General features: G+C 41.8%; 3 protein-coding genes across 9 annotated transcripts; all 3 read right to left on the reverse strand.

The window, feature by feature from the left end:
• Nucleotides 1–2,116: 2,116 nt before the first annotated feature.
• On the reverse strand, nt 2,117–5,310 carry LOC116407506 (serine/threonine-protein kinase N1-like). Of its 3 annotated transcripts, XM_031892822.1 has the most exons (9): nt 5,035–5,310; nt 4,869–4,960; nt 4,481–4,660; nt 4,254–4,316; nt 3,722–4,110; nt 3,493–3,600; nt 3,328–3,408; nt 2,415–3,176; nt 2,117–2,287 (listed from the first exon to the last, which is right to left on the reverse strand). In XM_031892822.1, the coding sequence occupies exons 1-5, from the start codon at nt 5,095–5,097 to the stop codon at nt 3,924–3,926; spliced, it is 585 nt and encodes a 194-aa protein (XP_031748682.1). In that variant the 5' UTR covers nt 5,098–5,310; the 3' UTR covers nt 2,117–2,287; nt 2,415–3,176; nt 3,328–3,408; nt 3,493–3,600; nt 3,722–3,923. The 3 variants fall into 3 exon arrangements, with proteins under 3 accessions (XP_031748682.1, XP_031748681.1, XP_031748683.1); XM_031892821.1 differs by lacking the exons at nt 2,117–2,287; nt 2,415–3,176; nt 3,328–3,408 and having other exon boundaries at nt 3,415–3,600; nt 5,035–5,101; nt 5,211–5,302; XM_031892823.1 differs by lacking the exons at nt 2,117–2,287; nt 2,415–3,176; nt 3,328–3,408 and having other exon boundaries at nt 3,415–4,110.
• Nucleotides 5,311–13,660: 8,350 nt separating this feature from the next.
• On the reverse strand, nt 13,661–16,854 carry LOC101734382 (serine/threonine-protein kinase N1-like). Of its 3 annotated transcripts, XM_018097238.2 has the most exons (9): nt 16,579–16,854; nt 16,413–16,504; nt 16,025–16,204; nt 15,798–15,860; nt 15,266–15,654; nt 15,037–15,144; nt 14,872–14,952; nt 13,959–14,720; nt 13,661–13,831 (listed from the first exon to the last, which is right to left on the reverse strand). In XM_018097238.2, exons 1-5 carry the CDS (start codon nt 16,639–16,641, stop codon nt 15,468–15,470), a joined length of 585 nt encoding a protein of 194 aa, XP_017952727.2. In that variant the 5' UTR covers nt 16,642–16,854; the 3' UTR covers nt 13,661–13,831; nt 13,959–14,720; nt 14,872–14,952; nt 15,037–15,144; nt 15,266–15,467. The 3 variants fall into 3 exon arrangements, with proteins under 3 accessions (XP_017952727.2, XP_017952726.1, XP_031748684.1); XM_018097237.2 differs by lacking the exons at nt 13,661–13,831; nt 13,959–14,720; nt 14,872–14,952 and having other exon boundaries at nt 14,959–15,144; nt 16,579–16,645; nt 16,755–16,846; XM_031892824.1 differs by lacking the exons at nt 13,661–13,831; nt 13,959–14,720; nt 14,872–14,952 and having other exon boundaries at nt 14,959–15,654.
• A 7,092-nt stretch (nt 16,855–23,946) lies between these two features.
• On the reverse strand, nt 23,947–28,488 carry LOC105948372 (serine/threonine-protein kinase N1-like). 3 transcript variants are annotated; one of them, XM_031892820.1, is made up of 11 exons: nt 28,100–28,488; nt 27,191–27,336; nt 27,037–27,104; nt 26,861–26,927; nt 26,695–26,786; nt 26,305–26,484; nt 26,089–26,151; nt 25,869–25,945; nt 25,310–25,701; nt 24,232–25,225; nt 23,947–24,104 (listed from the first exon to the last, which is right to left on the reverse strand). In XM_031892820.1, exons 1-9 carry the CDS (start codon nt 28,125–28,127, stop codon nt 25,517–25,519), a joined length of 906 nt encoding a protein of 301 aa, XP_031748680.1. In that variant the 5' UTR covers nt 28,128–28,488; the 3' UTR covers nt 23,947–24,104; nt 24,232–25,225; nt 25,310–25,516. The 3 variants fall into 3 exon arrangements, with proteins under 3 accessions (XP_031748680.1, XP_031748679.1, XP_031748678.1); XM_031892819.1 differs by having other exon boundaries at nt 23,948–24,993; nt 25,145–25,225; XM_031892818.1 differs by having other exon boundaries at nt 23,948–25,225.
• Between the last annotated feature and the right edge of the window lie 28,780 nt (nt 28,489–57,268).

Raw genomic sequence — 57,268 nt, forward strand, 5'->3', positions numbered from 1 at the left:
GTTGGGTTTATATACCCACCCCTGAGTGCCAAATAGAATAGCAGGGAATGCCCAAACCATAGGACAGCTGTCAAGCAGTGATTTAGTTTCATTGCTTTTGTTGGCACTGTACCTGGGAATTATCCTGCTCAACTGTCCCCAATCAGACAAAGTCAAACCTGCCTAATTGATGTCTGTCGGGTAGGCCCGTTGGGGGTGCCCATACATAGCAGCTTAATTGCTGAATTGGTCTGAAGGACCACATTCGGCATCTGAAATCTGCTCGTGTATGGCCACCTTTAGAGTCAGACTGAGCTAGCTTTCTTGCAGCCATGTGAATGAGGGCATCATGGAGCTTACTAACATAGGAGCTAAGTGTCATAGAATCAGCAATTGGCTTTGATTAGATGAGAATTTGCTATGAATAACTGCCCTGGGCGAGAATGTTATATGTGCTAGCGAATGAGCTCCCATAAAGCCCTTAGGGAAGTGCTCTGCCCATAAGCACTAAATTGTAAAAGGCGAAGCCCATAACCTTGTAACATTTACCAGCATACAGTATATTAAGGTTATCCACAACTGAAAAAAGGCATTGAAATGTGTTTGTTTTGTAGGCCAAGAGTTCCCAGCTCCTGTACTCCAGACATGCTAGGAGTTGTGGTTCTGTAGAGCAGGACTAAGACTAATGCCCCACGGAGAGATTAGGTAAATTCATGCAACTTTGGAAAACTGAAGGGACGTGTAGGCCTTTGTTCCAGGGATTCCCTTTATTGCCAGTGGGAAGGACCCTAGCAACCATATAGCTGCTTGACAAAAATTAACAATTCAAAAACTATTAAAAATTTAAAAAAAAGACCAACTGCAATTTGTCTCAGAATATTGCTTTGACATACAAAAAGTTAATGTAAAGGTGAACTACCCCTTTAACTACATGGCTATGGCACACAGGGTGTATTGTTTAGGACACTAATTGCATATGTACTCCCTGCTACCTCTAATGGGAAATCCACTGGCAATCTAATCGGCCAATGTGCCACCTGCATAGTTGAGGCACTTCCTGGGATTCATCTATTGCGCCACATTCATTTATCTGTAGAGTGCCAACATTTTGTGTATCATGGATTTATATTGGACTGACACAATAATGCATCACGTTATAGAGACTGTCCATTATTCACATCAGTCCCTGCTTATAGTCTAGGGCCCCTATCACATTTGTACACACTAGGGTCATTTTCATTACAAGTCAATTAACCTGGCAGATATGTTTCCAAATGTGTCCTGTTGCCTCCAACCTGGAACATTGGGTCTCTTCCCTTTGTATCAGTGTAAATGTATTGGTATCTCTTTGTATTAATTGGAACCTACCCTGTAAGGAAACACAAAAATCATAGTCTTCAAAAATAGCATGTTTTATTTTCATATATTTACATTGTTCTTCTAGTGTCATACATAAAGTTAGGCTTAATAACTAGGCAAAAGTGGCATTTAGCCAGGTCCATCAGGATAGGGGCGGCCACCATAAACCATAACTTTTGAATGCAGAATTGCCCAGAAATGGCAGACCGTCGTTTTTATCCGGTGGCATGGCTCTTCAGCTCATCCTGTCATTTCTCCCCATTTCTGGATGGGGTTGCAGATGAGACGCCTGGTGGAGCTCGGCAGCAATGGCTTTTTCTTGGCCGAGGTTCCTCAGAGAGCTCAGTAGGGGGTTAAATGAGATTTCCTTTCCCTGCAGCCGTTCCATCTCATACCTGGAAAATAAACAGAAATAATTAGATATAAATGGTCACTAAGGGGAACTACTGTGAAAATATAATATCAGCTTCAACTCCTTGTAATTAGAAACTGTATAAGTATAATCAATAAAATCACTCACAGTTTCTGACAAATCAAATTCCTCTTCTCTATCCCCCTCTCAGCAATCTGTCTCTTTCCATGCAGGAGTCAGAGTCAGAGTTTGATGGGCATTTAGCTCTAATACCTCATGGTACATGCTCCCTTTGCCTAGACAATGTATCAGAGCTGTCTATCAAAATAACCGACACAAAGTTTTCCTATAGAGAGACAGATTGCAGAGAAAAAGAGAGTGAAGAGTAACTTGGTAATTTCCATGAGATAAAGCTTATATTAAATTTCCATTTTCACAGTAGTTCCCCTTTAATTATAACCCAGGTTGATCTAATAGAAATGTATTTTGAAAAACTTGAAATATATGAGAGCAGCTCCTTCCTGTCCTGGGTTCCTAGGAGAGCGCAGGGGAGAACTCGATGAGATTTCCTTTGACCGCAGTCGCTCCATCTCACTCCTGAGAAACAGAAACACAGCAGCAATTTCATCTAAACGCCCATTAAACCAGAGATACAAGTTGGTCCAATATGAAAATACATTTTGATTTGAAATATTGGGTGTGAAATGAAAGAGTTGGTTCTTACCTTGGTACTAGACCTTTTTTGGCTGACGCAGATGGAGACATTTGTGTAGTAATCTGCAAGTTTCTGCTGTGGAAACATTTGAAACTTTTAAAATGGTGCAATTATTTGTTTTTATTTAACATGTACATAACATTTACTAATGGCTTTTAGTAACTGAACTTATAAAGGGTTTATCTGTAGGAACGTGGGCTCACCTGCAGGTACTGTTGTTCCACCATTAGGCTGTTCCTCCACAACTTGATGTCGGGGAATCTGATATCCATTTTGTGCCAATGAGGCTTCTCATGTGTATCTGGGGCAGGCCCAGAGTGGCAATCTGTAGATTCTGGCAAATGCCACAAGGGGCTGTTTGGATCTCTGTACTTAAAATGCCAGGGTCTCTTTTGAATCTCAGTCCAGAACTCTGCCCCTTAAGGCTGACGTACAGATACTTTGGCACCGCCATTAGACTGTTCCTTCAGAAACGGATGACTTGGGGCATCTGATATTAACTTTAAGTCATTGAGGCTTCTGATTTGTATATGGACTGGCCCACCACCCGCCCTTTCCAGCCATATATCTGCCCCTTGCAATTGCCTCTCACTCAGCTGAATAGTCAAATCCTTCAAATAGCTCTTGTGCCTCTGGTGATATCGCTTCAGCTGGTGGCATTAATCCCCAGGCTTGGCATTCAGATTGCCTGGTACTCTCTGTAAGGCCACTGACATCTGGTTTAAATGGAGGCATCAGTTCTCTTTCAAGAAATTCTTCCCAATCAATATCCTGTAAAATAGATGATATTAAATAACTACACACATGAAACATACAGATTACATACAAACACTGACAGATACAGGAGGTATAAAGGGCTGTGCTCATTAGAGGTCCTACTGTATTCCTGGCTTGATACACAATAATTACAATATAAACTTACTTCAAAGAATTCATGGGCTTTAACCTCTTCAGCACCGGCCTCGCTGGATCCTAGGCGATCACATGGATTCTTCTCCAGTAACTACAATAAATGTAAAAACATTGTTAAATTGACAGAACCATCAGGCCCCATCCCAGTCCCACAGCCAAATCATCATCCACTTACTCTTAGTATTAGGCACTGAGCTTCCTCTGACAATTCCTCTGTCAGGGCAGGTTTGTCATTCCTGATGCTCTCAAATAATTCCATGTCATCTTCTGCATCAAATGGGAACTGAAACATGAATTATTAATCCTTTATTAAACCAGTGTTCTAATTTAATATTATAAGTATTTTAAAAGCCTATTTATCATTATAATGATAGTGATAGCTGATTTCTAGGCATTATGCTTACCTGGAACATGATCATGACATATAACACAACCCCAAGGGCCCACCAGTCAACGGCCCTGCTGTATGCCATCTCATCAATGATCTCTGGGGCCATGTAGCAGTTTGTTCCGCACCGGGTCTTACTGCAATCTCCATATCTGAAACCTTAAAGACAAGAAAACACAGTAAGATGATCTGTATCCCCTATCTGTGAGAGACTTCCCTCAGCTGCTTGCATACATACTGCACATACACAGATATATATATATATATATATCATCCAAATCAACCCCAACTATTCCCTTATATGCTTTGCAATTATAACAAACGTTACCATCTTTGCTCAGGCCAAAATCCACGATTTTCAGATAGCCATGTACATCCACCATTAGATTTTCCAGTTTCAGATCTCTGAATTTGAAAAAATATGAAAATTGTTAAATAGTAGACACCATAGTGTGGGAAGACAGATATATTAGATAAATCACACCATTTTTTTTATTTTATATTAAATTATATAATTTGTACAGTGCTATAAGAGCTTTAACACTTACCTATGAACAATATTGTTCCGGTGCAATTCCTCCAGGCCGAGCACTATACAGGCAGTGTAAAACCTACATAAAAGAGGAAAATAATTCAATGAGTGATTTGATTCAGGACATATATGTGAGTGCTACTCTATGTGAATGTGATTGTCAGTGTGCCAGGACTCTCTGCCAGTCAAACACCCCAATATTTCACATGGATCAACCCTGAATCCTAATCCCATCCCACTTACATGGCTTTTGATTCCTCAAATGCTCCTTGATGCTCGAGCAGATGGCACAGATCACCTCCAGGAAGATATTCCATTACAAAAAAGAGGTGATTCTCACTCTGGAATGTGGCGTATAAGGAAACCAGGAATGGGTGCTCTGCGCTGGTAACCTTCTGAAGGATTCGCTTCTCCTTGAATACACTGGGGGAGAGAGTATAAAGCTGTCACTAAATGAACCCTGAACATTTACCACTTTTTGCACTTTGTTGAAAGTTGCAATAAACATTAATACTGACAATTCTTTGACATTTTTTTGTGCAAAAAAGACACCAAAAAGTAAATTTTATATGACTAAATTAAAAATATCAGTAGAAAACAGAGAGCAGGTAATGACCGCTCTGTAACTGACCTCTTGATATCATTCTTGGCAATAATCCTCTCTTTCTTGAGGGTCTTTATGGCACACAGTTGTTTTGTGTCCTTGTACTCTGCCAGGAACACCTGGAATGAGACAGTAAGGTCAGTGCCTATGCTTTAGCAGGGTAATAACCCTTATTAGAGACACAGCAACTCACCTTTCCAAAGGTGCCTTCACCCAATACTTTTCCCAGATTGAAGTTTTCCAGAGATCTGGGCATGGCGCTGAAATGAAAAGTTACAGGCAGAGAGTTATAGTTATTTTATAATAATAATGGTAAACAGAATAACAGCAGAATACAAATAATAGTGAGAATATAGTCCAAACTAATACCTATCAGAGGGTCCTTCTGCGCCTAGTAGCTTGGTGACTGACTCCGAGCCATTGGAAGCTTCTTCACACTGTTAGAGAACAAAGGGAATTATATATCATAAAAAGACTAGAAATTATTCACATATATATCAAAGAATACATGGAATGTACTTACAGCTGAGGGGACACTAAAGGAGGTGGCAGTGAAGTTTGCCACCGTGTCCTCTTCTGACTCAAATCCACCCTCCTCCTGTTCTAGGATCATTTGTCCAACAGTGTGAGACATTCCAACATCAGGAGGCTCAATCACTTCAGGAGAATCTATAACAAACAACATGGCATCATTAGCACTGTACACTGTGATTGTTATTTTAATCAGGACACCCCCAAAAAATATGTATAATCAGGAAATAATAGACTATAATATTCCCATAAATGGATAAGAGTATTGAGCTATGAAAGATATTACTCAATAGATAAGAAAGATTAGAGAATGCTAAACCTGGTTATTATACAGTATATAATGTCACCCCATTTCTTATTGTTTTACCAAAAATATCAATAGTGAATGAACCAGGAACTCATAGTATAAACATTACAGGTGCATATTAGTCTCTTTATGATCACACTTACCCATTAATGGCACCGGGTGGTCGGGCATCTCTACAGTGGCAATGAATTCCACCGGAGGCTCCAGCACATCAGTTATTTCATGAATCTTCACAAATATAGGTTCAAAATTGGAATAGTTCTGTAAAGGTGAAGACACGCAGAATATTAAATGACAGGCAGAATATTAAACAAACACACAAGAGCTCATTTATATATGTGGGCAATGTGCTGAGTACAAAAAAATCTGTTTGACCATCAAGTGACCATGTTAATTTTTGCCCAGTAAAATATTGTGTTTGCAACTATACACAAGCTATGCTATAACCTAAGTGAAAGTTTTATGCCCATATGTGAATAGTGCACACTTTGCCCTGTGCCATTATGGGCATTAAGACGGTGGGCATGGGCATTCTCTTACATGCAAATATTGAAAAAGAGAAGAGAATCCCTTTACCTTGGATTTCGAAAAAATAGTGTGACAGCAACCCATCACCTTTTCTCCTGTAAAAGAAAAGAACATGGAATTGAAAACATCTCATGGAAACTGCTTAATGATGCAGGAAAATGTACTTACAGAGAGAGAGCAGGCAACAGGCAGGGATCTGTAGCTGTGCAGCTAACTGCATCATGGGATATCATTGGAAATCAAGCATCTGATTGGCTGCCATGTGATGCTAGACCTGGTACAAACTTTGTGACTATTATTATATTGCCCTAAAAGTGATGCCAAAATGCATTCCCTTTCTTCCAATCATTACCCAGCTGCCCATGTCTGGACTAGTATTCAGAGGTTCAAACAACTCCCCTCAGACCCAATATAAAACAGCTTACAGCAGCCCCTTTGGCATTGAGCAGAGTTTCCAGACCTGCCATCCATTATCAGTAATGGCTAAAGAATAAGGAACCTATAACTCTGATATAAGCAGCACTAATGTTACACTAAATATATTATATAGGGATAATGTGCAAAAAAAATATGTATATGATTAATAAAAATGTATAGAGAAGTGTCAGTATCACTGCAACCAACGTTCCCTCTAATTTTTTATAGGCTGTGTGCACAAAAAATATCATCCGTGCGCATTTTAAAGCAAGATTAAATTTTTGTGCGCTACAGAATGTTTGTTGGAGTTCAGTTATGGGCATTTTTGCGCAGGTCTTTCAGTTTGTCTAAATCAAGTTACAAAAACACGATGTTATTTCAGTTATCAATAACACTGTTTATTCAAACAAGTTTCATTGTTAAATGCTATACCTATTAATAACGTGTAATTATATTTTATAGGTAGCATTTCGAAACTAAGAGTAATTTAGTTTTCTCAGTTTTTCTCTGCGATCTTTCATATTTATCCAGTCTGAAAAAATTCTGTCAAGATCTATCGTGCCTCCATTTTGAAGGTTACTCTTAATACGCATCAGCATTTCCAAATGTTCTAACTGTAAACGGTTCCTTTGCTTAGTTTTCAGATTGTTCATTAAACTAAAACCACGCTCACAATCTGCACTCGAAGCTAAGAATGTGGCACCAATGTCCATCAATTTTGCTAATTCTGCAAATTGATCATTCTGAAATGAAAATTCGCTGGGGCGAAAACTGCCTATAAGGATTTACACATTTAGAAATCAGGACAGGACTTTGTCTTTCCCCCAACCTTACCCTCACCTAGCATTCCTTCAGTGAAGGACCTTCACTATACATTGTGTGCCTATGCCACATCTCCAACTACGGTTGCCCCCTGGCTGGTAAAAATGAAGCCTGATGCCAAAGTTATTAATCCCCCATTGATTTGTTTGCTGCTGAGCCAGCACTACCAAAGCAGAATCTCCATGTTAGCTGGGATGGCAGTGTAACTGTGCTGTACATACTTGTATACACCTACCTGGTCCTCATGACGTGCCATCCAGCACTTCCCACAGCGCAATGCCTTTGGAAATAACTCAGACGTCTCCTCGGTCTCCCGCCCTCGTTACCCCGGCAACAGGTACTTCTGGCTCCTGTCCGGTGCAATGTGTAGAGTGTCCGTGCGTACCTGCGCGCGTATTTGCCCACACACGGACGTCTGGGGGGGGGTGCGCGCAAGGAGCACGTTCAGCACCGGACAGGAGCCAGAAGTACCTGTTGCCGGGGTAACGAGGGCGGGAGACCGAGGAGACGTCTGAGTTATTTCCAAAGGCAAAAATCATTTTAGGCAAAAATTTTATTTTTGTGCGCGCTATTTTAATTTGTGTGCGCGGGTTCGGAAAGTCGTGTGCGCGCGCACACGCGCACAGCTTAGAGGGAACAGTGACTGCAACTACAATAGGGAGTCACGTGCCAGTGAAAGCATCAAAACACGGGCAAAACAGTCTCAGTACACTGGCCCAAGGGCTGGCAATGCCTCCCTCTTAATGAATTAGCCCCTGGCCCTGGCATTTCAATTACACCAAGGTCCAAACAACTCCCCTCAGACTATATAAAGCATCAGTCTATGGCAGCTTACAGCAGCTCCTGTCATCAACCGCCAACCTGCCATCCATTATCAGCAATGGCTAAAGAATAGGGAGCCCATAACTTTGATATAATCAGCACTAATATTACACTAAATATAATATAAAGTAAAAATATGAGGAGGAAATATTAATGGGATGAATAAAAATGTATAGAGAAGTGCCAGTATTGCTGTAATTACAATAGAAAGCCACATGCCAGTGAGCCCACTGGATATGGGCAAAATCATACTTCTTGTGCTTTTAGTTTTTATTCAGTGCAGCCCAAGGACTGGCAATGTCTCACTATTAATGAATTAGCAATGTAATAACAGGATTCTTTCCATATTTAGCAGGAAAATGTACTTACAGTGAGAGCAGGCAACAGGCAGCGATCTCTAGCTTTGCAGCCAACTGTCAAAAAAAACAGTTGGGCAGTAAGGGCATCATGTGACATTGGCTGAAAGCATCGGTTGCTCTGTGACACTAGACCTGGAATAAACTGTGACAGTTATTACATTGCCCCAATAGCATTGCCATACTGTGTTACCTTTCTTCCAGCCATTGACCATTGAAAGCAGCAGAAAGTGAAATTGCTCTACTCTTGCAAATAATAAACACATCTTTAACCCTTTTACTGCCAGCCGTTTTGGTCAAAGCGGAACTTGTATTGCCCGACAGCTTTTTAACATTTTGCTGTTTCAATTTAGGAGCCTTTCCTTGGGGGTACTTTTAGTTTAACCAGGAAAGCAATATATCGTTTTTTTCAGGACAACCTAGGCTTTCAAAATATGGTAGAATTTTTGTGTAATTCCAATTCTGTAACAAGATATAGGCTTCTAAATGTCTAAAAAATGAAAATAATTAATATTTTTCATAATATCAACACATATACCATAAACAAAAATTATTTTATACACAAAAATACAACTGATTTGGAAAGTCCCATGTCTTCTGAACATGCCAATACCAAATATATTTAGTTCTATAGAGATTTCTCACTTGTATAGGTTAAAAACTCCCAGCAGTACACTACCAAATTTCCAAAGCACTGCTCCAGAAAGCTGCATACTTTAGATTTCAAGGCCAAAAATCCCACTAACAGAAGGTTTATCCCAGAAAATTAATAGGTAGAACTGTCTGTCTACTCCAAACCACTAAGTTGCAATGCTTTCCTAAAGTTATTGGTTTTTATCAAAATAAACCAATATGTTTAGGTTTACCTAAGTATGTGGCATGTAGGGGCCCCAATGGGAACATACCCCCATATGATCTATCATTTCTGTCATTTCAGCTCCTGCAAAATCAACACATTTACATCATTTTATGTGGGATAAAGCTACAAAAGAGTACACGCACCCCAAAACCATATATTATTGGAAAGTACACATTCTTACAAATCCAACATGGGTTAAGAGTCCTTTCTACACCAAAGTACCAATCTGGAAAGTTAGTGGTTTCTATGACTTTTCTGAAAAATGCCTAAAAATGTTGCAATTTGCCACATATATCTTACAACATTTCTTACAGACAATGACACATCACCCTCAATAATGAATGCCTAATGAATGTCAATATGCAAAGATATGTGGTGTACTGAGGCACCCAAATGAAAATAGTGCATATGAATTTTCTCAGCTGCCAACTCAGTTCTGCAAAAAAAAAAAAAAAAAAGCCGAATGACCATGTATTATGTGCCGTAAGACCCCCTAACTATACAGAAAGTACACATTCTGACAAATCCAATGTGGGTAAAGAGTCCTTTCTACACCAAAGTACCAATCGGCAAAGCTTTCCTAAAATTAGTGGTTTTTATGACATTTCAGAAAATTGTAAAAATGTTGCAATTTGCCACTTTTATCTCACACAATTTCTTGCGTACAAAGGCAAATCACCCCAAATAGGAACACCAGAGGCCTACTGAACAGTTTGATGCCCAATATGCATAGATATACCAAAGTCTGCGGTATGTTCTGACCCCAAAATGAAAATAGCGCATATGGATTTCTTGCCTGGATTTTGCACACAGAGCCCCCTGTCAGTGTATTATGTGCCCTAACCCCCCTAACTATACAGAGACCCCCAGACAACTATATAGTTTTTGAAAGTACACATTCTGATGAATTCAAAATAAGTAAAGTTATTTTCTATATTTTTCTTTCACTTTATATGGATGGATGCTGCCAGTATGCTTTTCTTACTTCAGGAATTCTCTATAGATACGAGCCTATCACTATTCCATTTATAGAATAAGAATAAGAGGGTACCCAACGTGTTTCAGCCCCACCTACGGGGTCTTTGTCAGTCACAGTGACGATGAAGCACTGTTTTAACATACCCCATTTCTAAAAGATACTTGAAATTACATCCTCTATACAGCCTTTGATTTTCAGCTTGGAGCAGTCTCATCAAAAACAATTGACAACTGGATGCTTATTGCCAGCCCATGCCGATAAACCCCAGCTTCCTTTCTTGCTCTCTATATTATTAGATGGTTGGGTTTTTTTTCTAATTATTTTAACTTAAGTTGACAACAAAGCAAGTTCTTTATTGATTTATCTTAATACCAAGATGTCCACCGCTGAATCCTTGGAGGGAAGATACCCTGCATTTTTCAGTTGATAATTGGATTTTTTTCAGTTTAATATTAAACTGGTGCAGACAGTGCCACGCCATATATACATGTTGTTCCTTTGCAGGGTGTGATTGTTTGCGAGGGAAAATCTTGTAGTCATGCACTATATGGAAAAAGCACGTGGACTCCCCTCTAATTATTGTAATTGGGTATTTAAGCCATACCCAACAATGCCAGCACAGATGCCACTATATCATACAAGGACATCCTTCCATGATTCCTGCGGTGCTGTAACAGTTTGGGGAATTTTGCAGCACGATAATGCCCCCATGCACAAAGTAGGGTCTATGCAAAATGAGTTTCCTGAGATGAAAATAGAAAAACCTGATTGGCCAGCACAGGGCCCTGACCTCAACCCAACTGTGAGATGAATTGGAACACATGGGTTCATATAGTCTGTGCTCAAACTTTCATGTATGAGGTGAAGCAAACCCCAACAACAATGTTTCATCATCTAGCAGGGCAGAATTGGATGTGCTGTTTTTCTAGAGAATGCCTAGAGTTAGCTATTGTGATTGGTTAAATGCGAACATGCTGAGTAGGAATGTTCTGGGCACTTTAAGAAGCAATATGTCACTGTTGAGACTGTCCAGGCAAGGGAGAAACACATGAATGATAGTAGCATTTTCACATCCAGTATGTGTTGGGTTTATATACCCACCCCTGAGTGCCAAATAGAATAGCAGGGAATGCCCAAACCATAGGACAGCTGTCAAGCAGTGATTTAGTTTCATTGCTTTTGTTGGCACTGTACCTGGGAATTATCCTGCTCAACTGTCCCCAATCAGACAAAGTCAAACCTGCCTAATTGATGTCTGTCGGGTAGGCCCGTTGGGGGTGCCCATACATAGCAGCTTAATTGCTGAATTGGTCTGAAGGACCACATTCGGCATCTGAAATCTGCTCGTGTATGGCCACCTTTAGAGTCAGACTGAGCTAGCTTTCTTGCAGCCATGTGAATGAGGGCATCATGGAGCTTACTAACATAGGAGCTAAGTGTCATAGAATCAGCAATTGGCTTTGATTAGATGAGAATTTGCTATGAATAACTGCCCTGGGCGAGAATGTTATATGTGCTAGCGAATGAGCTCCCATAAAGCCCTTAGGGAAGTGCTCTGCCCATAAGCACTAAATTGTAAAAGGCGAAGCCCATAACCTTGTAACATTTACCAGCATACAGTATATTAAGGTTATCCACAACTGAAAAAAGGCATTGAAATGTGTTTGTTTTGTAGGCCAAGAGTTCCCAGCTCCTGTACTCCAGACATGCTAGGAGTTGTGGTTCTGTAGAGCAGGACTAAGACTAATGCCCCACGGAGAGATTAGGTAAATTCATGCAACTTTGGAAAACTGAAGGGACGTGTAGGCCTTTGTTCCAGGGATTCCCTTTATTGCCAGTGGGAAGGACCCTAGCAACCATATAGCTGCTTGACAAAAATTAACAATTCAAAAACTATTAAAAATTTAAAAAAAAGACCAACTGCAATTTGTCTCAGAATATTGCTTTGACATACAAAAAGTTAATGTAAAGGTGAACTACCCCTTTAACTACATGGCTATGGCACACAGGGTGTATTGTTTAGGACACTAATTGCATATGTACTCCCTGCTACCTCTAATGGGAAATCCACTGGCAATCTAATCGGCCAATGTGCCACCTGCATAGTTGAGGCACTTCCTGGGATTCATCTATTGCGCCACATTCATTTATCTGTAGAGTGCCAACATTTTGTGTATCATGGATTTATATTGGACTGACACAATAATGCATCACGTTATAGAGACTGTCCATTATTCACATCAGTCCCTGCTTATAGTCTAGGGCCCCTATCACATTTGTACACACTAGGGTCATTTTCATTACAAGTCAATTAACCTGGCAGATATGTTTCCAAATGTGTCCTGTTGCCTCCAACCTGGAACATTGGGTCTCTTCCCTTTGTATCAGTGTAAATGTATTGGTATCTCTTTGTATTAATTGGAACCTACCCTGTAAGGAAACACAAAAATCATAGTCTTCAAAAATAGCATGTTTTATTTTCATATATTTACATTGTTCTTCTAGTGTCATACATAAAGTTAGGCTTAATAACTAGGCAAAAGTGGCATTTAGCCAGGTCCATCAGGATAGGGGCGGCCACCATAAACCATAACTTTTGAATGCAGAATTGCCCAGAAATGGCAGACCGTCGTTTTTATCCGGTGGCATGGCTCTTCAGCTCATCCTGTCATTTCTCCCCATTTCTGGATGGGGTTGCAGATGAGACGCCTGGTGGAGCTCGGCAGCAATGGCTTTTTCTTGGCCGAGGTTCCTCAGAGAGCTCAGTAGGGGGTTAAATGAGATTTCCTTTCCCTGCAGCCGTTCCATCTCATACCTGGAAAATAAACAGAAATAATTAGATATAAATGGTCACTAAGGGGAACTACTGTGAAAATATAATATCAGCTTCAACTCCTTGTAATTAGAAACTGTATAAGTATAATCAATAAAATCACTCACAGTTTCTGACAAATCAAATTCCTCTTCTCTATCCCCCTCTCAGCAATCTGTCTCTTTCCATGCAGGAGTCAGAGTCAGAGTTTGATGGGCATTTAGCTCTAATACCTCATGGTACATGCTCCCTTTGCCTAGACAATGTATCAGAGCTGTCTATCAAAATAACCGACACAAAGTTTTCCTATAGAGAGACAGATTGCAGAGAAAAAGAGAGTGAAGAGTAACTTGGTAATTTCCATGAGATAAAGCTTATATTAAATTTCCATTTTCACAGTAGTTCCCCTTTAATTATAACCCAGGTTGATCTAATAGAAATGTATTTTGAAAAACTTGAAATATATGAGAGCAGCTCCTTCCTGTCCTGGGTTCCTAGGAGAGCGCAGGGGAGAACTCGATGAGATTTCCTTTGACCGCAGTCGCTCCATCTCACTCCTGAGAAACAGAAACACAGCAGCAATTTCATCTAAACGCCCATTAAACCAGAGATACAAGTTGGTCCAATATGAAAATACATTTTGATTTGAAATATTGGGTGTGAAATGAAAGAGTTGGTTCTTACCTTGGTACTAGACCTTTTTTGGCTGACGCAGATGGAGACATTTGTGTAGTAATCTGCAAGTTTCTGCTGTGGAAACATTTGAAACTTTTAAAATGGTGCAATTATTTGTTTTTATTTAACATGTACATAACATTTACTAATGGCTTTTAGTAACTGAACTTATAAAGGGTTTATCTGTAGGAACGTGGGCTCACCTGCAGGTACTGTTGTTCCACCATTAGGCTGTTCCTCCACAACTTGATGTCGGGGAATCTGATATCCATTTTGTGCCAATGAGGCTTCTCATGTGTATCTGGGGCAGGCCCAGAGTGGCAATCTGTAGATTCTGGCAAATGCCACAAGGGGCTGTTTGGATCTCTGTACTTAAAATGCCAGGGTCTCTTTTGAATCTCAGTCCAGAACTCTGCCCCTTAAGGCTGACGTACAGATACTTTGGCACCGCCATTAGACTGTTCCTTCAGAAACGGATGACTTGGGGCATCTGATATTAACTTTAAGTCATTGAGGCTTCTGATTTGTATATGGACTGGCCCACCACCCGCCCTTTCCAGCCATATATCTGCCCCTTGCAATTGCCTCTCACTCAGCTGAATAGTCAAATCCTTCAAATAGCTCTTGTGCCTCTGGTGATATCGCTTCAGCTGGTGGCATTAATCCCCAGGCTTGGCATTCAGATTGCCTGGTACTCTCTGTAAGGCCACTGACATCTGGTTTAAATGGAGGCATCAGTTCTCTTTCAAGAAATTCTTCCCAATCAATATCCTGTAAAATAGATGATATTAAATAACTACACACATGAAACATACAGATTACATACAAACACTGACAGATACAGGAGGTATAAAGGGCTGTGCTCATTAGAGGTCCTACTGTATTCCTGGCTTGATACACAATAATTACAATATAAACTTACTTCAAAGAATTCATGGGCTTTAACCTCTTCAGCACCGGCCTCGCTGGATCCTAGGCGATCACATGGATTCTTCTCCAGTAACTACAATAAATGTAAAAACATTGTTAAATTGACAGAACCATCAGGCCCCATCCCAGTCCCACAGCCAAATCATCATCCACTTACTCTTAGTATTAGGCACTGAGCTTCCTCTGACAATTCCTCTGTCAGGGCAGGTTTGTCATTCCTGATGCTCTCAAATAATTCCATGTCATCTTCTGCATCAAATGGGAACTGAAACATGAATTATTAATCCTTTATTAAACCAGTGTTCTAATTTAATATTATAAGTATTTTAAAAGCCTATTTATCATTATAATGATAGTGATAGCTGATTTCTAGGCATTATGCTTACCTGGAACATGATCATGACATATAACACAACCCCAAGGGCCCACCAGTCAACGGCCCTGCTGTATGCCATCTCATCAATGATCTCTGGGGCCATGTAGCAGTTTGTTCCGCACCGGGTCTTACTGCAATCTCCATATCTGAAACCTTAAAGACAAGAAAACACAGTAAGATGATCTGTATCCCCTATCTGTGAGAGACTTCCCTCAGCTGCTTGCATACATACTGCACATACACAGATATATATATATATATATATCATCCAAATCAACCCCAACTATTCCCTTATATGCTTTGCAATTATAACAAACGTTACCATCTTTGCTCAGGCCAAAATCCACGATTTTCAGATAGCCATGTACATCCACCATTAGATTTTCCAGTTTCAGATCTCTGAATTTGAAAAAATATGAAAATTGTTAAATAGTAGACACCATAGTGTGGGAAGACAGATATATTAGATAAATCACACCATTTTTTTTATTTTATATTAAATTATATAATTTGTACAGTGCTATAAGAGCTTTAACACTTACCTATGAACAATATTGTTCCGGTGCAATTCCTCCAGGCCGAGCACTATACAGGCAGTGTAAAACCTACATAAAAGAGGAAAATAATTCAATGAGTGATTTGATTCAGGACATATATGTGAGTGCTACTCTATGTGAATGTGATTGTCAGTGTGCCAGGACTCTCTGCCAGTCAAACACCCCAATATTTCACATGGATCAACCCTGAATCCTAATCCCATCCCACTTACATGGCTTTTGATTCCTCAAATGCTCCTTGATGCTCGAGCAGATGGCACAGATCACCTCCAGGAAGATATTCCATTACAAAAAAGAGGTGATTCTCACTCTGGAATGTGGCGTATAAGGAAACCAGGAATGGGTGCTCTGCGCTGGTAACCTTCTGAAGGATTCGCTTCTCCTTGAATACACTGGGGGAGAGAGTATAAAGCTGTCACTAAATGAACCCTGAACATTTACCACTTTTTGCACTTTGTTGAAAGTTGCAATAAACATTAATACTGACAATTCTTTGACATTTTTTTGTGCAAAAAAGACACCAAAAAGTAAATTTTATATGACTAAATTAAAAATATCAGTAGAAAACAGAGAGCAGGTAATGACCGCTCTGTAACTGACCTCTTGATATCATTCTTGGCAATAATCCTCTCTTTCTTGAGGGTCTTTATGGCACACAGTTGTTTTGTGTCCTTGTACTCTGCCAGGAACACCTGGAATGAGACAGTAAGGTCAGTGCCTATGCTTTAGCAGGGTAATAACCCTTATTAGAGACACAGCAACTCACCTTTCCAAAGGTGCCTTCACCCAATACTTTTCCCAGATTGAAGTTTTCCAGAGATCTGGGCATGGCGCTGAAATGAAAAGTTACAGGCAGAGAGTTATAGTTATTTTATAATAATAATGGTAAACAGAATAACAGCAGAATACAAATAATAGTGAGAATATAGTCCAAACTAATACCTATCAGAGGGTCCTTCTGCGCCTAGTAGCTTGGTGACTGACTCCGAGCCATTGGAAGCTTCTTCACACTGTTAGAGAACAAAGGGAATTATATATCATAAAAAGACTAGAAATTATTCACATATATATCAAAGAATACATGGAATGTACTTACAGCTGAGGGGACACTAAAGGAGGTGGCAGTGAAGTTTGCCACCGTGTCCTCTTCTGACTCAAATCCACCCTCCTCCTGTTCTAGGATCATTTGTCCAACAGTGTGAGACATTCCAACATCAGGAGGCTCAATCACTTCAGGAGAATCTATAACAAACAACATGGCATCATTAGCACTGTACACTGTGATTGTTATTTTAATCAGGACACCCCCAAAAAATATGTATAATCAGGAAATAATAGACTATAATATTCCCATAAATGGATAAGAGTATTGAGCTATGAAAGATATTACTCAATAGATAAGAAAGATTAGAGAATGCTAAACCTGGTTATTATACAGTATATAATGTCACCCCATTTCTTATTGTTTTACCAAAAATATCAATAGTGAATGAACCAGGAACTCATAGTATAAACATTACAGGTGCATATTAGTCTCTTTATGATCACACTTACCCATTAATGGCACCGGGTGGTCGGGCATCTCTACAGTGGCAATGAATTCCACCGGAGGCTCCAGCACATCAGTTATTTCATGAATCTTCACAAATATAGGTTCAAAATTGGAATAGTTCTGTAAAGGTGAAGACACGCAGAATATTAAATGACAGGCAGAATATTAAACAAACACACAAGAGCTCATTTATATATGTGGGCAATGTGCTGAGTACAAAAAAATCTGTTTGACCATCAAGTGACCATGTTAATTTTTGCCCAGTAAAATATTGTGTTTGCAACTATACACAAGCTATGCTATAACCTAAGTGAAAGTTTTATGCCCATATGTGAATAGTGCACACTTTGCCCTGTGCCATTATGGGCATTAAGACGGTGGGCATGGGCATTCTCTTACATGCAAATATTGAAAAAGAGAAGAGAATCCCTTTACCTTGGATTTCGAAAAAATAGTGTGACAGCAACCCATCACCTTTTCTCCTGTAAAAGAAAAGAACATGGAATTGAAAACATCTCATGGAAACTGCTTAATGATGCAGGAAAATGTACTTACAGAGAGAGAGCAGGCAACAGGCAGGGATCTGTAGCTGTGCAGCTAACTGCATCATGGGATATCATTGGAAATCAAGCATCTGATTGGCTGCCATGTGATGCTAGACCTGGTACAAACTTTGTGACTATTATTATATTGCCCTAAAAGTGATGCCAAAATGCATTCCCTTTCTTCCAATCATTACCCAGCTGCCCATGTCTGGACTAGTATTCAGAGGTTCAAACAACTCCCCTCAGACCCAATATAAAACAGCTTACAGCAGCCCCTTTGGCATTGAGCAGAGTTTCCAGACCTGCCATCCATTATCAGTAATGGCTAAAGAATAAGGAACCTATAACTCTGATATAAGCAGCACTAATGTTACACTAAATATATTATATAGGGATAATGTGCAAAAAAAATATGTATATGATTAATAAAAATGTATAGAGAAGTGTCAGTATCACTGCAACTACAATAGGGAGTCACGTGCCAGTGAAAGCATCAAAACACGGGCAAAACAGTCTCAGTACACTGGCCCAAGGGCTGGCAATGCCTCCCTCTTAATGAATTAGCCCCTGGCCCTGGCATTTCAATTACACCAAGGTCCAAACAACTCCCCTCAGACTATATAAAGCATCAGTCTATGGCAGCTTACAGCAGCTCCTGTCATCAACCGCCAACCTGCCATCCATTATCAGCAATGGCTAAAGAATAGGGAGCCCATAACTTTGATATAATCAGCACTAATATTACACTAAATATAATATAAAGTAAAAATATGAGGAGGAAATATTAATGGGATGAATAAAAATGTATAGAGAAGTGCCAGTATTGCTGTAATTACAATAGAAAGCCACATGCCAGTGAGCCCACTGGATATGGGCAAAATCATACTTCTTGTGCTTTTAGTTTTTATTCAGTGCAGCCCAAGGACTGGCAATGTCTCACTATTAATGAATTAGCAATGTAATAACAGGATTCTTTCCATATTTAGCAGGAAAATGTACTTACAGTGAGAGCAGGCAACAGGCAGCGATCTCTAGCTTTGCAGCCAACTGTCAAAAAAAACAGTTGGGCAGTAAGGGCATCATGTGACATTGGCTGAAAGCATCGGTTGCTCTGTGACACTAGACCTGGAATAAACTGTGACAGTTATTACATTGCCCCAATAGCATTGCCATACTGTGTTACCTTTCTTCCAGCCATTGACCATTGAAAGCAGCAGAAAGTGAAATTGCTCTACTCTTGCAAATAATAAACACATCTTTAACCCTTTTACTGCCAGCCGTTTTGGTCAAAGCGGAACTTGTATTGCCCGACAGCTTTTTAACATTTTGCTGTTTCAATTTAGGAGCCTTTCCTTGGGGGTACTTTTAGTTTAACCAGGAAAGCAATATATCGTTTTTTTCAGGACAACCTAGGCTTTCAAAATATGGTAGAATTTTTGTGTAATTCCAATTCTGTAACAAGATATAGGCTTCTAAATGTCTAAAAAATGAAAATAATTAATATTTTTCATAATATCAACACATATACCATAAACAAAAATTATTTTATACACAAAAATACAACTGATTTGGAAAGTCCCATGTCTTCTGAACATGCCAATACCAAATATATTTAGTTCTATAGAGATTTCTCACTTGTATAGGTTAAAAACTCCCAGCAGTACACTACCAAATTTCCAAAGCACTGCTCCAGAAAGCTGCATACTTTAGATTTCAAGGCCAAAAATCCCACTAACAGAAGGTTTATCCCAGAAAATTAATAGGTAGAACTGTCTGTCTACTCCAAACCACTAAGTTGCAATGCTTTCCTAAAGTTATTGGTTTTTATCAAAATAAACCAATATGTTTAGGTTTACCTAAGTATGTGGCATGTAGGGGCCCCAATGGGAACATACCCCCATATGATCTATCATTTCTGTCATTTCAGCTCCTGCAAAATCAACACATTTACATCATTTTATGTGGGATAAAGCTACAAAAGAGTACACGCACCCCAAAACCATATATTATTGGAAAGTACACATTCTTACAAATCCAACATGGGTTAAGAGTCCTTTCTACACCAAAGTACCAATCTGGAAAGTTAGTGGTTTCTATGACTTTTCTGAAAAATGCCTAAAAATGTTGCAATTTGCCACATATATCTTACAACATTTCTTACAGACAATGACACATCACCCTCAATAATGAATGCCTAATGAATGTCAATATGCAAAGATATGTGGTGTACTGAGGCACCCAAATGAAAATAGTGCATATGAATTTTCTCAGCTGCCAACTCAGTTCTGCAAAAAAAAAAAAAAAAAAGCCGAATGACCATGTATTATGTGCCGTAAGACCCCCTAACTATACAGAAAGTACACATTCTGACAAATCCAATGTGGGTAAAGAGTCCTTTCTACACCAAAGTACCAATCGGCAAAGCTTTCCTAAAATTAGTGGTTTTTATGACATTTCAGAAAATTGTAAAAATGTTGCAATTTGCCACTTTTATCTCACACAATTTCTTGCGTACAAAGGCAAATCACCCCAAATAGGAACACCAGAGGCCTACTGAACAGTTTGATGCCCAATAGGCATAGATATACCAAAGTCTGCGGTATGTTCTGACCCCAAAATGAAAATAGCGCATATGGATTTCTCGCCTGGATTTTGCACACAGAGCCCCCTGTCAGCGTATTATGTGCCCTAACCCCCCTAACTATACAGAGACCCCCAGAAAACCATATAGTTTTGGAAAGTACACATTCTAATGAATTCAATTTAAGTAAAGTTATTTTCTATATTTTTCTTTCACTTTATATGGATGGATGCTGCCAGTATGCTTTTCTTACTTCAGGAATTCTCTATAGATACGAGCCTATCACTATTCCATTTATAGAATAAGAATAAGAGGGTACCCAACGTGTTTCAGCCCCACCTACGGGGTCTTTGTCAGTCACAGTGATGATGAAGCACTGTTTTAACATACCCCATTTCTAAAAGATACTTGAAATTACATCCTCTATACAGCCTTTGATTTTCAGCTTGGAGCAGTCTCATCAAAAATAATTGACAACTGGATGCTTATTGCCAGCTTATTGCCAGCCCATGCCGATAAACCCCAGCTTCCTTTCTTGCTCTCTATATTATTAGTTGGTTGGTTTTTTTTTCTAATTATTTTAACTTAAGATGACAACAAAGCAAGTTCTTTATTGATTTATCTTTATACCAAGATGTCCACCGCTGAATCCTTGGAGGGAAGATACCCTGCATTTTTCAATTGATAATTGGATTTTTTTCAGTTTAATATTAAACTGGTGGAGACAGTGCCACGCCATATATACATGTTGTTCCTTTGCAGGGTGTGATTGTTTGCGAGGGAAAATCTTGTAGTCATGCACTATATGGAAAAAAGCATGTGGACTCCCATCTAATTATTGTAATTGGGTATTTAAGCCATACCCAACAATGCCAGCACAGATGCCACTATATCATACAAAGACATCCTTCCATGATTCCTGCGGTGCTGTAACAGTTTGGGGAATTTTGCAGCACGATAATGCCCCCATGCACAAAGTAGGGTCCATACAAAATGAGTTTCCTGAGATGAGAATGGAAGAACCTGATTGGCCTGCACAGGGCCTTGACCTCAACCCAACTGTGAGATGAATTGGAACACATGGGTTTATATAGTCAGTGCTCAAACTTTCATGTATGAGGTGAAGCAAACCCCAACAACAATGTTTCATCATCTAGCAGGGCAGAATTGGATGTGCTGTTTTTCTAGAGAATGCCTAGAGTTAGTTATTGTGATTGGTTAAATGCAAACATGCTGAGTAGGAATGTTCTGGGCACTTTAAGAAGCAATATGTCACTGTTGAGACTGTCCAGACAAGGGAGAAACACATGAATGATAGCAGCATTTTCACATCCAGTATGTGTTGGGTTTATATACCCACCCCTGAGTGCCAAATAGAATAGCTGGGAATGCCCAAACCATAGGACAGCTGTCAAGCAGTTTCATTGCTTTTGTTGGCACTGTACCTGGGAATTATCCTGCTCAACTGTCCCCAATCAGACAGAAAGTCAAACCTGCCTAATTGATGTCTGTCGGGTAGGCCCGTTGGGGGTGCCCATACATAGCTGCTTAATTGCTGAATTGGTATGAAGGACCTCAGTCGGCATCTGAAATCTGCCCGTGTATGGCCACCTTTAGAGTCAGACTGAGCTAGCTTTCTTGTAGCCATGTGAATGAGGGCATCATGGAGCTTACTAACATAGGAGCTAAGTGTCATAGAATCAGCAATTGGCTTTGATCAGATGAGAAATTGCTATGAATAACTGCCCTGGGCGAGAATGTTATATGTGCTAGCGAATGAGCTCCCATAAAGCCCTTATGGAAGTGCTCTGCCCATAAGCACTAAATTGTAAAAGGCAAAGCCCATAACCTTGTAACATTTACCAGCATACAGTATATTAAGGTTATCCACAACGGAAAAAAGGCATTGAAATGTGTTTGTTTTGTAGGCCAAGAGTTCCCAGCTCCTGTACTCCAGACATGCTAGGAGTTGTGGTTCTGTAGAGCAGGACTAAGACTAATGCCCCACGGAGAGATTAGGTAAATTCATGCAACTTTGGAAAACTGAAGGGACGTGTAGGCCTTTGTTCCAGGGATTCCCTTTATTGCCAGTGGGAAGGACCCTAGCAACCATATAGCTGCTTGACAAAAATTAACAATTCAAAAACTATTAAAAATGTAAAAAAAGACCAACTGCAATTTGTCTCAGAATATTGCTTTGACGTACAAAAAGTTAATGTAAAGGTGAACTACCCCTTTAACTACATGGCTATGGCACACAGGGTAAATTGTTTAGGACACTAATTGCATATGTACTCCCTGCTACCTCTAATGGGAAAACCACTGGCAATCTAATCGGCCAATGTGCCACCTGCATGGTTGAGGCACTTCCTGGGATTCATCTATTGCGCCACATTCATTTATCTGTAGAGTGCCAACATTTTGTGTATCATGGATTTATATTGGACTGACACAATAATGCATCACGTTATAGAGACTGTCCATTATTCACATCAGTCCCTGCTTATAGTCTAGGGCCCCTATCACATTTGTACACACTAGGGTCATTTTCATTACAAGTCAGTTAACCTGGCAGATATGTTTCCATATGTGTCCTGTTGCCTCCAACCTGGAACATTGGGTCTCTTCCCTTTGTATCAGTGTAAATGTATTGGTATCTCTTTGTATTAACTGGAACCTACCCTGTAAGGAAACACAGAAATCATAGTCTTCAAAAATAGCATGTTTTATTTTCATATATTTACATTGTTCTTCTAGTGTCATACATAAAGTTAGGCTTAATAACTAGGCAAAAGTGGCATTTAGCCAGGTCCATCAGGATAGGGACGGCCACCATAAACCATAACTTTTGAATGCAGAATTGCCCAGAAATGGCAGACCCTCATTTTTATCCGGTGGCATGGCTCTTCAGCTCATCCTGTCATTTCTCCCCATTTCTGGATGGGGTTGCAGATGAGACGCCTGGTGGAGCTCGGCAGCAATGGCTTCTTCCTGGCCGAGGTTCCTCAGAGAGCTCAGTAGGGAGTTACATGAGATTTCCTTTTCCTGCAGCCGTTCCATCTCATACCTGGAAAATAAACAGAAATAATTAATAAATGGTCACTAAGGGGAACTACTGTGAAAATGTAATATCAGCTTTAACTCCTTGTAATAAGAAACTGTATAAGTATAATCAATAAAATCACTCACAGTTTCTGACAAATCAAATTCCTCTTCTCTATCCCCCTCTCAGCAATCTGTCTCTTTCCATGCAGGAGTCAGAGTCAGAGTTTGATGGACATTTAGCTCTAATACCTCATGGTACATGCGCCCTTTGCCTAGACAATGTATCAGAGCTGTCTATCAAAATAACCGGCACAAAGTTTTCCTATAGAGAGGCAGAGAAAGAGAGAGTGAAGAGTAACTTGGTAATTTCACATGAGATAAAGCTTATATTAAATTTCCATTTTCACAGTAGTTACCCTTTAATTATAACCCGGGTTGATCTAATAGAAAATGTATTTTGAAAAACTTGAAATATATGAGAGCAGCTCCTTCCTGTCCTGGGTTCCTAGGAGAGCGCAGGGGAGAACTCGATGAGATTTCCTTTGACCGCAGTCGCCTCCATCTCACTCCTGAGAAACAGAAACACAGCAGCAATTTCATCTAAACGCCCATTAAACCTGAGATACAAGTTGGTCCAATATGAAAATACATTTTGACTTGAAATATTGGGTGTGAAATGAAAGAGTTGGTTCTTACCTTGGTACTAGACCTTTTTTGGCTGACGCAGATGGAGACATTTGTGTAGTAATCTGCAAGTTTCTGCTGTGGAAACATTTGAAACTTTTAAAATGGTGCAATTATTTGTTTTTATTTAACATGTACATAACATATACTAATGGCTTTTAGTAACTGAACTTATAAAGGGTTTATCTGTAAGAACGTGGGCTCACCTGCAGGTACTGTTGTTCCACCATTAGGCTGTTCCTCCACAACTTGATGTTGGGGAATCTGATATCCATTTTGTACCAATGAGGCTTCTCATGTGTATCTGGGGCAGGCCCAGAGTGGCAATCTGTAGATTCTGGCAAATGCCACAAGGGGCTGTTCGGATCTCTGTACTTGAAATGCCAGGGTCTCTTTTGAATCTCAGTCCAGAACTCTGCCCCTTAAGGCTGATGTACAGATACTTTGGCGCCACCATTAGACTGTTCCTTCAGAAACTGATGACTTGGGGCATCTGATATTAACTTTAAGTCATTGAGGCTTCTGATTGGTATATGGACTGGCCCACCACCCGCCCTTTCCAGCCATATATCTGCCCCTTGCAATTGCCTCTCACTCAGCTGAATAGTCAAATCCTTCAAACAGCTCTTGTGCCTCTGGTGATATCGCTTCAGCTGGTGGCATTAATCCCCAGGCTTGGCATTCAGATTGCCTGGTACTCTCTGTAAGGCCACTGACATCTGGTTTAAATGGAGGCATCAGTTCTCTTTCAAGAAATTCTTCCCAATCAATATCCTGTAAAATAGATGATATTAAATAGCTAAACACATGAAACATACAGATTACATACAAACACTGACAGATACAGGAGGTATAAAGGGCTGTGCTCATTAGAGATCCTACTGTATTCCTGGCTTGATGCACAATAATTACAATATAAACTTACTTCAAAGAATTCATGGGCTTTAACCTCTTCAGCACCGGCCTCGCTGTATCCGAGGCGATGACATGGATTCTTCTCCAGTAACTACAAGAAATGTAAAAACATTGTTAAATTGACAGAACCATCAGGCCCCATCCCAGTCCCACAGCCAAATCATCATCTACTTACTCTTAGTATTAGGCACTGAGCTTCCTCTGACAATTCCTCTGTCAGGGCAGGTTTGTCGTTCCTGATGCTCTCAAATAATTCCATGTCATCTTCTGCATCAAATGGGAACTGAAACATGAAATATTATTTCCTTATTAAACCAGTGTTCAAATTTAATATCATTATTATAAGTGTAAAAGTGTAAAAAGGGTAAAATCCTATTTATCATTATAATGATAGTGATAGCTGATTTCTAGGCATTATGCTTACCTGGAACATGATCATGACATAAAACACAACCCCAAGGGCCCACCAGTCAACGGCCCTGCTGTATGCCATCTCATCAATGATCTCTGGGGCCATGTAGCAGTTTGTTCCGCACCGGGTCTTACTGCGATCTCCATATCTGAAACCTTAAAGACAAGAAAACACAGTAAGATGATCTGTATCCCCTATCTGTGAGAGACTTCCCTCAGCTGCTTGCATACATACTGCACATACACAGATATATATATAAAAAAATCATCCAAATCAACCCCAACTATTCCCTTATATGCTTTGCAATTATAACAACCGTTACCATCTTTGCTCAGGCCAAAATCCACGATTTTCAGATAGCCATGTACATCCACCATTAGATTTTCCAGTTTCAGATCTCTGAATTTGAAAAAATATAAAAATTGTTAAATAGTAGACACCATAGTGAGGGAAGACAGATATATTAGATGAATCACACCAATTTTTGTATTTTATATTAAATTATATAATTTGTACAGTGCTATAAGAGCTGTAACACTTACCTATGAACAATATTGTTCCGGTGCAATTCCTCCAGGCCGAGCACTATACAGGCAGTGTAAAACCTACATAAAAGAGGAAAATAATTCAATGAGTGATTCGATTCAGGACATATATGTGAGTGCTACTCTATGTGAATGTGATTGTCAGTTTGCCAGGACTCTCTGCCAGTCAGACACCTCAGTATTTCACATGGATCCTAATCCCATCCCACTTACATGGCTTTTGATTCCTCAAATGCTCCTTGATGCTCGAGCAGATGGCACAGATCACCTCCAGGAAGATATTCCATTACAAAAAAGAGGTGATTCTCACTCTGGAATGTGGCGTATAAGGAAACCAGGAATGGGTGCTCTGCGCTGGTAACCTTCTGAAGGATTCGCTTCTCCTTGAATACACTGGGGGAGAGAGTATAAAGCTGTCACTAAATGAACCCTGAACATTTACCACTTTTTGCACTTTGGTGAAAGTTGCAATAAACATTAATAATACTGACAATTCTTTGACATTTTGTTGTGCAAAAAAGACACCAAAAGCAAATTTTATATGACTAAATTAAAAATATCAGTAGAAAACAGAGAGCAGGTAATGACCGCTCTTTAACTGACCTCTTGATATCATTCTTGGCAATAATCCTCTCTTTCTTGAGGGTCTTTATGGCACACAGTTGTTTTGTGTCCTTGTACTCTGCCAGGAACACCTGGAATGAGACAGTAAGGTCAGTGCCTATGCTTTAGCAGGGTAATTACCCTTATTAGAGACACAGCAACTCACCTTTCCAAAGGTGCCTTCACCCAATACTTTTCCCAGATTGAAGTTTTCCAGAGATCTGGGCATGGCGCTGAAATGAAAAGTTACAGGCAGAGAGTTATAGTTATTTTATAATAATAATGGTAAACAGAATAACAGCAGAATACAAATAATAGTGAGAATATAGTCCAAACTAATACCTATCAGAGGGTCCTTCTGCGCCTAGTAGCTCAGTGACTGACTCTGAGCCATTGGAAGCTTCTTCACACTGTTAGAGAACAAAGGGAATTATATATCATAAAATGACTGATATATATGTGAATAATTTCTAAAGAATACATGGAATGTACTTACAGCTGAGGGGACACTAAAGGAGGTGACAGTGAAGTTTGCCACCGTGTCCTCTTCTGACTCAAATCCACCCTCCTCCTGTTCTAGGATCATTTGTCCAACAGTGTGAGACATTCCAACATCAGGAGGCTCAATCACTTCAGGAGAATCTATAACAAACAACATGGCATCATTAGCACTGTATCCTGTGATTGTTATTGTAACCAGGACACCCCCCAAAAAATATGTATAATCAGGAAATAATAGACTATAATATTCCCATAAATGGATAAGAGTATTGAGCTATGAAAGATATTACTCAATAGATAAGAAAGATTAGTGAATGCTAAACCTGGTTATTATATATAATGTCACCCCATTTCTTATTGTTTTACCAAAAATATCAATAGTGAATGAGCCAGGAACTCATAGGGGCTGATTTACTTACCCACGAACGGGTCGAATGGAGTCCGATTGCGTTTTTTTCGTAATGATCGGTACTTTGCGATTTTTTCGGATTCTTTACGAATTTTTCGGATCCAATACGATTTTTGCGTAAAAACGCGAGTTTTCCTATCCTTTACGAAAGTTGCGTAAAAAGTTGCGCATTTTGCGTAGCGTTAAAACTTACGCGAAAAGTTGCGCATTTTTCGTAGCGTTAAGTTTTAACGATACGAAAAATGCGCAACTTTTCGCGTAAGTTTTAACGCTACGCAAAATGCGCAACTTTTTACGCAAATTTCGTAATGGATACGAAAAACTCGCGTTTTTACGCAAAAATCGTATTGGTAACGAAAAATTCGTACAGAATCCGAAAAAATCGCAAAACATACGAAAAAGTCGCAAAATGTTCGTTTTCAAGTCGGAACTTTTCCAATTCGGGTCCCCATAAACATTACAGGTGCATATTAGTCTCTTTATGATCACACTTACCCATTAATGGCACCGGGTGGTCGGGCATCTCTACAGTGGCAATGAATTCCACCGGAGGCTCCAGCACATCAGTTATTTCATGTATCTTCAGAAATATAGGTTCAAAATTGGAATAGTTCTGTAAAGGTGAAGACACGCAGAATATTAAATGACAGGCAGAATATTAAACAAACACACAAGGGCTCATTTATATATGTGGGCAATGTGCTGAGTACAAAAAAATCTGTTGGACCATTAAGTGACCATGTTAATTTTTGCCCAGTAAAATATTGTGTTTGCAACTATACACAAGCTATGCTATAACCTAAGTGAAAGTTTTATGCCTGTATGTGAATAGTGCACACTTTGCCCTGTGCCATTATGGGCATTAAGATGGTGGGCATGGGCATTCTCTTACATGCATATATTGAAAAAGAGAATCCCTTTACCTTGGATTTCGAAAAAATAGTGTGACAGCAACCCATCACCTTTTCTCCTGTAAAAGAAAAGAACATGGAATTAAAAACATCTCATGAAAACTGCTTAATGATGCAGGAAAATGTACTTACAGAGAGAGAGCAGGCAACAGGCAGGGATCTGTAGCTGTGCAGCTAACTGCATCACGGGATATCATTGGAAATCAAGCATCTGATTGGCTGCCATGTGATACTAGACCTGGTACAAACTTTGTGACTATTATTATATTGCCCCAAAAGTGCTGCCATAATGCATTCCCTTTCTTCCAATCATTACCCAGCTGCCCATGTCTGGACTAGTATTCAGAGGTTCAAACAACTCCCCTCAGACCCAATATAAAGCAGCTTACAGCAGCCCCTTTGGCATTGACCAGAGTTTCCAGACCTGCCATCCATTATCAGTAATGGCTAAAGAATAGGGAACCTATAACTCTGATATAAGCAGCACTAATGTTACACTAAATATATTATATAGGGATAATGTGCAAAAAAAATATGTATATGATTAATAAAAATGTATAGAGAAGTGTCAGTATCACTGCAACTACAATAGGGAGTCACGTGCCAGTGAAAGCATCAAAACACGGGCAAAACAGTCTCAGTACACTGGCCCAAGGGCTGGCAATGCCTCCCTCTTAATGAATTAGCCCCTGGCCCTGGCATTTCAATTACACCAAGGTCCAAACAACTCCCCTCAGACTATATAAAGCATCAGTCTATGGCAGCTTACAGCAGCTCCTGTCATCAACCGCCAACCTACCATCCATTATCAGCAATGGCTAAAGAATAGGGAGCCCATAACTTTGATATAATCAGCACTAATATTACACTAAATATAATATAAAGTATAAATATGAGGAGAAAATATTAATGGGATGAATAAAAATGTATAGAGAAGTGTCAGTATTGCTGTAATTACAATAGAAAGCCACATGCCAGTGAGCCCACTGGATATGGGCAAAATCATACTTCTTGTGCTTTTAGTTTTTATTCAGTGCAGCCCAAGGACTGGCAATGCCTCCCTATTAATGAATTAGCAATGTAATAACAGGATTCTTTCCATATTTAGCAGGAAAATGTACTTACAGTGAGAGCAGGCAACAGGCAGCGATCTCTAGCTTTGCAGCCAACTGTCAAAAAAATCAGTTGGGCAGTAAGGGCATCATGTGACATTGGCTGAAAGCATCGGTTGCTCTGTGACACTAGACCTGGAATAAACTGTGACAGTTATTACATTGCCCCAATAGCATTGCCATACTGTGTTACCTTTCTTCCAGCCATTGAACTGCCTCTCTTTAACTCTCAATATAAAGCTTCAAATCCATACAGTACAGTAACACAACAACACTTTGTATCTCATTAGATCTATAACACAGCAGGTTGCTGCCTGAGCCTAAGCCCATAAGTGCGGCTACTCGTTATAAGAGTTTTATATTGAAACGTAAAGGGGAAATCATGGTTTTATTTTATTTCTAGAAAGCAGCAGAAAGTGAAATTTCTCTACTCTTGCAAATAATAAACACATCACAGCTTTAAATGGTACAGACATCACATCATAGCTTTAAAGGGCAGCAAAGCAATAATATTTTTGGGCAGAAAATGCTCATAGCTAATTCTACACTGCACACACTAATTTATTAAAAGCATAAATCAAGACAGAAGATCAGACTGTTGTATGTATGTATATCTTTATTTATACAGTGCTACTTATGTACGCAGTGCTGTACAGTAGAATACATTAATACAAACAGGGGGTTATTAAGATAATAATAGATAAATACAAAGTATAACAATAAATACAAGATACAGTTGCAATAAGTTAAGAGTCAAAGACACTAAAGGATGGAGGTCCCTGCCCCGTAGAGCTTACAATCTATATAGGAGGGTAACTTACAGACACAAATAGGCAAATATAAGTGCTGTAGGTCACAGTGGGTGACACTACAATATAAGTGCTAGTTCCCAGATCAGGTGCTGTACGAGTGCGTTGCACATAAGAGCTTACAATCTAGGGACAGTGGCATAACTAGGGTGGAGCAGACCCTGTGGTGGGGCCTGCAGGCAGAGGGGCCCAGACCCCAACCAACTTTTGAGACCCGGCCCAACCCGAACCCGCATTCCGCATCTTTATTTGCTGTGACCCAGTTCCCAACCCACAACTGCCTTATCAGCAACCCGATCCCTGACCCGCTGACCACTCAGTGACCACAGAGTAACAGCTTTACTTGAGGGTACCCGACCCCCCTCTCTCCTAATATTCCCATTCTGGACCCCCCTCCCACATTTACAGCTAGAGCTACCGGGGCACAACGTGATACATAGGATATCCATTGGTTGCTAGAATCCAACTTCATACAAAGGGAAATTCTTAGTGCTGAGTCTAACCCACACTGTAGCGCTGACCTGCTGCTATGTTTTACTGCACTTGGACCTACACTCTGTGAGTGAACAGAGTGTTCACAGAGTGTTCAAAAAAGGCCCAGGCATTTCAAGTAGACAGAAGCCCACAACCCACTAAATAGTGGCTGTCAATGGCATCTTACAGTAGCCCTTTTTTATCTGCCTGAATCCACAGATTGCCAGTTGTGTAGCATTGCAATAGCTGTGAACTAATGAATTACATTTTCTTTCATCTGGTACATTTATATTTTGCATCCCCTTTAATTATTTAATGTGAACAAAACTCCCTTGTGGCATATTAGGTCACTTGCAGTGTTGATAATCACCACTAGAGGCCTCTGTTGAGCTATGTTTCACTTCTGATGGGAAACCTGCTGCCAGCCTGTAAGAATTATTGTCCCAGAGCTACCGGATATATAGAATGAGCAAATCCTGGGCTCTGGGGTGGCATATACCATGTGACAGATAAATACAGACCTGCTTACTCTTTAATAGCATTTAAAAATGTGGAATCTCCAGCCCAGAGTCTTTGTCGGGCCCTCGGGCAAAAATCTGAATTAGTTTCAGACGCACTTTCATCCAAGTAAAACTTCTGCCAACCTGTTCCCGAAAAAACGCATGTGTATTGTGCCATGAATGCCTCGTGATTCACTATGGGAAAACCCAATCCTCTTACAGTAAATTTCTAAAGCACCAAAAGGAATATAAATAACAAACTTAGTGGCACGTGGGACATGGCCAATGCATTATTACCCCTTTTCTTTTGATTGCCCCACTTTATGACACAGTTTTAAATAGTGCTGTGTTGTTTCCTGTTACAAGATTAGCCCTGCGCAGGAGGATCCAGGGCAAAGATCCCATGAGTGGACCCCAAATCCTATCTTTTACAGCTCCCAGAGCTATGATGCATGATTTTTATTGGTCATCATACATTAAGGGGTATTGATGTCTTCCAAGACTTGTATATCAAAGAGGCAATATACTGACCAGTGAGCAGGCCTGGATTTGTGGAGAGGCCACAAAGGCCCGGGCCTAGGGTGGCACACATTTAGGGGCAGCATGCTACACTGAAATGTTGACATTTTGCTCCCATACGGAGCAATGGGGATCTCTCCCCACTGCGAGTTTAAATGTAGGCGGGGGTGGGAGGGCGACGAATGGTGGAGGCCTTGGGGCGCAGTGAGGGGTATAGAAAGCAAAGGTGGTGCAGCAGTTAATCATAATGCCTGGGGGAACAGGTTGGCAGAAGTTTTACTTGGATGAAAGTGTGCCCGGAACTAATTCAGATTTTTGCCCGAGGGCCGGAGATTCCACATTTTAAATGCTATTAAAGAGTAAGCAGGCCTGTATTTATCTCCCACATGGTATATATACATATTAGTGCCTCACCTATGGCACTGGCTGAGAATGGAGCGACTCCCAGGTGGAACCAGATGAGACTTCCAGTTGCACAGAAAGCAGTATAAATAGCAGGACATTGCATTCATCCCAGCTGTAACCAACTATTCCATCTAAGTACTTATTGTAGCCAGTGACCCCAATTAGCAAAAAAATATAGTGCCCCGTTTCAAGACCCATTGAACTATAACACTCAAGAACTCTCCTGAGAAAATAAAGGAGATTAACACGATTAAAATAACACGATAGGTAGTTATATTTCCTTCTTTAAAATGTCAGCACCTGATATAAATCTGTTTTTTTTAACCAAAAGCAGACATTTACAGGGCTCTACCAGCTGGAGCTAATATACAGTTGTATGGGTTATATAATGTAATGCAGGTCTGGAATGGGATACAAAATAAGCCATGGCATTTTAAGTACACAGAGACCCAAACAGCTCCCCCCCCCCCCCCCAGCAGCCCAATAAATAGTGACTGTCTATGGCATCTTACAGCAGCCCCTCTGGCATTTGCCAGAACCTACAGATTGTCAGTTTGGGCCTGAAGTAGTATATGTAGAATGCTGTGTAGAGGCAGGACAATGGGGTGACTGAGCCAGAACATATGAGACTCCATGGGGAATGAAACAGAGGAGCTCAGGTTGGGATATAGTGGGTCCTCTTGGTGCAGTAGAAACAGGTACCGATGCCCATCCTTATTTACTGCACAATAATGCTCACACACAAACACACACACACGCTCAGGATTCCTTACCCAGTGGAGCTTACAATCCAAGGTCCCTGTCCCTTACACACACACACACAATGTCAGTTTGACAAAACTTATAATATATTTTTTATAGCATAAATGTTTTATGAAATTTGTGTTTTAGACTTAATTCTACTAGATACTGTAAAATATGTTGCAGATTAGGCAATTTTAATAACTATGCTAAATATAATCAATTAAAAATACTGACCCATTTTAAAGATAAAAAGGCACTTGGCACTAAAAAAGGCACTAAAAACACTTGACACCCTCTCCCATCCCCATAAACACTTGGGCTGTTTTTACTCATATGGAGGGGGACAGTGGCCGCCCTGGGCTGGTTAGATTGCTTCCCTCCAAATCTACACATGTTAATGCTAAATAAACAAGAGTTTCAAAATGCCTCCAAGGTAAATCGACTGATCCGATAAAATGTAAATAATGAGGTAATTAAATGTGACTGTGCCATTTCATTACCTGCCAAATCAGATAACTTAAAGGGGAAGTAAAGATTTCACATAAAGGTCAGATTTATTTTTTGTAACCTCTTCCTATAGATAGACGTATTGTTTTTTTAGTAAACTAAAAGCAACGTCGCTGATTGGGATAAACCCTATTAGAGACAGAAAAATACAATTTTTAAGCTGCTACCCCCTCAACTCCTGCCCTTGGAAAAAGCTTGAGTGCCAGGAGTTTAGTTTGTGGGATGTGTACATGACTTTTCTCTTGTAGGACATATTGCACTTTGCAGCAGTGGAGACAGCCATTTTTGGGACATGTGTACAGGGATGCATTTTCTATATGCACATTTGAGCACTGTGCCTAGAGCCAGGGATGGAACTAGGGGGCGGCAAAAGAGGCATATGCCTCAGGCGCAACAGAAGGGGGGCACTAGGCACATACCTCTTCTGCCTAAACCTAGTTCACCTTTTTAATTCCAGATGTTGGGCTAACTATCACATGGTGATCCCACTTGTTTACCACCTTCTCTTGTAACCCCAAAGTCAAACCCCTCTGGGTGCCACGTCACCCTGCTCACTGCGGTGTGGGGGGGCAATCAAGGTGCGGCCTCACCTTGGTCACTCTCTTCATTTGGCCGGCACTGCCTAGAGCAGCAGATTTGGGGGACACAAGAGGCCCAAAACCGTTCTGCTGGAGGGCCTGGGACAGGACTCTGTTGTTAATTCTCACAAGATATTCTAGGCCTGAAACTCAACAGTTTCGTAACCTTTTTTGAATGGAATCCAGATAAACTTACTAACCAATTCCTTTAACTTACGTTTGTCTATTGCTGATAAATATTTTATTACAGTAAAGGCGATCATTTGTGCTACAGAGTAGTTTAGTAAGTGAGGTTCAGGTTGCACTGGTATTGTTCTGGGCACCAGGTTAGAGGGCTGGAGTGTATACTTACACGCCCCTCAGTCATGTCTAGGGCCTTGTTTACATTCTTTTCAAGACCAGAAATGCAACAGTTAAATCTTTAGCCCTGGGTAATGCCCTCTGTCTGAGTGTGCACGGCACAGAATGACTTTAGCTCCACTTCAATGTCAGACGAGGAAGAAAAAGTCACTCTGGGTGCAGAATTGGCATTTCTATTCCAGCCGACCCAGATAAAGCTTTGCAGGTGCCAAATGACTGATATTACAGTAAGCCTGAAAGAGACCCAAGCTGCGCTCCCTCCCACTACAGGACATCTCTGCAACAAGGGGCTACACCACTTCATATTGGCAAATAATTATTTTTAATGAATGGGTGGGGGGGTCTGTGCCAAGAATAGGTTTGCCACACAGGCAGCATTGGCCTAGTCGTGGGGCTGGTATTACAAATTTACAAATTTGTAGGGTTGCTACCTTTTCGTGGGCCCCTTTCTGGCAGATGATGTGAAGGCGGGGCTGGGCCAAAAGGGGCGGGTCTAGAATGCATTTGGGGAAGGAACTGCTATACCATTGGGTAAAGGAGAAGGAAAATCAGCTAGAAGGCGGTGTGAAAGTGTTATTGGGCAAGATGGAGGGGAAGTGGGGTTTAGAGGGGGAGTGGGGGGCAGATCAGGGGTAGGCTGGAGGCTGAACTAGGAATTATACATATGCTGGCAAGTATTTTGCCGGTAAATTTGTAATACTAGCCCTGGCATTACTGCTAGATTCTTTTTAGGATTGGAGCACCTCCTTCTGGTTAGACAATCAGACTGGGTCTTGCCAGGTATGTTTTGAAAGTACCAGCGCCGCATATCTGTTTGGGCCCCCAATGGCATGCGCATTTGCATCCTTTTCGCTCACATACGGAGTACAGGGGAGAGGACACGCTGAAGTTTTTTGTGCATCCCGTCCCCAGTACTCCATATGTAAGCAAACTTTACATGCAGCTGGGCGGCATGCCACCCCTAAACTTATGCCACCCTAGGCCCGGGCGTTTGTGGCCTCGCCAAATCTGGGCCTAGAAAAGTCCACAAAACAGAAAACAACAAAAAGAGAGAGAGAGAGAAAAAACAGGCGAAGAGAGGGTAAAATACTGGGCAGGGAGCCCTAAAATGATGGTGCTGTGGAGCCCATTAATGTCTAATCATTTATGAATGACAAAGGTAAATGTAATAAATGCCAATGATAATTACAGTACAGGGCATTGCTGTTTCTCATGAGGCAGAGCAGTGAGCCCTCTTGTCATTCATCCAAGGCATTAATATGAAAAGCACACACCACAAATTCTCGACACAATATTTTTCCAACCATCATTTCCTTATTTCCTCCAGGCTGCATCCCCAGAATGGTGTTTATTCAGATGCCTTGCACTTTATTATCAGCCGTGATTATTTGCAAAAGGCCTTATCTTTGTAAATGCAAAAATGATTTGCTTTGGCGCTGGATCGGTCGATGCAATGACCAATTAGACCTCGAATAATGATTGATTGGGAAATGAAACAAGTCTTTAAAGGGAAATAATCCGCAGGCAAAAGTGTCTTTTATTTTGCGCCAGAAAATACAATGATTTTATATTCAATAGCAACTTTTTCTTGCTGTGTAACTGAACTTTCTTATTCTGCTTGGGTGCCTGTCTAACTCCTTCCAGCTTCTAGTTAATAACATTGGCATCAAGCATCATTGGAAGCCACAGTTTCACAGCCTGGGTTAAAGGGATACTATGATTAGATGCAGGATTTCCTACTTTTATTTTATGCCCATTTGCCCACACCATACCCCATTCCACCCTGCTCCACCACCACTTGGGGGGGGGGGGGGTTAAATTTAGGTGGCTCCAGAAAAATCCAGGAGGGTTGGCAGGTCTGTGTGCCACCAACTTTTACTTTTCACTTGTAAATAAAAAAAAGATCAGGCCAATGGCTTATGATATAATGATAAGAGAAGGATTTCAGAGCAATGACTCTATTTTTTGAGTGAGGCTTAGCTATTATCACATGACAAAAGGAAGTAGGGTTGCCATCTGGCCGCTATTTTACCAGTACCAGTGTCTGGTAAAAATGATGTTTGATGCCAATGTTATTAATAGGGAATAAACAAAAAATATAGGTAGAATTTGGCTTCAAAATAGGCCCTGATATTGTAAGTAGATAGAGGCCCAAACAGTCCCCCACAGGCCCAATAAATAATGACTGGCTATGGCATCTTACAGCAGCCCCTCTGGCATTTGCCAGAACCCACAGATTCCCTGTCCAGGGCTGACTGAGGGAAAGTAGACAGTCCTTACTATACCAGGCAATAGGCAAACAGAGAAGTGCCTATAACTGTTTTACAAAGGATGTAAAAGGCCCATAAGATTTTGCGCTGAAGGCTGCACAGAGGCAGACATTAAGCACAGGGCCTTGCTGTGTCTTGCACCCATTGGTGCTTCATATTGCGTGCCTTTGATGTTGTGCGAGCTAGGGGATTACCAAGGGAATGCCAACGCCAGCCTGCTGAATACAGAGCTGCAGAAAACATGTAGCACTGTATTCATAGGTCTTTGAGCTCCATCCTGACCTATGAGATGTAAATGGGGGCAAGATGCAAGTGCAAAACCAAAATAGTGTAATTTTAATAATAGTATCTGATTTAATATGCACTTGCACCCTGAAAAGTAACATCCAGTGCTTGATGCACAGCAGGTGGTAAGGAAAGAGTCCCAATACGGGGTGCACCTTCTGACGGTCCCTAAACGCAGGCAGTGCATTGGTTAGAGGCAAGAATGAGGGGATGTTACCCATAAATCCCTGTTGCATGTGGAAATGAATCTGAACAATATAAATCACAATGACTCACTTCCAGCAATGATACAAGAGCAGAGGAAAGTAAAAGCCATTAATCATGAACTCGGTATCAGGATCCAGCCTGGACAAACATCCTACTATTACTGGTGCTCTATTGTTTACTCTGTTTATGTTTGAGGTTCATCATTTCCCTTAAATAGGCAATAAAGGATGAGAACCAGTCGTACTGTGCGCACAGGATATTTAATTCCTACTCATTTGAAGGGCAGGTATTAGGGCAGGGCAGAAAAGGCATCTGCCCTGGGCCCACAGTATCTCCCATTGGGGAGGGAGGAACATAAAAAAGTCATAAGGAACATATTGTATTGTGCAATGAATAATAATTTTAGTGTACACGTCAGCCATGTCAAAACTGCAGCCCTCCAGCTAAAATAGACAAAAATACAAGCTTTCTGGGTGATTTCTGGGTGTATATAAATTCTTTAATAGGAAATACTCAAAACTGAAAGGTCTTATCCTACATAAATTTTACAGTGGGTGCAGTTGAGGTAAAGTCTCACCCCATTTGATGCCTCTTTGGTTTTAATACTCTAAACACCATCTTAGTGATGACTTGCCTTTGATACTGTTCAGTACTGTCAAACAGTGGGATCAGGCCCTACATTATACCCAACATTACCCACTCAGGCAGGCCCAAAGGCTTCTGTACCAGCCCAAAGCCATCACCGACCTTTAGTAGTAAAGATCTGTGCCTCCAAACATGCCCCCAGCAACCCCCCATCTTCTTTTCCCCCAACTCACAGCAGATGCTCTGTGCTGCTGTCACTTCACCTGACTTGGAACCCTATCACGTACTATTAATAATATGAAATTCAATAAACATGGGTGATTAGTAATTTAGTCAGATTCACATTACATGGCAGCATAGAAACCAATGAATTCTGCAGCAGAATTAATTTATTACCAGCTTCTATGGAAAGATGGATCTACTAATGTTCTGATGAATTGTGGACCCCTAAGCTTATATTCCCAATAGCAGTACATAACTCACTGAGCATGTGCAGTGCCACTGACACTCAAAAGATCACTTAGCAGAATCAGAAGACTGGGAGCTGCTGATTACAGCTTTGAAGGGTTCATGTAAAGGGCCAAAGACTCTCTGCTGGTACAGTAAGTTTAGCATATAAAATATAGCATTTATAGGCATATTTTTATGCTTTAGTTCTCCTTAAAATCAAAACATATGTATTTTATGCACCTTTACTTTAATCAGTCCCCATAAAGGAAGCCATACACTGTAAGATCCACTCGTTTGACGAGGTCACCAAGCCACCTTCGGGTGGGTGATATTGGGCTAAAGGTGGCCATACACGGGCCGATTGTAGCTGCCGATATAGGTCCCTTAGACCGATTCGGCCGTGTACGGGCACAAACGATCGGCCTGCCCAACTGACATCTGGCCTGAAATCAGCCAGATATCGATCAGGCAGGTTAAAAAAAAATTTAGTTGGATCGGGGGCCGCATCGGCGTGTTGATGCGGTCCCGAACCGACTGCGCCTATTACTGGCATTCCAAATTAGTCTAAATTCACCCGATATTGCCCACCTGTAGGTAGGGATATCGTGAGAAGATCACCAAGCGAGCAGATCTTAACGTGTATGGCCACCTTAATTTGATGTGGTCCCCAATCCCACAGAAAAAATGAAACCTGTCTGATCGAGATCTGGCCAATGACTGGGAGGCCTGTTGCTGGTGCCCATACACTGACAGATGAGCTGCCGAATTGGTCTAAAGGACTGATATTGGCAGCTGAAATCGGCCTGTGTATGCCCACCTTAAGGGTTGGTCTTAGTTCAGCGGTAACCCTATTGCCAGCTACCGCACACTTTCCCTGTGTACCACTTTGGCCAAGGTCCCCCTCCTGTGGCACCATGGGACTTGTGGCAGACAGTTTGGGGCCAGTCGGGCAAAGGGGTGAACCCAATAGGCTCAGGCCCAGCAAGAGTCCTACGTGGACCACCAAGGTTTGGTGATATTTCAGTGGTTTTACTAGTGGCTTGCATCAATAGTCCCTACTGACTTGCACAGAGAATCATGTGCTAATTCTGCGTACAATGGTGTCGCAACTGGTGCCTGATTCACAGAAAAGCACAGGATTAGCACAATTTTTAGAACAACACGGGCAATTGTGCTGGGCATAACTCACTGCACAGAGTCTAGAGCGCTAGAATATTGGGAAAATCACTGCATTGTGGGGGAAAAAAGCTGTATCTAAAAAAAAGTGCACTTTGCATTCCAAAAATAAACCCTAATGATACCCTCAGGCAATACATGTAGCAAGGGTTGGGCAGGTTCAAATCAGTCAAACTGCTGCTCATCTCTGTTTATGTGCGGCCAGTGTTACACAACTGTAAGGTTTGCAGGAAATAAACAAAGTGACTATGTTCTTTATCATTTCCACATGTGTATATACATATTTGGTAGCAATGAAAAGCAAATAAATACAATGGTGAAAGTTTTACATTAATCACAGGGTGCGTCCAATCACCACTGCCGATGCTGCAATGCTGCCTTTTCACTGCCTCTAATAATCTATCTACTCTTATTAGGTTCCTATTCCTGTGTTTGTACAGTGACAGCAATTCCCATCTGAGATTAGATACAAATACAAGATAGGTGACTGCAGGTTAATATATGGGATCCCTGCTCCCTTCCCTGTAGCCTGTAGAACTGGAGCTAATCCTTTTTTATGGTTCCCATAAAGCCATTTCTCTTATTAGAGACAGTGTGCCCTGTGCAGGTCAGAGAGGGCAGGCAGTGGTGCATATTGTGCTTCCTATAGGTGGAAAACCTGTGCTAGTTGTATAGTAAGTACTAGTTAGTTACCATTTATTTCCCCTTGCCTGAGTTGTTATTCTTAGAGTGTAGCTTACCGTGCACTGTGGGAGCTGCCATTAGGTTTGACCAGGGCCGGAACTAGCGGTAGGCAGCTGCCTAGGGTGCAATGATTGGGAGGCGCCAGGCAGGAGCCTCTCCTGCCTACCCTTAGTCCGAGCTACTTTTTCATTGCCCCCACCGCATTTCATTTTACGGTGGGGGCAATGACCCATCACATCGCAAACCCCGCCCTGCGCTCCAAAGCATACGCGAGTGGGGGGGAAGGTGCAGGGGTGAGGTGGCTGACCGGGTTGCCTAAGGTGCCCAGTTGGCTTGGCCGCCCCTGGGTTTGACCAGCCTAGTCGTTAAATCACCAGCTAGGGCCACACCGGTATAACAAATTTATAATCCCTCTCTTACCTCCCTCTGCTGCTGACCACCCTTTATAACCATGGGCCCATCTGTGCTCATAACCCTGCTCAGTCTGTCCATTTCCCGCTAATTTAATGGCCCCATCTACCTTCCCCTACCCAGCTCGTCCATTGCCTCTCTCTTATATCATAACTATGCCCCCAAATGATGTCATATCCTGTCCCACTAAACCGAAGGCAGGTATTAATGTGGCCATGCGTGTTACAATTACGATCTTTCCTGCAAACACTGATAACAGGAAAGATCGCTCGAACGTTCCATTAACGTTCAGGGCAGAATCATCAGATATGGAGGTAGAAACAATAGGAATTCAACCCCTATCTGACGATTCAGCCCTATCGACGTTGAGAAGACCGATATACAAGGCTTTTGCGATATTGGTTGCCTTGTCAATCCAGCATACACACACCAAATAGCATAATAAACCTCTTTCCAAAATATTGGTGTATGGCCAGCTTTAGTCACAGAAAAAGGTGGCATTCCCAGATGCCATTGTATGAAAGAACCAGAACTATCTATGGTGAAAATAATACAAAGTATTCAGAGAGAGTTACAGAGAAAAGCTCCAGTCCTTACCACCTGCCCTATGGTAAATGTAACTGCCAGAGGGGCTGCTGTAAGATGCCATAGACAGTCACTATTTATTGCGCTGGTGGGGGGGCTGTTTGGGCCTCTGTGTACTTGAAATGCCAGGGCCTATTTTGAATCCCAGTCCAGACCTGATAGAAATCTGGAGAAAATCATAGAATGTGGGGCCCAAATGGTAGGTTATGATGTGGAACTGGTTTCCAGACTCCACTGCTATAGAAGGTACAGGGGTGGAAAATCACAGCAGCTCTGTCAGAGAACAGCACATAGGTACAAACAGCACTGCAGCGCTAGTGATGTGAGAGAGACAAAACCCTTTTGCATGTAACAAGGTAAGTAATGGAATACACACAATTAAAGGTTTCATTAGTCTAAGAGGATTTAGCACAGATAAAAATAACTGGAAGACAAACAAGACAAACCGCTATGAAATGAGATATTCTCTTACATAAAGGTTTTGCAATATACTGACTATTTGCCAGCGAGCCGACACTTCTGTATGTGGGAAAACAAGAAACCCACCAAAGCATTCAATAACCCAATGGCCATGGTGGAAAAGGAAAACAGCAAGTGCAATCAAATACACTTTAATCATAGACTTCAAGTAGAGATTATCAGTTCACATTAGTCCCTGCCTTATTGGAGCTTACTATCTAAGGTCCCAAGATTCACCAGTGGGGTAACTACCAGGGGAGCAGGGTAAAGCTCTGCAGCGGGTTGGTTTCCCGCAAGAAAAGCGGGAGGGTGGGATTTTTAGATGCGGGTATAGATGTGGTTCTGCAGGTTGTGGGTTTGCTTGCAGGTCTTATCAATATTTCTTATCTTATATATTATTACCTATACTGTATTATCTATATTTTACTCCCCTAAACATTTTGTTCTACCCCCACCCACTTTTGATTATGTCACTTCCAGTTTCTTGCAACAGCACTTCCTGTTTAATGGGGGTCAGCGAGTTGCTGAATTGGGTCAAAGCAATTAAAAATGTGAGTACCGGGTCGTAGGTTGTGGGCCATGGAACCGTGATGGGTCTGGGTCTCAAAAATTGCATTTGCATAGGGCTGTACAGCAGGGAGTGCAAAACTGCACTGGCCTCCAGGGGAACCACCATTACTGCAGCCAAAGCCCATCAAGTTCTGTAGCACTGCGTCCAGAATTCACTAAAGCCCAGTGAGCCCAAGGATCATGGTAGCAAGCTGATGGTATGGAGGGGTCATGTACTAAAGTAGGGCCCATTGCAATTTTTTCTTGGTATCTGTAAACCATTACCTATGTCACTGTTATTGATACACACTACAAGAATGTTATCAGTACCCAATTAAGACACCTTAATACAAGTGTGTAAAGGTCCCCATGAACCTATAGAAGGGAACACACAGTTGTATGGGGAGACCTATGTCATAGAGGAGCTATTGGAATTTTGCTCTATTGTTTGACAGAGCATATAATAAACTGGACTACTGGCAAGTTAAGAGGGCAAAGATTCTGTATGAAGGCTACTTGCTTAGCTCTGGCTGATATAGTCCTTAACCACTCCTTATACCTTCAGGGGTTGTTCAATATGATGGGATTTTCTTCCTTGGCAGCTTTGGGATTCCATTGAGAATATCAGCAAGGTGGAATGGAGGCAAACGCCTTGAAAGACAACTGCCATGACCCAGACTCCAGTCAGGGTTGCTGTGGCCACAACACAGCGTGCTAGCCAATATATGATCAAGGCATTCAGCACTGTGACCTATGTCCCAAAATACATTAAAAAGCCTCAGGACCGAATGTCCATTCTGTTACACAGGTGATTGTTTATAGGCAGGCAGAAAGCTTAAAGTGTCCTATCAGGCAAGTGCAACCAGGCCTGGACTGGGATTCAAAATAGGCCCTGGCTTTTCAAGTACACAGAGGGCCAAACAGCCCCCACCAGCCCAATAAATAGTGACTGTCTATAGGTGGCCATACACGCACCGATATTATCGTACGAAACCTCGTTTCGTACGATAATCGGTGCGTGTATGGCATGTCAGCGAGCCGACCGATATCGCAGGAAGCTGCTGAAATCGGTCGGCTCGCCGATCGGCCAAGTTAGAAAATTTTGATCGGGCGCCATAGAAGGCGCCTGACCAAAATTCTCCCTTCAGAGCTGAATCGGCAGAAGGAGGTAGAAATCCTATTGTTTCTACCTCCTTACCTGCCGATTCAGCCCTGAATGGTGTGTGGCGGATCTGACGATGTTTCGTGCGACCGACGGTCGTACGAAACATCGTGAGATCGCCACGTGTATGGCCAGCTTATGGCATCTCACAGATTGCCAGTCTGGGCTTAAGTGGTACAATGGATAACTTGCCTGAGAACCAGTCAGAAGATTGTAGGTTTGATCTGGCTTGTTTGTCATTCTGGCGAATTTCCAACCATTTGACTATAAACCCACGTTTGGTAGAAAGTGAGAAAGTCAATTGCCATGGCCTGGATCTGAACCGGGGTTGCTGCAGCCACACCACAGGGTACTAGTTATTATTCATTCACAGGCAAGCACAGGTTGGCTCTAGAAGGTATCCAAATCTACCTGTAATTAATGAATGCCATAACTCAAGCAGTTCCTAATAAAAGGATTACTTTAATATGTTCTTGAGCAGCGTGGACCTTTAATACATTTTCTCATGAACGTGGCCGCTTTCAAAACCAGGCCAGTGCTAATGATCCATGGACATTATCTCATCAGAAAGAAAACAGAAAGATTATAATCCTGCAGGGTGCACAATCCAATCAGTGCCCATATCAGCTACATGTTCAAAACCCCTTATCTCAGGGACAGGCTGTACGGCAAAGACTTGGCCGGCTTTCCTCCTGTACCTGTGCAAACCAGTATGAGGCCAGTATCTGTCATGTGACCGCCTGATTTCTGTGTGGCCGAGATTACTGACCATTGTCATGGGTAAAGTAACTTGGCTATTGTAGCTATTGTGCCAATTTCTGATGACTCATTGTACTTCCCATAGTGTAATTATATTTGCCTGGCTTTTTGGGTCAGTGCATAAGTTGCTGCACATTTCCCAGTCACAGCAGCCATGGGCAGAAAATGTTCTGCTAGCCCATGTATTTGCTTACCTTCCCAGGTTCCTGACTCCCTCTGATACTGATTATTTTTGTGTTTTCAAAATGCAGGACCCCCTGCAAATAAATGTTGTTAGGGGCCCGGTGCAGACATTCATCCTCCCCTGCAAGTCTTTGCAGCCCACTCGCACCACACCTCTGGTTTTGGACTAAGTTCAAGGTAGGAGAGGAGCTTGGAAAGGGGGACTACAATAAAGCAGACCCCCCAAATGACACTTTGCACAAGGGCCTCCAATATATACAATGTTATTTATCTGAAGGCAAAGAAGTTTTGCTGCAAGGGAATGTGGTGCATATTATTTTGTTCTGCAGGCCCATATCACAGCCAACTGTGGAACAAACTACATGCAGACGTTGCAACTTACCCGGAATTTCACACAGATTCCCACTCACCCAGTCACCCGCAGTCACCCATGTTAATTTGGACCCAAACCTTTTGCTTACCCAGCCTTTGAAAACCAAAAAGTTGCACCCAAACTCCTCAGAAACAGCCAGAGCAGGCAGAACAATCAGAAGGCATGACCTGGATGAAGTTTGAAGCAGCTCAAGGATCCCTTTTGGTCCGGGTTGGAATCTCTGTAAGTGGGGGGGGGTGTGGACCCATGGACCCATGGACCCATGGAGCCAAGGGCAGGATCCATTTGAAGCCTCTATATATTTAAGACTGTGAGTTAATGCTAGTATCTGTAAGCTGAACTCCAGGTAGTGTTCCATGTAATTTCCTGTATGACTGTGAAGAAAGGTAGAGCTGAGCATACTTGTATAATAGTCTGTGCCACTGGATATCCCATATTGTAACACTGCCATTTTAGTTACTACAGACTGTTGCTTATGCTCGCTTGGTTGTGCTGTGCCCAAACATAAACTATGCAAGGTTACATCAGCCAATGATGGACAGAGGTGTGTCCTTTACTTCCACCCTACATCCTGTCACAAGTAGAACCTGTATTATTTCCTGTCAGGTGATTAGTGAGCAAAACCCAGAACAGTATTCTCGACACTGTGGCTGAATTACTGATATGTCAAAATTTATATATATATATATATATATATATATATATATATATATATATATATATATATATAATATGTATATATGTGACCTTTTTATGTGGTAAGGGCCCTGACCAAATGTTGGACATACACATAGATAGGTCACAGTGCTGAATGGGATAAAAATATAAAAGGTGGCCTCGATCGTATATTGGCTAGCACTCTGTTTTGTGGCCACAGCAACCCTGACTCGAGTCTGGGTCATGGCAGCTGTCTTTCTCATTCATAAGGTCTCATCAAGGCGTTTGCCTCCATTCCACCTTGCTGATATTCTCAATGGAATCCCAAAGCTGCCAAGGAAGAGATTCCATCATATTGAACAACCCCTGAAGGTATAATGAGTGGTTAAGGACTATATTGGCCAGAGCTAAGCAAGTCCCCTTCATACAGAAACTTTGCCCTCTCAATTTGCCAGTTGTCCAGTTTATTATATGCTCTGTCAAACAATAGAGCAAAATTCCAATAGCTCCTCTATGACATAGGTCTCCCCATACAACTGTGTGTTCCCTTCTATAGGTTCATGGGGACCTTTACACACTTGTATTAAGGTGTCCTAATTGGGTACTGATAACATTCTTGTAGTTTGTGTCAGTGACATAGTTAATGGTTTACAGATACCAAGAAAAAATTGCAGTGGGCCCTACTTTAGTACATGACCCCTCCATACCATCAGCTTGCTACCATGATCCTTGGGCTCACTGGGCTTTAGTGAATTCTGGACGCAGTGCTACAGAACTTGATGGGCTTTGGCTGCAGTAATTTTCCATACATACACTCTATATAAAGTGTACAAACAATAACCCATGCCCTGTTATTACCTATCTATTTTAGGGAAACTAAAGGAAGATAAATCACACTTCTTGACAGACAATACTCATTTTCCAGACATTGGGAGAGATAGTTTTTGAATTACCAACAACGCTTTCAATGTACCCTGGTATAGAATGGAAATTTCCTTTCCCTGCAGTAAAAGAAGAAACATGACTTGAAAATATTTGCATTGCAATAAAACGTTAATTTCTCTGTTGACAAGAATCCTTCTCTCAAAACAAACGCTCACCGGCTTCTGAGAAAACGTTACGTACAGTTATAAGTAAATATGCTCTTGGCAGTTGTGTTACTGCCTGCTCCTGCTTGCACTCAGTAGCCCCAGAGCACTTGACATAGTCAAGTCTGGAATAGGTTTTCCCATGAAATATATTTCTAATACGTAATGTTGCTGATTCTAAAAGGAGATTGTGCAATTTACAAAAATGTGAGCTGCAAGAAATTGCCTGCAGCTTGATAATGATCCATATCAAGTTGCAGTTTCTGCCCCTGTGAGTCAAGTCGGGGGAGTGACGAGAACGACTTGTGTTTCCAAAAAACTCAGCCGGCTATGCCTGGTACCTGTGTTTCCCTCACCCAGGGCCTGAACTAGGGGTAGGCAGACAGAAATGGTATGTGTCTAGTGCCCCCCAGGGTTGCACCTAAGGAACGTGCCTCATCTGCCTACTCCTAGTTCCACCTCTGTCTCTGTGAATTGTTGGGCGGCATGAATGGGCGACTAAAAGCTGCCAACCTGGTCCCCCAGACTGAGTTGGTAGCTTATTGGCCAGATATCTATGGGTTAGTGTTGCCACATGTCCAGTCTGGTTTTTGCTTGGACAGTCTGTACCTGCCTGGGCTTCAGGACTCCAGATACCTGGACAAAATCCTACAGCTTGGACCCCTCACTTATTTTACCACCTCACTTCCTGATGCCATAGCTTCACACCTTTGTGTATATCTGACTGACCCTTTGTGTCATCCGCCCTCTGATGTCACAGCGTAGTTTTTAGAACAGAGAAAGGTAGCATGATTATCTATGGGGCAGGTTTGAGCTTCTCGGCCCCCAGCATGACATGACTGATGACCAAAAGATCAAATCAAACAAGCGATCAAGTGAGCGGTTCTTAGCGTGTATGGCCACCCACCTTAAAGGAGACATATTGGATAAATGGGAAAAACCCTAATTTTGTAGGCAATTATGAATAATATATGATGCTGGTTTCACTTTGTGATAAAAATTAATCCTATCTGTAAAAATGGCCCCTTTATTGGAGGAGCTCCCTATAGATCCTTTCAGTTCTCTGTCCGTGTTTGAAATGAAGGGTGGGCGTGTCCTAATGGTCCCTGCCTGAAGCACAGTAGGAGGGGGAGAGCCAATCACAGCCCTGCATTCACACAAGCACAGACAGGCTTCAGTTCCCTATCAGGTCAGCCTAGCTGCTGATTGGTTCCTATCCTACAGTGCAGGGTACTGAGAACTGCCAACCCCCCTGCACATCCAGAGAATTCAGCCAGCAGGAAGTGGAACAGATGGGCGGGACTAGTGGGGTTTGGTGGAATTTCTCAATAAATCAGTCTGAAACACAACTTTTTTAAGCACAATCCTTCTATATCTAGAGGAGTATAATTTATATGATATGATAAGGCAGCAAATACATTTTATATATATATATATGGACAGAGAGCCGCACACATAAGGACTTAGTAACAAAGTGAAAAAATGTATTGAAAAAGATCCAACGTTTCGAGTACCAACTGTATATATATATATATATATATATATATATACAACACTGAGGAGGTCTTCAAAGGCAGCTTGGAACCTTTAGCATAGATAAAAGTGGGTTGCAGAGGACTAGGATAGAATGAGCTGGCATTACATCGGGTGACAGATTAGCCCAGGTTTAGCCGTGCCTAAGCAGCCATTGCCTCCCTGGTAGACAGGTCACCAACTTCTTTATACCCCACTACAGGCTTACTTATTCATTTTAATACCATGACAAATAAACAGGGACAGGGCCAGATGTTACTTGGGTCTTAGTCAGCTGAATATTACCACAACTGATACTGTCCATAGCAGCACTTGAGATATACATTGAATGGTCCAAACCTTCGATTGAGCTTTATCAGGACAAAGGAATAAATAAATGAAGAGCAAGAGATAAGTGGGTAAGTCAGTATACACAGGCACTTAGTTTGTATTTCATTGTGTGCACTAAATATATTCACAGAATATTATGGGTTAAATGGAGGTGAATATGGATGGACCCTCCTCTTCCTGTGGGTATTTAAACACTTGTTTGTATTTGTATTAATAAGCTTGATAAAGGGCTGAAACGTGCCCGAAACGTGCCTTTGGCACTTGAATAAAGTTTCAAGTTTCATTTTTTCAAATCAACCAGAGTGCTGCTGTTTTCATAATTTTTGTACTTATTTGCCTGGGCAGTGGGTACAGCGTACAGGGTTGGACTGGGGGGTGAAGGGCCCACCGGGGCTCCCGCCACAGGGGCCCTGCAGGTTCCCCCGCTGGCCGTGTCCCCTAATTCTCTCCCTCCCTCCCCCCTTCCGGCCCCCCCAGGGGCCCCCCTGACCCCCCTCACAGGGCCCCCCACCCAACGTCCTCCCCTGAGCGCGTGTAAATTTAACGCATCAGGGGAGGAGTGGTCGGGCAGGGGGAGCGCCGGCAAGGGTCTGGTCTGAGCCGCCTGGGCCCATTAGAGCTGGGGCCCCCCGGCCCTGGCGGCCCAGTCCAACCCTGACAGAGTACATCTGGGGCTACAAGAAGCTATTTTCACTGTGTAAGCACAGGTTAACTGATTTAGTAGGCAGAGCTGATTACCATAGACTACCTCACACTTTCCAGCATTATAATATTTTTAATATTCCCTCCCACTTACTCCCTAAAATACCACCCAATATTTTCCATTTAGTGAAAATGAACTCAGTCCGATTACATTGTCTTCCCTTTCTGTTCTGTTTCAGTGTAGAAGACAGAAAACATTACAGAATGTACAGAAGGCTTGTGTTTATAATGCTATTATAAGAAAGCTCTTCACGCTTAATCCCATCTTGTTTACCGTTACAGAGCTTAGAACACAGATCACGGTACGTGTTGAAATGGTTTCTTACTGGGAAAGTAAAAGTATTTAATGCATTTACCTGCAGGCTGAGAACTGGCTTCCACAACGCGGGGGAGGGGGAATATTGGTTAAAAATGGAAGGTAGGGGGTTGTTCTCCTTTCCGCTATACTAATATATATAATATCTGCTGCTAAGGTGCCAGAAATAAAGTACAGGTATTGGACCCCTTATCCGGAAACCCGTTATCCAGAAAGCTCCGAATTACGGAATGCCCGTCTCCCATAGACTCCATTTTAATCAAATAATTCAGAATTTTAAAACTGATTTCCTTTTTCTATGTAGAAATAAAACAGAACCTTGTAATTGATTCCAACTAAGATATAATTAATCCTTATTGGATGCAAAACAATCCTATTGGGTTTAATTAATGTTTTATTAATTTTTTAGTAGACTTAAGGTACTGAGATCCAAATTACGGAAAGACCCCTTATCCGGAATATCCTTGGTCCCGAGCATTCTGGATAATGGGTCCTATACCTGTACAACAATAATAATGAAACCTTACACAGACTAGTTTGTTTGTTTGCCAGGGTCAGTGACCACAACAACCCGATAGTGTTCTTAAAATGTATCATAAAGTAAGGAATATTAGGAAGACAAATATTTAAAAATATTGAAAAAATGAAGCCTGATTGTGGCCACTATTTACTGCTATTTATGGTACAGATGGCCCTACTATAAGCAGCATTCCAATTGGTCTGTTATTAATTTTAAAAAAGTTTTGAATTATTATTAAAAATGTTTAATTGTATTGTTATTCTTTCATTCCAATCTAATATTCTGGCTTAAATACTGCTATCTGCTATCCTACTAATAAGATTGCAGTTGAGATTTTAAGCCTGAGAGTGGAAGAACAAAAAAGGACACATTTTTAAGGGCTCTGGCACACGGGGGAGATTAGTCGCCCGCGATAAAACTCCCTGTTCGCGGGCGACTAATCTCCCCGAGTTGCCTACCCCTGCCATCCCACCGGCGAACATGTAAGTCGCCGGCGGGATGGCAGACGCGGCGGGGCAATTTCAGGAAATCGCCAAAAAAGACTTGCGAGTCTTTTTCAGCGATTTGCGCGAAATAGCGCCGCCGCGTCTGCCATTCCGCCGGCGACTTACATGTTCACCGGTGGGATGGCAGGGGTAGGCAACTCGGGGAGATTAGTCGCCCGCGAACAGGGAGTTTTATCGCGGGCGACTAATCTCCCCCGTGTGCCAGAGCCCTTAAAAAAAAATCTGGTAAATCATGGCTAATTGCACAAAATGTCTTATAAATGCTCTATATATATATACTGATAATGGGTGAATGCAGAGGATCTCTTGCCTTTTCTGTATATAATTGCAGATTGTATGAGGGTCAAGTCACACAGAGCTACTAGTAGCAGCTACTTGTCATGGCTACAAAAATAGACAATGCTGATCATTTACTGATAATTGTCTCTGATAATGTGTGTTTTAGCAGAGGCAATTCTTAGTATTGTCTATGGAAGGGCATTTAGTAGCTCTGACAAGTAGCTACTACTTGTCAGACTTAATCCTTTGATTATTGCTGTTTATATCATACTGAAATCTTTGTGTGTTTTAGCAGAGGCAATTCTTAGTATTGTCTATGGAAGAGTATTTTCTGGCATTTAGTAGCTCTGACAAGTAGCTCTGTGTGACTTCATCCTTTGATTATTGTTGTTTATATCATACTGAAATCTTTGTGTGTTTTAGCAGAGGCAATTCTTAGTATTGTCTATGGAAGGATATTTTCTGGCATTTAGTAGCCCTGACAAGTAGCTGATACTAAGTAGCTCTGTGTGACTTCATCCTTACATTATTGCTATTTATATCATACTGAAGCTTAATTGGATGGTTTTCTACCCTTTTAAAGTTGAACTTGCCCTTTAACTGTCCCTAGGAGATTGTTATCTGTATGTACTGTATAAGTTTAACCAAGGCACCAAGGGCCTACCAGAGAACCTGATATCAAGGCACTAGAGCCCTTATCCCGAGGTGCTTGAGAGATTCATTGTTTACAAGGCTCCAAAGGTGTGGGTGTTATTGCTTAATATAGCCGCACAGACACAAAGGTTATTGCTTATTATAGCCACACAGACACAAAGGTTATTGCTTAAAATAATCACCCTGACACTATTCTTTTCTTAAAAAAAAAAAACAATTTTGCCTGCTAGGCAAAATATTGTATGGGGCACTATGTGGCAGCTCTCAGACAATTGAAAAATAGAATGCTGCTGTTAGAACAGAATATTTTCTGCAGGATTTTACTGAGCATATCTGAGTGTGCTTTCAGTGAATGAGGAGAAGGAGAGGGTATAACCTGTATAAAAACACAGAACAATGTAATGAAGGACTACAGACAGACAGAAGGGCATAGTCAAGACATTCCCGAGGTCCCAGCAGGCCAGTCTAAAGGTGGCTATACACTGTACGATCTGCTTGTTTGGCGAGGCCACCAAACAAATGGATCGTCTCCCAATATGCCAACCTACAATGGCCGATATCAGGCTAATTTGATCATTTGGCCAAATTAAAACGGTGGGTATATGGGCCATCGGACCAAGGACCGCATCAATGAGCCATTGCATCCCCGATCCAACTGGAAAATCAAACCTGCACCAGATCCGGCCAAATTTAGGTTTCTGCATTCTAATGTGTAAGTAAATTCTACAGAACTCTTCATCAGACTTATTTATTGGAGTGCGTTGGAAGGTTTATCTGCCTGACAAACTTCACATCTGCCTCAAGGTAACTTGTAGTGAGGACAGAATATTGTCCTTAATTGAACAGTGCATGTGACTTTTTATAGGTAAGCTGAAGAAAGCTAATGAAGAAAATGCCAGTGCTGGGAGTGCTGTAGGAAAAATAGTTAGGGACTGTGTGGGTGTATGTTGGTCACACTGGGGGCAAATCTGTAAAATGGATCTCTGGGTCCCAAAACATTTTTGGGTCTTAACCCATAGGTAAAGGGGATATACATTTTCTATAAAACTTCTTTACCTTACCCCGTAGTTCCCATATATAGGTGGCCCAGGCTTAATTCCATTCGCAAGAGACTTGCCAGTCACTTCATTAGTTATCTAAAATTAGCCTTACACTTCCTTGTCAAACATAGAAGGATTTGTCCACCTATATCCTGGGCCAATTCAGGCTTCAAATCTGCCTCAAGGTAACTTGTAGTAAGGACAGAATTTTGTCCTTAATCGAACAGTGAATGTGACTTTTTATATGCAAGCTGAAGAAAGCTAATGAAGAAAATGCCAGTGCCCTCAGGAATGCCCCATGATGAGAACACCATTGTCAGTCTGTCAGACACGGTGGTTTTGCACTTCTAAAGCAAGTATGGATCCTGCTTTCCAGAATGCTCCGGACCAGGGCCTTTCCAGATAAGGGGTCTCCATCAGAGGGAGAGAGCTGGGAGTGCTGTAGGGGCCAAAGGATTTCAGAATGGTTAGGGACTGTGTGGGTGTATGTTGATCACACTGGTGGCAAATCTGTCATGTCTTAAAACTAAGTTACCTTGGCACAGATATCTGTTTACCCAAATATTTAGCTCTCTTACAAGGCAAAGTATAACTTGGAGGAGCCTTAAGCCTTTCAAGTCTGCTTCTTTGCTAAAATAGGAAACAGAACACCCCCTAAGCACACATAGCAGGGTAGGGCCATGCTAACTGTTTGCACATACCAGAGCTGTATTGTCTAATTGGACAATGACTGGCACCTTTCCTGGTAAGATCATGTGTGTGTGTACCAGTCCCACGGCTCAGTATCAGTCAAAATGAATGGAATTATTTATAAAACCACAAGCAGGGGTGAGGCCCCTTGTGCCTCCATTTGGTTGCCATTGTGCTCAGCCACATGCAATTCACAGAAACATAAAGTCCACCCAGATTTCCATTGTGGTTTTACATGGAACCCGATATCTGCAACCTGTGCCTGTTGATCTATAATACAACTCCCAGCTGCTGTTATAGCTCAACTGCCAATTCGGGTCCTTCAGACTGATTCGGCAATTTATCTGCCCATGTATGGCACCCCCAAATGCCCGTCCTTGTAAATTCGATCGCTTGGCCCACCAAGGGTGGGCATATCCAGGGACTATCCGCTTGTTTGCACCTCACCAAACTAGCGGATCTTACCGTGCATGGCCACCTTAACTCTGTTGACCACATACAGGCAAAACCTGTGTCCTAGTGCAGGGGCAGAACTGGTTCAATGGAGGAAGTGGTTCTTGTGTCCTGGGGCAGGGGCAGAACTGGTTCAATGGAGGAAGTGGTTCTTGTGTCCTGGGGCAGGGGCAGAACTGGTTCAATGGAGGAAGTGGTTCTTGTGTCCTGGGGCAGGGGCAGAACTGGTTCAATGGAGGAAGTGGTTCTTGTGTCCTGGGGCAGGGGCAGAACTGGTTCAATGGAGGAAGTGGTTCTTGTGCACTGGGGCAGGGGCAGAACTGGTTCAATGGAGGAAGTGGTTCTTGTGCACTGGGGCAGGGGCAGAACTGGTTCAATGGAGGAAGTGGTTCTTGTGTCCTGGGGCAGGGGCAGAACTGGTTCAATGGAGAAAGTGGTTCTTGTGCACTGGGGCAGGGGCAGAACTGGTTCAATGGAGAAAGTGGTTCTTGTGTCCTGGTGCAGGGGCAGAACTGGTTCAATGGAGGAAGTGGTTCTTGTGCACTGGGGCAGGGGCAGAACTGGTTCAATGGAGGAAGTGGTTCTTGTGTCCTGGGGCAGGGGCAGAACTGGTTCAATGGAGAAAGTGGTTCTTGTGCACTGGGGCAGGGGCAGAACTGGTTCAATGGAGAAAGTGGTTCTTGTGCACTGGGGCAGGGGCAGAACTGGTTCAATGGAGAAAGTGGTTCTTGTGTCCTGGTGCAGGGGCAGAACTGGTTCAATGGAGGAAGTGGTTCTTGTGTCCTGGGGCAGGGGCAGAACTGGTTCAATGGAGAAAGTGGTTCTTGTGTCCTGGGGCAGGGGCAGAACTGGTTCAATGGAGGAAGTGGTTCTTGTGTCCTGGTGCAGGGGCAGAACTGGTTCAATGGAGGAAGTGGTTCTGGTGCAGGGGCAGAACCATAGGGCCTGGCACTCCAAGCTCTGCTGCTATGTCTCTTGTATATTTGGCAGGGTTGGCCTGTTATGGGGAACATTTGCTAGAGGTATGCACTGTATGGTGGATCCGCTCTACAGACTGATGCAGCCTGAGCTGGTTTAGTCATGTTTATGTTTGGGATTTATTTGTATTGATTTTAAATGGTGACTTATCTTGTCATGTTATTATTTCTCATGCTTTAAGAAGTCACGGTCTGTGGCCTCATAGGTGCCATGTATTTTTTTTTTTTTGGCAATATAATGCATTTATGGCTGTGTTATTTTAGTGGACCTGTATTTTATGACATGCATTAAAATAAATCGTGTATCTTAGCTTAAAGGAGAAGGAAAGTCATTTTGGCATTTTACTACCAATAGATTTGCCACATTAGTGCCACCTAGAACACTATATTTATTCTGCAGAAACCATTACCATACCTGAGTAAGCGGCTTCTGAAGCTTTCTCCCTTTGCATAAGATAGCAGCTGCCATTTTAAGTAGCTTCCTTCCTGCAGCTCTAGCCCTTATAAGCTGAGATCACACATTCCTAAGGGAGGGGGGAGCAGGAGAGAGGGGAGATCTGTGCAGACTCTGGCCCCAGGAATTAAGGATGTTTCTGAGAGAGGAAGTCAGACACTGGAACATCATGTTTACAAAAATAGAGACAAGAAATCCTTTGTTTCTTTTGATAGAGGACTCTACTGTAAGTGCTTCTGGCTGTTTTTATATAGACCTTTCTGAAAAAGCTTAATGAGTTTTTACCTTTTCTTCTCCTTGAATTATTATTTAATGCTTATAAAATATTTTGTGTTGCTGGGTTATGTAAAATGGATCTCTGGGTCACAAAACATTTTTGGGTCTTAACCCATAGGTAAAGGGGATATACATCTTCTATTAAACTTCTTTACCTTACCCTGTAGTTCCCATATATAGGTGGCCCAGGCTTAATTCTGTATACAAGAGACTTGCCAGTCACTTCATTAGTTATCTAAAATTAGCCTTACACTTCCTTGTCAAACATGGAAGGATTTGTCCACCTATATCCTGGGCCAATTCAGGCTTATCAGATATCAGTTGGTCAAGCTCTCTTGAGGCACCCTTAAGGTGGCCATACATGTAAAGAACTGCTCGCCTGGCGAGATCTTCTCCCGATATCCCTACCTACGGGTGGCTGATATCAGGGTGATTTCAGCTAATTCGCTCATTTGGCCCTGGGGCCAAACGATAGAATTATAACGACTGTAATGGGCGCAGTCGGTTCGGGGACCGCATCAACGAGCCGATGCGGTCCCCAATTCAACTGAATTTTTTAACCTGCTCGAACAATATCTGCCCAATTTCAGGCCAGATATCGGTGGGGCAGGCCAGTCGTTGTTGCCCTTACACGGGACCAATATCGGCAGCTACAATCGGCCCGTGTATGGTACACGTTTACTCATGTACAGCCAGCTTAACATAATAAGATTACTGTGCAGTTCTGGCTTGTGCATTGTGGACTAATTAAATCAGGCAGGCAGCGGCTATTCTACCCCTGAGCCACACTGAGGGGGATCCTGTGAAGCCGCCCCTGCCCTCACCTTCAGCGCTTACCTTTCCTGCACCAGAGAGGGTCCAGGTGGGCACATTGCTAGTACAGAGAGCACAATTTTACTCTCTGCACTAGAAGATATGAATTTCAGGTTTAATAACTGAAAATTCAGCTCTTAATGTTACCCCAGTTACCCCTGGTAACTTGTGGGGCAATGCTGCCTGAGGCAGCCCCTGAGAGCACATGGTGCTGCTACCTGGCAGGGCCAGGGGTGAGTCTAGTTATGGGCCCAATGACCCTGGAGATGAAAATATCCATTTTGCAGGCTGTTGGGGGACAAGCAGAGTTTGGGTGGCCATGTTTGTCTTGAAACTCCATACTACTTTCTTGGCAGTGGCCCAGGGGACTAATAACTAGGGCCTTGTTAACGTAGCAGATATGGGGCCCCGTGATTTTTGATGGCACATAAGAGCTCAAGAGTTAAGGTGGTGCAAATTACAGTGTTGTTTAGATGTTCAGTAATAGGAAAATATATGTGTAATATTTGTGCTTAAACTGAGTGGGTAGGCAGGGTTCTCATTATAATATCTACTTGTATCTGTTGGTCTGCAGGCATTAGTAATCTGCTGTAAAAAGCCTTTTAAAAACCATTGCCTTACATGCTACCTATATTGTGCCACTGGACCACATTAACCATACCATGATATAGTGCAACACTGTCATTACTCCATGCACACTACTGTTATCAGAACAACAAGTGGTGCTACATGTGTAGGGGGACAAACTGGTGGCAACGGTGGGTGTTTAGTGGCTTGAATAGCAAAAGCATGGCCGCTGCTGTGATATACTAGCGGCACATTACAAAGAACTAAGAAATAATGGCAGGGGGAGGTTGGTGCAGTGTCACGCCAAAGCGAATGGCGGACGTGCTAGGTCAACATATGCCTGTGATTTAAAAAGGATTTAAAAAAGAATCTAACTTAGCAGATCAAAACAGATAAATGATTTAGCAGAGGAACGAGAGTGGAGCACGTGTGGCTGGAAGGGAGCAGGAACTGGTTTTTCTACCCAAGGGCTTGGGGGTAATATGTGCTAATAAGTCCTGATTGCATTTCCTTTAATCCTGTTTGTGGTGCATAACTGTGACACTTTGTCAGCAATTTACTGTTTTCTTTTGCTTCTCTTCTCAGACTTGATTGACGTAGTCTCTGTCTCATTCCTAGGGGACTGTTTTCTAAAGGAAATGAATCAATTGAATTATAAAGGGAACGTCTCCCCTTTATACAGTGATGTAACTAGAACTTGTTGGGTCCCCATAACCTTTGTGAATAAGACATTTTTCAGAAACGTATACAGA

The sequence above is a fragment of the Xenopus tropicalis genome, chromosome 9, assembly GCF_000004195.4.
Source record: "Xenopus tropicalis strain Nigerian chromosome 9, UCB_Xtro_10.0, whole genome shotgun sequence".
Lineage (NCBI taxonomy): Eukaryota > Metazoa > Chordata > Amphibia > Anura > Pipidae > Xenopus > Xenopus tropicalis.

Bases quoted from the DNA above. Each gene is read 5' to 3' on its own strand.
- LOC105948372 (XM_031892820.1), bottom strand. From the start codon at position 28,127: ATGCCCGACCACCCGGTGCCATTAATGG. The intron at 27,105-27,190 runs GTAAGTACATTC...GTTCTCTAACAG, and splicing joins CCTTTAGTGTCCCCTCAGCT to TGTGAAGAAGCTTCCAATGG. The intron at 26,485-26,694 runs GTCAGTTAAAGA...TCTCTCCCCCAG, and splicing joins GCCAAGAATGATATCAAGAG to TGTATTCAAGGAGAAGCGAA.
- LOC116407506 (XM_031892822.1), bottom strand. From the start codon at position 5,097: ATGCCCAGATCTCTGGAAAACTTCAATCTGGGAAAAGTATTGGGTGAA. The intron at 4,661-4,868 runs GTCAGTTACAGA...TCTCTCCCCCAG, and splicing joins GCCAAGAATGATATCAAGAG to TGTATTCAAGGAGAAGCGAA. The intron at 4,111-4,253 runs GTAAGTGTTAAA...TTTCAAATTCAG, and splicing joins CGGAACAATATTGTTCATAG to AGATCTGAAACTGGAAAATC.
- LOC101734382 (XM_018097238.2), bottom strand. From the start codon at position 16,641: ATGCCCAGATCTCTGGAAAACTTCAATCTGGGAAAAGTATTGGGTGAA. The intron at 16,505-16,578 runs GTGAGTTGCTGT...GTCTCATTCCAG, and splicing joins GTGAAGGCACCTTTGGAAAG to GTGTTCCTGGCAGAGTACAA. The intron at 16,205-16,412 runs GTCAGTTACAGA...TCTCTCCCCCAG, and splicing joins GCCAAGAATGATATCAAGAG to TGTATTCAAGGAGAAGCGAA.